This window comes from Muscardinus avellanarius (genome assembly GCF_963383645.1).
Source record: "Muscardinus avellanarius genome assembly, chromosome: 19".
Taxonomy (NCBI): Eukaryota; Metazoa; Chordata; class Mammalia; order Rodentia; family Gliridae; genus Muscardinus; species Muscardinus avellanarius.
In genome coordinates, this window is record NC_137805.1 from 24,208,847 (window position 1) to 24,278,077 (window position 69,231).

General features: G+C 52.6%; 5 protein-coding genes across 7 annotated transcripts; 3 read left to right on the forward strand and 2 right to left on the reverse strand.

Moving 5' to 3' along the window:
* Positions 1 to 10,508: 10,508 nt before the first annotated feature.
* On the forward strand, positions 10,509 to 19,843 carry PRELID3B (PRELI domain containing 3B; the record flags this gene model as incomplete). 2 transcript variants are annotated; one of them, XM_080716585.1, is made up of 6 exons in its annotated part: positions 10,509 to 10,540; positions 14,675 to 14,843; positions 16,409 to 16,498; positions 18,209 to 18,279; positions 18,397 to 18,499; positions 19,724 to 19,843. In XM_080716585.1, the coding sequence occupies 6 exons, from the start codon at positions 10,509 to 10,511 to the stop codon at positions 19,841 to 19,843; spliced, it is 585 nt and encodes a 194-aa protein (XP_080572711.1). The 2 variants fall into 2 exon arrangements, with proteins under 2 accessions (XP_080572711.1, XP_080572712.1); XM_080716586.1 differs by lacking the exon at positions 16,409 to 16,498.
* A 2,626-nt stretch (positions 19,844 to 22,469) lies between these two features.
* Positions 22,470 to 26,118, forward strand: ATP5F1E (ATP synthase F1 subunit epsilon). Its single transcript, XM_080716625.1, has 3 exons — positions 22,470 to 22,530; positions 24,563 to 24,686; positions 26,049 to 26,118. Exons 1-2 carry the CDS (start codon positions 22,499 to 22,501, stop codon positions 24,684 to 24,686), a joined length of 156 nt encoding a protein of 51 aa, XP_080572751.1. The 5' UTR covers positions 22,470 to 22,498; the 3' UTR covers positions 26,049 to 26,118.
* A 4,346-nt stretch (positions 26,119 to 30,464) lies between these two features.
* On the reverse strand, positions 30,465 to 39,417 carry TUBB1 (tubulin beta 1 class VI; the record flags this gene model as incomplete). The annotated part of the gene is made up of 4 exons (XM_080716478.1): positions 30,465 to 31,543; positions 32,872 to 32,982; positions 33,906 to 34,014; positions 39,361 to 39,417. The coding sequence occupies 4 exons, from the start codon at positions 39,415 to 39,417 to the stop codon at positions 30,465 to 30,467; spliced, it is 1,356 nt and encodes a 451-aa protein (XP_080572604.1).
* Positions 39,418 to 50,684: 11,267 nt separating this feature from the next.
* Positions 50,685 to 56,752, forward strand: CTSZ (cathepsin Z; the record flags this gene model as incomplete). Its single annotated transcript, XM_080716094.1, has 6 exons — positions 50,685 to 50,830; positions 51,220 to 51,383; positions 53,025 to 53,204; positions 54,720 to 54,870; positions 55,816 to 55,981; positions 56,642 to 56,752. 6 exons carry the CDS (start codon positions 50,685 to 50,687, stop codon positions 56,750 to 56,752), a joined length of 918 nt encoding a protein of 305 aa, XP_080572220.1.
* A 752-nt stretch (positions 56,753 to 57,504) lies between these two features.
* On the reverse strand, positions 57,505 to 68,803 carry NELFCD (negative elongation factor complex member C/D; the record flags this gene model as incomplete). Of its 2 annotated transcripts, none has more annotated exons than XM_080716297.1 (15): positions 57,505 to 57,539; positions 57,658 to 57,787; positions 58,018 to 58,158; positions 58,232 to 58,327; positions 58,597 to 58,711; positions 59,690 to 59,829; positions 60,194 to 60,328; positions 60,548 to 60,713; positions 61,583 to 61,713; positions 62,602 to 62,754; positions 63,362 to 63,469; positions 64,032 to 64,141; positions 64,849 to 64,958; positions 65,368 to 65,483; positions 68,717 to 68,803. In XM_080716297.1, the coding sequence occupies 15 exons, from the start codon at positions 68,801 to 68,803 to the stop codon at positions 57,505 to 57,507; spliced, it is 1,773 nt and encodes a 590-aa protein (XP_080572423.1). The 2 variants fall into 2 exon arrangements, with proteins under 2 accessions (XP_080572423.1, XP_080572422.1); XM_080716296.1 differs by having other exon boundaries at positions 65,368 to 65,486.
* Positions 68,804 to 69,231: the final 428 nt, after the last annotated feature.

Consider the following 69,231-nt stretch of genomic DNA (forward strand, 5'->3'; position numbering starts at 1 on the left):
CATCAACTCTCCTCTTTCACGCTGACTCCAGCGGGCAGGCCGTGCTACCGCAGGCCCAGGCTCAGCCTGCTCTCTATTGGTCCCTCAATTCACTCAGCAGCTGCTAACTGAACGGCGGCTGCGTGGCCGGCAGCACGCTGGGATACTGAGGATGTGTCTGTGAGGGGCCGCCCAGCGTCCTCAGACGACGGCCTGGCATTCTTTCCATACGCCGTCTCTCGCCGGCTGAAAAGATCCAAACCCTGGATTCTTCCGGGCCTCCGGATCCCTCCCGTCTAAAATTTGATCCATTCCATGGTCTTAAATGCTATCAGTTTATTTTACACTGCTTCCGGGTGGGGATGGGAGCTCTCTTGAGAAATTTCCAGCATCGTGTCGGTCGGAGAAGCTAAATGTGAAGAGGACTAGCCTAACAGTGAGCAGAGATGGGGCTACCTGCTGGCCCCCGGGCACTCGATCTCAAGTGCATGCCAAACCTCAGGGCCGGTCCTCTCAGGACCTTACTTAAGAACCTTCTAGAAGGGCAGGGCAGGTCGCACCCTGGCTCTCAACAGCCGTGCCTTGCTATTGCTGGCCTTTGCCCTCGATGTTCTGGACGCAGGTCACCTATGGTCAGGCTCCTCCCCAGTCCTTCTCCATCACTGAGGCCAGGAATCAGATGAAAAAGGCCAAGCATTCTTTCACCTAGCTTTCCAGCTACAAGACAGATATCATGGTCCCCAGTGCCTTTTTTTTTTCTTTTCTTTTCTTTTTTCTTTTTTTTTTTTTTTTAATACTGGGGATGTCTGGACCCAGAGACATTCTATCTCCAGATCTATTTTATTTTGTTTTATTTGTGTGTGTGTGATACTGGGGATGGAACCCAGGGCCATTCTACTTCTGAGCTATACCCCCAGCCCTATTTTTTATTCTTTATTTGGAAACAGGGTCTCAGTAAGTTGTGGAGGGCCTCATTAAGTAACAGGCTGGCCTCAAACCCATGATCCTCTTGTCTCGGCCTCCCAAGTACTGGGATTACAAGTGTACGCCAGCATGCCGGGCTTCTGGCCCTATTTTATTTTCATTTGAATCAGGGCCTCCCTAGCAGCAGAGGCTGACCTTGAACCCGTAATCCATCTGTCTCGGCTTCCCAAGAACTGGGTTTAACAAGCATGTGCCCCCATGCCTGGCTTCTACTCTTCCCTTCTTTACACTGGTAAACGAGAAAACAGATATGGCGAACTCTGAGCTGCTTTGGAGAAAGACAAGGTGTTTGTTAATTTCAGAATGCACGCACACACACACACACACACACGAACACACACACACACGAACACTCATTACCAAACGGGCTGGGCCCCAGGTTTTTGAAAGGGAAGACAGTTTGATCCTGTGACACGGCAGGCAGCCGGAACAGCTTCCAAGCAGCGGATTATGGCTGTAATTGTCCTCTCCTTCTGTGCTCTGTTGGCCACCGAAAGTTCAGCAAGATAAAGCTGAGCGAGAAAAGGTCGTACAAAAAGGAGCCGTCTGAACCCACCCCAGGCTGACACACAGCCACCTGTGTAGTTCTCTGTTCTCAAAGTCCCCACTGGTCAGGGATACTTGGAAGGGGAGCCTTTGACAAGACCTAAGGCTGTTTCTGGATTCTTCCATTCGCCTCCAGCGAAGATAGAGAACTCATCTGCCTCCAGCCAAACGTGTTCCCCACAGAGCCAGGTCCTCACAAGAGCCAGGCTCCGTCCTCTTTGTAGACCAAATTATGCTTCTTACAAAGAAGATGAGTCTTGGCCGCCCAGATTGTCACTCCCTCCCTCTGCTGACAGGAAAGACTTGCCGTGAGCCATGGCCACCGAACAGCAGGTCGCATCTGAGTGACTGCAAATAAGAATGTCCTTTGTAAGAGAAAGAGAAAAGAGAAAATGTGCGCCTCCTCTCCGTGCCCCTCCGAAGGCTGCTCCAGCCTTCTCCGTCTCCAGGTGCTTGGCAGTTGGCCGCGGACCTCCTCCTACCTCCCGATTTCCTCATGTTATAATAGAGACCAAACAATCTCAACTCAATAAATGCAAAACAAAGGATCGCAATAACTGTTCATTAAGAGCGCGCAGGCCGTGCTGACATTTTTATTATCCCGGTAAAGATTTCTGGCCACGTTTTATACCCTTGTGTGAGAGAGAGTCTTCGTGGTAAATGCTCCAAGCACAGAAACGCGGTAAAGCTCATCATGGTATAGACTCCCTGCTTGTGGTGGAAGACTGCTAATGAGACAAACTGATTTTGCTTTAAGAAATTCTCCTTAGCTTCTCAGGGGGAGCAGTATGGGAATGGCCAAGTCGCAGGCGGGAGGAGAGATTCGTCTTTTACGACAGGAATTTAGGGATACCTTGTTAGATATGTAGGTAAGTAGTAGGGAGCTCCTGATGGTTCCCGGAGCTCTCAGTCACTAATAGGGACTAAAGTGAAGTGGACTCCAGATTCTTGGCAAACTGGAAGTGACGTGGTTCCTGCGCTGGGGCTTTCCCCTTGCAGAAACACACGGCGGCCTCTACACGAGGCCAGAGCCTTCCGGGCCTCACAGCCTCCTGCTTCCTGGACTCTTCCTTGTGGCCAGTTGAACTCCCCAGGCGGGAAAGACCAGAGGACATCGTGGTCTCAGCCCAAGCTGTGCTGGTCATCGCTCCGGCTCATGCTTTGGCCGCAGGGACCTGGCTCCTGGCCACAGGAGGGCCACCTGGGTATCAAGGTGAGAGGGGAGAGTGTCCCAGGACTCTCCCAATGGCTGGAAATTCCCCTCCCTCCTGCCCCCGCCCTCATTTCTCACTCCAGGCGTTCACTGCTTCTCTCTCCTTACTGAGCTTCCCACATAGCCCCTGCTGTCGGAGTTTAAGAAAGCCCTCACTTTTAGGGTGAAACTGGCACCCAGAATCCCACCAAAAGGGAATCCACTTAGAACCTACACCAAAATCTCATCGCAAATAACGAAAACAAAATATGTTGCTGAGCCAGTAGCAGCCCACACTTGTAATCCCAGGACTCAAGAGGCTGAGACAGGAAGATCGCAGGTTTGACGCCAGCCTCAGCTACTTAGTGAGACCTTATTTCAAAATAAAGAATAAAATAGACCTGGGGGTGTAGCTCAGAGGTAGAATGCCCCTGGATTTCACCCCAGTACCACGAAACAAGAAAAATAAGTATAACTCAGACTTCATACTAAAGAATGATATAAAATCATGATAGAAAAGTGTATATACACACATATATGTGCATATATGTAGGGATATGTTATATAGTAATATATAACATATATTTTATAATTATATAGCACATATAATCATATAACTTGATTATATAACACATATAATTATATAACATAATTATATTATATATAGCATGTCCCTACATATTATATGTATTATTATATATAACATGTTTCTACATATATGTTATATATTATGCTAATGTATTATATATATAATAATATATTATATGTGTATATATAATATTCACACATGTATATGCTATATGTAGGACTATATAATATATATTATATATAATATATACTTCACATGTTGTGACAGATATATACACACAAAACTTAAATTAAGCCGAGCGTGGTGGTGCACACTTATAATCCCAGCATTTGAGAGGATGGCGGTTCACAGACAGCCTTAGCTACTTAGTGAGGCCCTTTGCATCTCAGTGAGACCCTGTTTCAAAATAAAGAATAAAAAATAGGGCTGGGGGGGTGTAGCTCGGAGGTCGAATGCCCCTGGCTTCCATCCCCAGTATCACACACAAAAAAAACTTAGATTAAAATTGTAGCTCTATGCAAATTCTTACCATACGAGATGCATCATGCGCTACCTTCCATCATTTCCCCACCAAACTGGAAAATAACCCTCCACAGTGCATGTGAGGATAACGGCCCAGTCGTGGCGATGAGACCGCGGCACAGCTCCTCAGGGACTGGCTGGATGTCCCAGGGTCTCTCCCAAAAGCTCCTGTCCAGGCTAAGCTCTTAGCCTATTGTTTGGGGATGGTCCCTGGTGGACATTCCTCCTTGAGTGGCAACCACGTTGGTCTTACACAAAGTCACCTTCGTGTAGGTGCCAGTTTGGGGCAGGATGGAGTTCTGGAACATTGAACTCTCAGAGAACTGACGAAAATCCACACCTTTCCCCAAATTCTTATTCCGCCAATGCCCTTTAGACTTGCACAATCAGTGAGAGATGCTAGCAAATGCTTAGGCTCATCAAATGAAGATAAACGCTCTTCCTGATAGATGCTCTTCCTTCCCTGCAGAGCCACAGGACCACCAGGACTCAAGGACTGCAGGGGGGTCCCCAGCGCCACAGTCCCCACACTGCACTCTAACCGAGCTGTGGACACACAGCTCTTGGGCCACCACGGGCCACACAACCGCCACCAGCCAAGGAGCAGGAGTAGGCTGTGCCGAGCTCTGGGCACGCACCTCCGTGAGCCTGCAGCGGGTGGAGTATTGCACAGGACCTCAAAATGTGAGTAAGCTTCTTCAGGGCAGATATGGAGAAAGCGCTTTCTGGGCGTGGAGAGCACTGTGTTCAAAGTTCCAGGGTGTGGGGGAGGCAGGAAAGAAAGCTGATGGATATAGCTGGAGGGCTCAGCGGGAGTTGTAAAGAGAAGGACCCAGCATAGAAACCAGGCAGGTAGATGGCGCCGAATTATAAGGGCCTGTTGGCCATGCGCTGGGCTTTCCACATTGGGACTCGACTGACTCCCTTCTTGGTGGGCGGGGGCTGTTGCTGACTGCCCTGTGCCTTAGTGGGGGCTGAGAGCCCTCCTGGCATCTGGCAAGCAGAGGCCAACAGCGGTACAACCAGCCAGGACTCCAGGTGTTGCCCAGCACCCCGGGGGAGCACAGCAGGTGCAGGGGAGGCTCTGCGCAGATAGAAACGGCCGACAGCAGGTCATCGGTCCCGATTTGGGCAACAAACTAATGAAGGCAGCAAAGACAGCAAGTTGGGAAGGAGAAAGGTCACAGTCTCTGAGTCAAGAAGAAGCACAGCCCTAGGAGAAGGAACACAAGCCATTTTACAGAGGAAAGAAGAGATGTCCCAGGGCTCCACCAGTAACTCAGAGATAAAGGTAACTTCTAAGAGGGTCATAGGAAACGGTGGTTTGGAGTTTGAGTGGAATGGATGAGAGTCCAAAGAGGCGCTGAGCCAGGAGGCTGAGCCAGGAGGATCGCGGGTTCAAGGCCAGCCTCAGCAACTTAGCGAAACCCTGAGCAACTCTGTTTCAAAAATAAAACACATTTAATAACAATAAAAATTTGTTTTTAAGCAAGAAAAAGATAAAGTAAAAAGGGCTGGAGGTATAGCTCAGAGGTAAAATGCCTCTGGGTTCAATCCTCAGTACCAATGAATGAATGAATGAATAAATAAGCAAGCAAGCCGGGTGTGGTGGCACACGCTTGTAACCCCAGCATTTGGGAGGCTGAGACCAGAGGATCGTGGTTCACCGACAGCCTCAGCTACTTAGTGAGGCCCTCCGCAACTTAGTGAGACCCTGTTTCCAAATAAAGTATAAAATAGGTCTGAAAGTATAGCCTGGAGGCAGAAAAAGCCCTGGGTTCCACCCCCAGTACCACAAAAAAAAAAAAAAAGAGTTATGTATTCAGCATGTGCCAGGTGGGGACACACCAGTTTTCTACTGAGAGTACACTAGTTCTATAAAGTTTCATTTAGAGCCTATTTGTAAAGAAGCTGAATCCAACAAAAGCCACACTTCCTCCAGTGACCCGCCCTCCTAGTACCGGATTGGGGGGGGGGGGGCTCCCTGTGCACCAGGCAATTGCCCAGCAGGTCCTCAGGGAGTTGGGGTGCCACCCTCTCGTCATGTGGCTGTGTTTTTCAACCCAAAACTCTATCAAGCCTCCTATTCAAGAATCTTTGTAGAGCTTATGTTCCAGGTCTACCCAACCTTTCTTGGAGGTCGGTGCATGGAGCTAAAAGTTCCAACCTAAGCAGGCGTGGTGGCGCACGCTTGTAATCCCAGCGCTTGGGAGGCTGAGGCAGGAGGATCGCACAGGTTCGAAGCCAGCCTCGGCTACTTAGTGAGGCTCTCAGCAACTCAGTGAGACCCTGTTTCCAAATAAAATTTTAAAAAATAGGACTGGGGGTGGAACCCGTGAGTAAAAGGCCCCTGGGTTCCATCCTTACTACCACAATAAATAAATAAATAAATAAATAAATAAATGTTCCAGCCTTCCAATCACTTGTTTTTCTCAGGTGTCTGCACCCGACTTGAAGCTAGCGAGGGCCCCACTTGAAATACCTCACTCATAAGCTCAGAAGTTATCTGAAGGAGTTCGTTATAACAAAACACATCCCTATCCCTCAGGAAGTCCCAGGGTTTGGGGACCTCTGAGACAGGGCCAGGGACGGAGACCAAAGCATCTTACTGGTCACCTCATCTTCTGGAGATGTTGCAACTCCCAATCAGCGCCCGAAGCCACAGAGAGTACCGAACCCTCAAAACAAGCACCGTGGTGCCTCAACATTGTGTATCTTATCTGAGAGCTGAGAAGGCTCCCAACAGGTGGACGACGGATCGACTGGTCTGGTCTGCCAACTGAGTAGGCTCCTGACTAACCTCGTGACTATACCAGCGAGGATGCTTCGTGTTCAAGGGCAGGACGGCACGAGGCTTCGTCACGCCACACAATTTTAATCTGATGAATTGTTTACCTCTGGAATTTTCCATTTACTATTTTCAGATCACAATTGGCCTCGGGAAACTAAAACTATGGAAAGAAAACCATGGCTGTGGAGGTGAGGGGATTGCTGTACACCACAGTGATGTAAGAAAAAAAACCCAAGCCAGCCCCGGTGGCGCACACTTGTAATCCCAGCATTCAGGAGGCGGAAATGGGAGTATTGCAGTTCGTGGAAGGCCTCAGCTACTTAGCGAGGCTCTTTGAAACTCAGTGAGACCCTGTTTCAAAAAATAGAAAAGACCAAAAAAAAAAAAAAAAAATAGGGCTGGAGGTGTAGCTCAGAGGTACAATGCCCCTGGGTTTCATCCCGAGTACTGCAGAAAAAAAAAAAAAATCCAGCAATAATAAAATAGGTGGTTTAACAAAAGTGTAAAAAAATGTGAAAATGGAGAGCAAGGGAGTGAAGTTTGAAATGAAAGGCTCTGTGGCCCCGCTGGAGTCAAGAGCCCTGACCGCGCCAGCTTCCCCTGCCAGGCTCATCTCTGGGACCTGCTGACATGGGACCCACTAACACTGGTGCATCCCTTACCAACCCTGATCCCAGCCCCTGACCGTTCTGAGGTCCAGAGATAATACACTCTACCCCGCTCTTCCATAAGGATGAGGCTGCACCACACAGCCCTCTATTTATTTATTTATTTATTTATTTATTTATTTATTTGTGGTACTGGGGATGAAACCCAGGGGCCTTCTATCTTGGGGCTACACTCCCAGACCTATTTTATACTTTATTGGAAACAGGGTCTCGCTAAGTTGCTGAGATCCTCACTAAGTAGCTGAGGCTGGCTTTGAACCTGCGCGATCCTCCTGTCTCAGCCTCCCAAGCGCGGGGATTACAAGCGTGTGCCGTCACGCCCGGCAGCCCTCTCTTTAAATAGCCTTCCTGACTTGTATTTTGCTCCCCAGCCAGTCGCAAAGATTCTTGCAGGCAAGAGTCATATGTACATTCTTTTTCCCAGCCACAGGGCTGGGCAGGATCCCAACCTGAAGGATGTGGAGCAGGTGTCATCTCTGGGCCAGAGCATAAGAGCTAGTTACCTCATTTTAAATCAGGGTAATGACCTGCTAATGACTTCTTTGTTTCCATAAGAGGCGCTGTCAGTAGTAGGGTATTTAGGGGCTTAAAAAACATTCATTTGAAGCCAGGCGTGGTGGCACACGCTTGTAATCCCTGCGCTTGGGAGGCTGAGACAGGAGGATCACGGTTAAGGGAACAGCCTCAGCTACTTAGTGAAGCTCTTTGCAACCCAGTGAGACCCTCTTTCAAAATAAAGAATGAAAGTCGGGCTGGGGGTGTAGCTCGGAGGAAGAACGACCCTGAGTTTCATCCCCAGTACTGAAAAAAAAATTTATTTGCTTCTTCTATACATGTCTTAGATGATGTACCAGAAGACACTACACAGAAAGCTGTTGCTCTCCACACCAAAAGAAGAGATGGCGCCATTCCCTTTGAATGAAAGGCTTTGAGGCCCCACTGGAGGAAGAAAAGAAAAGAAAAGAAGGGCCTCAGACCTCCAGACCTCCACCCTTCCATGCCTTGGTCCCCATCACAAAGTCAAGCAAAACCAAGAGACTGGTGGAGTGTGTTTATGGGAGGGATAGCATGGGTATCTCTAACTTGCATGTTTTTCAGAAGCAGAAATCTTGAACTAGGGGACAGAGTAATGTTCTCTAAAATAAATAGAATCAAAATGTTAGATAAATGGCCTTTCTGAGCTCCAGGAATAGCAGGGACAGGCTGTTCTGTGCTCCTGGCCCCTGCAGTAGTGTTTTTAACACCCAGTGATGTTAATTTCTAATCAAGACAGACCACTCTCAGCAGCCCCTAACACATTACCTCCCCAAGAAACCACTCTAAGTACAGTGGGTTTTGTTTTTTTTAAAGTCCCAGGTACCACAAATTGCACTTAGCAACTGCCCAACCATAGTATTTCCTTCCGGTCTAATGCGATTTTTGTGTATTTTCCTAAAAGGAACTTTGGCTATTTTTTATGGTACGGGGAATGGACTCCAGGGACACTTAATCTCCAAGCTATGCCCCCAGACTTATTTTATTCTTTTATTTGGAAACAAGGTCTCACTAAGTGGCAGATGACTTCACTAAATTGCTGCGGTTGGCGCTGAACTTGCGATTCTCCCATCCCATCCTCCCAAGTACTGAGATAACAAGCATACACCACCATGACCAGCTGGACTTTGGCTGTTTTTAAAAAAATGATCCGTCCTCCCCAGGTGTGGTGGCGCATGCTTGTAATCCCAGCATTTGGGAGGCTGAGACAGGAGAATCGCAGTTCAAGGCCAGCCTCAGCTACTACTTAGGCCTTTGCAACTGAGATCCTGTTTTGTAACAAAGAATAAAAAATAGGGCTGGGGTGTAGCTGGGAGGTAGAATGCCCCTGGGTTCCATCCCAGGTACTGAAGAAAAAAAAAGTATCCGCTCTCCCAAATTAACCTGGCATCTGTGTTTAACAAGCTAAGAACATGAACGTGGAGGTGCGTGTAGCTAGCTTTTAAGTAACCAGAGGTAAAGCTCTTCCTCCATAACCATCATTCCACGGGCCAAACTGTTCTGTTGGAAGGTATAAGTTCGTGGAGAGCGAGGCGCATAAGGGAGGGAACCCTTAACCTGAAAGGTGAGCCAGGCGGTTCATCCAGGGGACGGGACGCGGCTTGGAATGAAGCCACGCACCATCCTCTCCTGACCCCTCCCTTCTTAATCACTCATTTATGCAACAACAAGAAGAAAGTAGGCAGGTGGAGGGCTTCAATACACAGGCCTGGCCAAAATCTCGCCATCGAAGACTGGCAGTCTAGAGGAAGTGAAACATGCTAGATGGTCCCATCAATTCCAAAAAGTATACGCCATTTCGTCCTTCAAGCGGCACTCTGCCTTTGCTAAGTAGGGCACAGAGACCCATACTCCAGCAAGACAGGCAAGCCCCCTGCCTCTGATCAAGGGCTCGCCTCCAGTGGAAGTGAACAAATAAACTAGGCGATCCCAGAGTGGTGGGCGCTAAGAAAACTGCGACCGGATGTTGTGACGGCGGCGCGTGGGCGGGGCGTCTGGGAGGGCGGGCTGGCGAGGGGAAGGCGGGAGGACCCCCGGGCCCACCATCCCTGCCTCGCCAGGCGGCGATCGCACGGTCCCGCGGCCGCCGCTGTTCCCCACCGAGGCCCGCAGCCTCGTGGCTGGCATGTGGAATGGGCTCTAGCCGGTTGGTTCGTTTGCTGGCTTCGAGAACCGACCCGACTTAGCTGAAAAAGCCGCCGCGCCGCTTCGCGCCTGCGCAGCTCAGCGCCGCCGGGGCCGCGCAGACAGCTCTGCGCCGGCGCGCGAGGGGGCGGGGCCTGGCTTAGCGCGGGGGGCGGGGCCTGTCTTAGCGCACGGGGGCGGGGCCCGGCTTAGCGCACGGGGGCGGGGCCCGGCTTAGCGCGCGGGGGCGGGGCCCGGCTTAGCGCGCGGGGGCGGGGCCTGACTTAGCGCACGGGGGCGGGGCCCGGCTTAGCGCGCGGGGGCGGGGCCTGGCGCGCCGCGCCGGCTGGACCGCGGCCGGGGGCGGGGCTGGGTTTGCGTCGCGGGGCGGGGCTCGTTGCGCCGCGGCGCAGAGGCCGGGCCGGGCGGCGATAGGGCGCACGTCGGGACGTCCCCTCGCCGGCTCGACGGCGCCTGCGCGCTACGGGCCGCCGGGGTGCCGGGTGGGGCGGGGCCGGTGTCCCTGGGTGCCTCGTCGTCCCCCTACGCCGCTCGGACAGCGCGCAGGCCGCCGGCGCCATGAAGATCTGGACTTCGGAGCATGTCTTCGAGTGAGTGGAGGCGCGGGGCCCGAGGGCGGCGCGGCCGAGGCCCCAGGGGCCGGCGCCGGGCGGCCTGAGGTCACGACCCCGGCCCGATGGCGGCAGCCGGCCGTCCCCGCCGTCGGGCCCCGGGTCAGGGGCGCCTAGAGCGAGCACGAGGTCCTCACGGGCCTCGGCGGCCCGGCGAAGCCCCGACGACCCGGCCGGCGGGCCAGGGAACCCCCATGGCCGGCTGGCCCGGCGCCTCGGGGTGGAGTCCTCCCCCGAACGCGGGCTTCCGGGTGAGCTGGCCCCCGGGATGCCAGCCGTGGCCGCGGCTCCCGCCCCAAGGAGCCGGGCCTCGGGCCTGGGTCGAGGGCTCGCGCTTCGTGACCTTGGGGTCGCGTTTTGAGCTGCGGGTTGGCAAAGGACATAGGCCACGTGCAGGGAGGCGAAGGCGCTCCTGAGAACCACAGGCCCCCCAACCAGAGGGCCCGCCGGAGTTTGTAAACTATCTTCTGGGTTCACAGCCGCCCCCATCCCGCACACGAAAGAAGCGCGAGTGTGAGGAGCTGTGTTGCGTTTGTGTAAACAAATGGTTACTCTGTTATTCCAGGCCTCTGTCGACTGACCTGCCTTCCTCTGGAGGTTGTGGAATGCCACCCTGTCATAAACGGCGTTGTGACTCATATTTAAGTCTACTTCTAGGCGATCTGCTTTAAGCCACTCAGTCTCTGGCTGTTGCCACACTGTTTTAAATGACGTCTTTTTGTAGTATATTCTAGTTTGGACATTTGAGCTTTTAAAACTGTACCTGAGGGCAGTTTTAGAAGGTGATGTCAGGATGTTTGCAGAGTGGATCAGACCCGCTGAGGTCCTGCTGTATCCCCAAAAGAATAGAATACCAGCACTGGAAGGAAGCTTTGCACCCTGCCGTTTACATTCCTCCTCTGCGGAGGGGAGTGAGACTGAATCTCTTTGTTCTCTGATTTTTACCCAGTGACAGCCATTTTAGTTCATTTCTCCACCAGTGATGCTTACAACCTCTTCGAGGTTTGGATGCTTCCGAAGTTCTTGGCAGTGGGCCTCAGTTTTAGAACTCCCTGCTCCCTTGTCTTCCCTGACAGGCTGCTCTGTCTATTCTTCTGACCTTTTCTTCCATCCCCTCCTTTCCCCTGACGGTATAAACCACCCATGAGCTTTGTTCAGTGAGACTCCATTGTGGCATTTCATCAGCGATGTTAATGTTCTTTTACCCTTTCTGTCACAGACCTCTCTTGAGATTTGGTGAGAGCTCTGGGGCTCTCCTAGAAGACCGGCATCTAAATGCTGCCCACACCTGGGAGAAGGAGCAGCGCCCCGATCACTTGCACTTTCTCCAGATAGCCTGGGCTGCCCCCCCAACACAGACTAATGGCACCCAGATCTGTCCCTTGAACTCCAGTTCGTTATTCCCAGGTGCCTGCCAGACACCTGAAATCACTACCCACACATCTGTAGGCTCTTCAGAGGGATGAAGTCGTGTCTCCCCGCACACAGCCAGTTGTTTTCCTGTGGTTCTCATCTTGGGGGTGGCGTTCTCTACCACCATATCTAAGCCGTGGCCCCACTCTTACGCACCTGTGACTTTCCAGCACTACCTCTTGAGACCTGCACCAGAGCTGGTGTTCAGTCAGGACCATGTGTCAACTCCTTCAATGTGACAGAGCCAGAGCCTCCACTATATGCTGGGCACTGCTCTTTGGGCTGGTTACATTCTGGTGAAAAAAATCAAGGCAGCATTGCTGCCCTCCTGGAGTTAAAACAATGCCCTGCCCCGTTTCATAGGTGAAGAAATTGAACAAGTCTGTAAGACACAGCCAGGTTCTCCTGACTCTTGCTTGGCGCTGTCTTTTAGGTGTCTTCCAATGAACCTGGGAGCATTCTACCTCCAAGCTACACCCCCAGCCCTATTTTTTTTATTCTTTTTTGTTTGTTTGTTTTTTGTGGGTCTGGGGATGGAACCCAGGGGCATTCGACCTCCGAGCTACACCCCTTGCCCTATTTTTTTTCTTTATTTTGAAACCGGGTCTCACTGAGTTGCAGAGGGCCTCACTAAGTAGCTGAGGCTGTCCTTGAACCGCGATCCTCCAGGTCTCAGCCTCCCAAATGCTGGGATTACAAGCGTGCCCCACCATGCCCGGCTTTATTCTTTATTTCGAAACAGAAGGCCTCACTAAGTAATTGAGGCTGTCCACAAACCAAAATCCTCCTGTCTCAGCCTCCCAAATGTTGGGATTACAAGCGTGGCCACCACGCCTGGCTCACATCTTTTTCTTTTTCTTTTCTTTCTTTTTTTTTTTTTTTTTTTGTGGTATTGGGTGTGGTGTGTGGAGCCCAGGGGCCTTCTACCTCCGGGCTATACTCCCAGACCTATTTTACACTCTATTTGGAAACAGGGTCTCACTAAGTTGCTGAGAGCCTCACTAAATAGCTGAGGCTGGCTTCGAACCTATGCGATCCTCCTGTCTCAGCCTCCCAAGCGCTGGGATTACAAGCGTGCGCCACCATGCCCAGCTTCACTTAATTATTTTAATGCAGTCAGAATTAATCCTGGAAGACTGTCGATTGTAATATATATGAATATTACAATTAATTTATGTATATTATGTCTATATATTCTTTGCAGTGTTGGAGCTAGTTATGTTTTTAGTTCAAGCTAAGTCAACACCAGTGTGTTCAGGTTGGCCGAGAGCCCACAGATGACCAGATTACAAATAATACATAGCCCCCTGAAGCCATGCAGTTATTACTTTTTTAGAGAGGGTGGGGGGAGATAAGCACGGGCAGGCTGCTAGCCAGGGCATATGACCAGATGGACGGGAAGGGCTCGTCTAATCTTCATTTCAGATAGTTGCCTGGAAGTCATCGGAGTGCGTGGCCTGCATCACTTCTATCTGGGGCTGTTTAGATTTATGAAGCCTCTCCACTTGTGTACCTGCCTTGATTACTGAACAAGACGTGAGATTAAATCTAGAGTGAGCTTCATTACACAGTATTAGAGAGAAAATGAAAACATTAAGCACCATGTCACTGGTGGTCCCGGGTCCTGGGGTGTTAATGGAGTCGAGGTTCGCCTTCTGTTAACAAGATGTCGCAGAGCCCAGGGTCCTCTGAAGAGTTGAGGGAGATAGATGAAGGCCTACCTGTTTTACTCTCAGAATAATAAGTGATGCTGTGTGGTTTATATCAGTTGGTCTAGCTCGAAACGTCCTCTCCAGATGTTGGCTTTTCCCTTTCAAGAAGACAGAAGCTGAGGTAAATAGTGTAGACAGGATTGGAGTCCGACGGCAGGTGGACCAAGCCACTCTTAATACTGATGGTCGTCAATAGGCGCTTCTTTTGAAAAGGATGTCTTTTGTACCAGGATCCTATTCACAGCGGTTTATAAAGAGCAAATGTGCATCACATTTCGAATCACTCAAGCACATGTGCTTTTTCAAGGAAATAAAGATGCTGTGAGTTCTCAAATGATGTGGCATTGTCACCGCCTCAGTCCTGGGCGTTAAGCAAGTGCTTAGTGTATTAAGAGAGATTATTAGAAAATAACGCACTAGGAGTGTCTTAAGAACATTCCATTGCATTGAGTGACCTTTTATAACAAATCAGAATCATTTCTTTGAGGAAAATAACAGATATCGTCCACAGGGGCCACTGTTATTTATTAATATAGAGAAAGCTTCATAACTAAATCAGTGGTGCTTTGGATCTTTTTGTAATTCCTACAAGAACTTAGAGTGTCAGAAGTTATTTTGCTCCTTAGAGCTTCGTAGGATTGTGGTCAGACAAAAGTGTAAATGGTGTAATGACAGTTTTTGCTACTTGTGTCAATAGAACATAACTTTTCAATACATCTTGATGAACCAGTGGTTCTTCGTAGAAACAGTTTATGTGTGAAAGGAGATCGTGATAAGTAGAAACCACCGTGTAGGAAACTGCGAGTGCTCAGCAGGTAGTTCGATCCTTGTGGACATCAGTTGTGTTCTGGAAAAGTGGAAGACCGAACACATTAAAACACATATATCGAGCTCCCCAGATCATCACTCGGTCAGTGTTTCAGAAAGTAATTTTCGCTAGGTAAACTAATTACACTTCTAATGTTTGGGCTTCGGTTTGTGCTGGCAGCCACCCGTGGGAGACCGTTACAACAGCTGCCATGCAGAAGTACCCGAACCCGATGAACCCGAGTGTGGTTGGCGTTGACGTGCTGGCCAGACACGTGGACCCCTCTGGGAAGCTGCACAGCCACAGGCTCCTGAGCACGGAGTGGGGCCTGCCCTCCATCGTCAAGTCTGTAAGTGCGCCCCTGCCTGCAGGAGCCAGCTGCGGGGGGGGAAGGGGTTGCCACGGCAGATTACCATTTCAAATAGGTTGTGGGAGCCGATTCCGAATGTCATTTTTGCATCAGTTCAAATTGTATTATAATAAACTTGAATTACGAGTGTATAATGAATTGGAAATATTATTACAATCTTCACGAAGGCACCGATAAATCCTGTAGGGAGCCAGCTAATGCTCTAGAACCTAAAAGTGGTTCCATTCTGCGCTCCTGCTTTGCCAGCAATGTGGGTCCGCAGTAGGAAGGATGACCCGGCGAGTAAGGGCGCCCACCTGGCACACCCGTGCCACAGTCTGATGCTCCTTCCTGCACATTTAGATGCAGTTCCTTTCAGTCAAACAGGACACCTTTAGTGAACCAGCTTAACCAGCAAGCCTGGCGTCCCCATTCATCGTGGTAAACTTGGTTCAGCTCTGATGAACTGGCATCTTGCTGGTTCAGTTGCCGCGCTGGGCTTGGGTGCTGCTGTGCGGCCCTCCGCCATGAGGGGCCACTCGCCCTTGGGCTGCTCTGGACTCCCCCAGCTTCCTGGGTGCCCCATTTCCACACATCTTCTGAGGTTCTTAGTTCAGCGCAATGCTCCCTCGTTGGACCTGATGCCTGTCATGCTTGTACTGTGCGCATTCTCTGTGGGCTGGTTCCTAAGTGCTTCTGGGAAAGGTTTTGGGGTATGGTTGTCTTGTCTCACCCATGTATATGTTTCTGTTACTCCCAAGTAGGTCTTTTTTTTTTTTTTTTTTTTTCCGGGTCTGGGGGTGGAACCCAGGGGTATTCGACCTCCGAACTACACCTCCTGCCCTATTTTTTGTTCTTTATTTTGAAGTCGGGTCTCACTGAGTTGCAGAGGGCCTCACTAAGTAGCTGAGGCTGTCCACGAACCGTGATCCTTCGGTCTCAGCCTCCCGAATGCTGGGATTACAAGCATGCGCCACCACACCCGGCTCCAAGTAGAACTTCTTTCTGATCTGTCTCTTTTTTTCAAAATAGTTTTGGTTTAAGATATTATATTTATGCCTTCAAATAAAATATTAATACACTTGGGGCTGAGCATGGTAGCACACACCTGTAATCCTAGTACTCAGGAGGCTTAGACAGGATTCCATGTTTGAAGCCAGCCTCAGCAACTTAGTGAAACTCTCAGCAACCTAGAGAGACCCTGTTTCAAAGTAAAAAGTAGAACAGGGCTGGGTTCTAGCTTGGAAGTACAATGACCCTGGGTTCAATCCCCAGTACCACCAAAAAAATAAAACATTGCTGGCTGTGGTGACGCATGTTCGTAATCTCAGTACTTGGAAGGCTGAGACAAGAGGATCGCAGGTTCTCTGCCAACCTCAGCTACTTAGTGAGGACCTCTGCAACTTAGACCCTGTTTCAAAATAAAGAATAAAAAATAGGGCTGTGAGTGTAGCTTGGAGGTAGGATGCCCCTGGGTTCAGTCCCTAGTACCACAAAAAATAAACTGTTGATGTACTTGGTGAGGAATCCTTCTCCTCTGGTTACTAACTCAGTATTTTGTGTAGCTCATTGGTGCAGCGAGAACCAAAACATACGTACAAGAACATTCTGTTGTTGACCCCGTAGAGAAGACGATGGAGCTTAAGTCCACCAATGTAAGTCTGGTCGCTCATTTGGTTTTGAACTGCTGTTTTGTTTTGTTTTGTTTTGTTGGTGCATTGTAGTCGTTCATCTTAATGGAATACAAGATGGCAGGGGCAGACACGCACACATCACCCTGTTCACCCTTCCCCAGTTCCCGCCCCATTCCCTCCTCCGCCCTCCCCGTGCTTGGCTTAGTGATTGGCTTTGATATGTTTGTGAGTGTCCATCACGTGCGTTAGAGAACGTCCCTCCTCCCTTCTCCCACCACTCAGGTCTCTAGCATCTCCCTCTTAGTCTACAGTTCCTCTTGTGGCCCATTTTCTCCCCAGCTTCAGCATATGAAGGAGAACATCCGATTTCTTTTGACTGACTAATCTCAGGAGCGTAATGTCCTCCAGTCCCATCCATTTCCCTATAAATGACATTGTGCTTTTCTTTATGGCTGAGTAGAATCCCATACATACATACATATGGAATGTACACATCCCACAGTTTTGTAATCCATTCATCTGTTAATGGACATCTTAGCTGGTTCCGTAGTTTGGCAACAGTGAATTGTGCAGCTGTGAACATAGATACACGTGTTTGGTAGTTTGGTTTCATTCTTTTGGATACTCAGAAATGGTATTGCTGGGTCAAATGGTAAATTTGTTCCCATTCTTCTGAGAATCCTCCATACTGTTTTCCAAAGTGGTTGCACTAATTTGCAATCCCACCAACAATTTTTTATTAGAGTTCCCACTTCTCCACATCCTCACCAGCATTTGTTGTTGTGTTTTGAATGGTTGCCATTCTAGTTGGGGTAAGGTGAAATCTCAGGGTAGTTCTGATTTGCATCTCTCTGATTGCCAATGATATTGAGCATTTTTTCATGCATTTATTGGCCATTTGAATGTCTTCCTTCGTGAAGTGTCTATTTAGTTCACTTGCCCATTTTTTGATTGGCTTACTTGTTTTCTTAGGGCTGAGTTTCTTGAGTTCTCTGTATATTCTAGATACTAGTCCTCTGTCGGAGGAGTAGGTGGCAGAAGTCTTCTCCCATTCTGTCGGCTCTCAGTTAAGGTTCTGACAGTTTCCTTTGCTGAACAGAAGCTCTTCAGTTTCATGCAATCCCAGTATTGATTCGCCTTTTAGTTTCTTGTGCTTTTGGGGTCTTGTTGAGAAAGTTTTTTCCTGTGCCTATGTTTTGAACTGTTCTGCTTACTGCTTTGTCTGAGAGTTGGCAGCAGGTGGGCGTGTGCCCCTCAGGGCGATGTGGAAAGCCGTCCTTGGAGGCAGGAGCCTCTGCCTGCTCGGCTTCCTTAGCCCTGTCACCCTGATGTCTCAACTCGCTGTGAACTACTGTCAGTGAAGTGGATGTGGGGTCTTGTGCATGCTATCATTATTCTTTTCTTAGGTTAATTTATTTTTTAAATAAAAAGCAAGCCAGATGTAATGGTGCACACTTGTAATGCTAGTACTTGGGAGGCGGAGACAGGAGGATCGCGGTTCGCAGCCAGCCTCAATCCTTCAGCAACTTAGTGAGACCCTGTTTCAAAATAAAGAATAAAAAATAGGGCTAGAGGTATAGCTCAGAGATAGAATGCCCCTGGGTTCCATCTCCAGTACCACAAAAATAAGTAAATAACATAAAAAGCAGACTAGAAATAGTAAAATGTAAGCGACACTTTACACAGTGGCATCAGCGTGGCCTTATCTTTTGGTCTCCCCTCATTCTGTAGATTTCATTTACAAATATGGTTTCCGTGGATGAGAGACTTATATACAAACCACACCCTCAGGATCCAGAAAAGTGAGTACAGAGTGTTTTCAGAAATTGACTTTATAAGGTGTTATTTTAATTGTTTATAGTATTTTAAAAAAAAAAAAAGGCAGCATCCGCTGAAGCTGTGGCTGTGCTTTGCAGCAGAACCGTTCTGACTCAGGAAGCCATCATCACCGTGCGGGGCGTCAGCCTGAGCAGCTACCTCGAGGGCCTGATGGCCAACACCATGTCTTCCAATGCCAGTAAGGTGAGCAGCCGTGTCCCTGCCGGCGCGTGCCGAGTGCGTGCCCCAGGAAGCCGCTGTTAGCCTGCTGTGGGGAGGCCCCGAGAGCCAGAGCGGTCCCTCCAGGCACTGGGGTCCGGCGCTCCTGGGTTTCCTCGCAAGCCCCAGCTCTTAACCAGCTTTCACTGTGGGCTGTAAGATTCGCCTTTCTGTGCCTCGGTTCCCCGTCTGAAGTGAAGCTCGCCTACCTCTGGCGTTGGCGTGAAGTGAATGAGGCCGTACACGGGGTGTGTGTGTCCGAGGCTCGGCCTAGGAGGGCTCCGGGCTGCAGCCGGTGGTCAATAAAGAGTGAGATTTTTTTCCATCGTCCCCCAAAAAGCAGTGTGTGCACCATTGAGATCGGCCTCTTTGAGAATGCGTGATTACAGCAAGTTAGCATCGGGAGAACGCGGAGTGCGCATCCGTGGACACGGTCTGTGTGGCCACTCAGCGGCACGTCTGCAGGGGGCAGAGCAGGTCCTGCACAGTGGCCACCCCAGGACCCTAGTGCGCAGGAGGCTGAGACAGGAGGATCCCAGGTTCAGCCAGCCTCAGGAACATGGGCCCTCCACAGCTCCGTGAGCCCTTGTTTCAAAATAAAATAGGACTGGGGATATAGCTCAGAGGCAGAATGCCCCTGGGTGCAGTCCCCAGTACCACCAAGAAGAGAAAAAAGGAAGGCAGTGTTGCTCACAGCAGGGAAAGCAGGGGCAGGGCCGCATGTTGCTAGTTGGTGCGCCTCCCGCGGGGCATCGGGAGGAGGGCTGGCCCGGAAGGAGTCTCCATGGCAGAGCTGCATGTGCAGAGGCCTAGAGCCAGGAAGCATGACCCGGCCCGGAGTGCCCGGAGCCGCGGAGGGTCGGGGGCCAGGTTCTTCAGGGCCTCTGACACGATCTTGCTGTGAAATGTAGACATTAAAAATGTGGAACGTTGGGGTGGGGGTGACCGCACTGATCATGAAATGAATAAGACGTCCTGTCAGTTAAGTGTAGAGGCCTTTCAGAACATCTTTTGCATACAAAATAAAAATGCGTTTATGGATCAAGCCAGTTGCCCAAGGCATTTGCTATTTGGTAAATAATATTAGAAAAAGGGAAGCAAGGATAGCCTGACCTGTCCTGAGGCTTAGCTCCATCACTTCCTGGTGTGTCATCTGTTTGATGTATACCTTTGTTCTCAGCAAAAATAAATGGGCTTAATTCTTTTCAGGGCCGAGAAGCAATGGAATGGGTAATACATAAGTTAAATGCCGAGATCGAGGAGTTCGCGGCCTCCGCAAGAGGAGGCATGAGGACGCCCATGGCGGCGGCGGCTTTTGTGGAGAAATGACGGTGGAGGTGGTCTGCAGCATCAGTCCCCGGGGTCTCCAAGCTGACGGTGTATTTATTTGTTATTTAAAAATTACAGCTCTATTTTAGGCAGAATTTTTTAGATAAGCTGGAGTAAGGCCACGTGACTTCATTTGATCAAAACAAAGATCCAGGGCTTCTAAAATCAGAGGGATCATCTGAGGTTAGTGTGACTTGAACAATTGTGAGGGTCCCAGGATTTAATGTGGACATTTAACAGTTTTTTTTAAGTACTTGGAAGACATTAATATCGACATTGAGTGTCCTCAAGATAGAATTTAAAGCGTTCCAGACATGGGAACTCTTCCCCAGCTTTGGACCAACCCCAGAAGACGAGAGAAGCCCTCGCACACACCCCAGCTGCCTTGTGCTGTTGCCCAGAGCAGCGCACCTAGGGAACTCGCTCTAAAAGAAGAAATTGTATAGTTTGCAAAGGCATTAATTTGTATAAAATAACTTGCTCTGCTAAGATCTGCAGTGTTTTGATTTGGTACTTAATATTTTTGGAGTGAAGAGTATCACTAAAGTAATATATGACTCCAACAAAAATAATATTTTATTGTATTAAAGAGTACTGTATTGGTTTGCCAAAGTTTCTGTAACTTACTAAAGGTATTACCTTCCTTGGGCTTATACTTTATGGTTTAGCACGCTGTACTGTGAGCTGATGATGTTAACTAAAAAATAAAAGTCATTACCCGAGTTTTGCAGCACTCTTACACAGAACACTTAACACTTAAACAGAGGAGCAGCTCTTCACATCTTTTAGCGTTTCACATTTGCTTAACCTAAAAATTGCCATGTGTCAAAACCATGGTTTTGTAATTGCGAAGGCATGATATGTCAGGTTATTTGAATATAATTACTTTTTGAGGTAATTGTGACCACAAAACATCTTTTTTACCTGAAGAGCTGTACATCATTTGAAATTACTCAGATGATGTCTTGATGTGAAGCATAACATCCCGGTGCCTGATGTTTTTAATAATGTGGTGCTGCTGCGTGGGCACGGGGCTGTGGGGAAAAGAAAGAATAATAGGGGAGGAAACCGGCTCTAACTAACCACTGAGTGAACGGCACTGTGGGCTTTATTGGTGGGAAATCCTTATTTTGAGTGCCAGAGGGCAGCTGCAAAGTAAAAATACAGGAAATAATATTTTGTAGCAGATAGGTATCAACCACTGGATAATACCTTTGATACTTGAAGTTCTCGCATAGAGTATTTTTGTTAAAAGATGATGAGTTCTTGCCTTTATTTTACAGTTCTTAATGTGATCACCTAGATGGGTTTCTTATAAAAAGACCAGTTAACGTGTGTACATTAATCACAGAAATGGCATATGAGGATTTTCAAAGGACTGTTTTTCTACTTAGAATACTGCTTAAGAATTTAGAATATTTGTAAAAGCAAGTTTAATCCAATCAGGGTTCTGATTATTTTTTGTAACCGGAGATAGTTTTTACAACTGAAATAACACATTTCAGCCAAACAAAACATTGCTAAATATTAATATTTGACAAAAAGTGACTGTAATTTCTGTAAATTATACTTGTTCTGAAAAAAGGGTGTGATGCCCTAGGGTAAATTATTTCTAAACAAATATTTATCTTAACTCTTCGCTTGATTTTTTTTTATTCTAATCTAATCATAAAATTCTATAATTTTTTTCCAGTGCACTTAGTTCCTTTTTTGTAGCACTGGGGGTTGAGCCCAGGGGCATTCCACCTTCCGAGCTGGTACACCCCGGCCTTCTTGTTTTGTTTGGTTTGGTTTTTAACACAGGATCTCACTAGGTTGCTTGGTAGTCTCGCTACACTGCTAAGACTGTCCTTCAAGAACTGTGATCCTCCAGTCTCAGCCTCTCCAATACTGAGGTCACAGGCGCTTGCCACCATGCCTCGCTAATTCTGTCTTTAATTCATTGCTTTTATTTGTTAAAATATAAATAAATACACAGCCAGCAAACTCATTGAAGAGGACTAAAACTGGAATAAAGTGTTGGTGAATGCAACCCTTGAACCATTGAGATTCTCATCCTATTTAATATTAAAGTGGACTTATGCAAATTAATAAAAAAAACTTCCTTTTAACCATGCTGTTTTTCTTGATGATTATTTCCTTTTCGTAAGTAAAAGGGGAGAGCAAATACTTTGAGAGAAAAGCTGGCCCTTTCCTGCCTGGTTCTTGAGGCCCGAGCCGCCCAGCCAGGCCTCCCCTGGCTTTGCACGTTTTGCCCTTGACATAGGCGGGGTTGGAAGCGGCGCCGGCGCTCCTTGGCGACCGGGGCCGGCCTCGCGCCTCCGGGTGGCACCGGGCGCGGCCAGGCGCCCGCCACCACGGGATCCTTCGGGGGGTCGGGGCTCCCGCCAGGGCCGCGCACAGCCAATGGGCAGCGGCGGCCGGCCGGCCCGCCCAGGGATTGGGCTCCGCGGCCGGGCCGCACGCGCCCATTGGCTGCCGGCGGCGGGGGCTTCCGGGCCAGGACGGCGGGGGCGGGGCCTCGGCGTGACGGGCAGGTCCGCGCGCCCCGCCTCTTCCGCTTGTCAGGCCTGACCTTCCTGCTGCGGGGCCGCGGGCAGAGCCGATATTGCCGCATCCTAGCGAATCGGCCCGACGCGCCCATCTCGTGGCATCATGGTGGCGTACTGGCGACAGGCTGGACTCAGGTAGGCCCGGGCCTCCGGCGGGCAGCGCGCCGGGCCGGGGTCAGGAGGCGCGCCGGGCGGGGGCGGCCCGGGCCGCCGCCAAGATGGCGTCGCCGTGGACAAGGCGCCGGCGGGGCGCGGGCCTGGCGCGGCCGGCCCGAGGACGTGCGCTCCTCGAAGCTGTGCTCGGCTCGCGGTGTCACAGCGACTCAGTACACACGGCGGGCCCCGCGCCCACCCCGGGCCTCCCTGGAGGCAGGGAGCCCGCACAGCCCCTGCACTTTGACCCCGTGACCCGCGTGGAGCCCACCGAGCAGGGCCGGCCCCAGGGCAGCCCGCCCTGGCAGGACACCTGACCTCTCACCTTGGCCCCCCCAGGGCCCCTGTGCTGACCCCCAAGCCCCTGAGCAGCCCGGGCCCACTTGCTGAGGTCGGGCAAGTTGTGTGATGATAGCCCCAGGAAAGGGGCCGTTCAGGGAGCCCCCTGCTGTGGGCCCCGTGATTCTCACACTTTTCCTGCTCCCAAACCCTTTGGGGAAGGTGTTTGGATTCTTATTGTTACTTTAGAGGTGAGTAAACAAGCTGAAAAGGCTGAACCACCTGAAGGGCACCCAGTTAGTGCAAGCGGACCTTGGAACTTGGAGCGCCAGAGTCCCAGAAACAAACTCTAAAACTTGAGAAACAGACACACATACACTCTACCTACACTCTACCTGGTAATTCCCAAAAGTGAAAAGCAGTCTGACCACTTTTTTTTTTTTTTTTTTTGTAGTACTGGGGATGGAAACCAGGGGCATTATGAGCTAACCCCCAGCCCTATTTTATTCTTTTATTTTGAAACAAGATCTCACTAAGTTGCAGAGGGCCTCACTAAGTTGCTGAGGCTGGCTGTGCACCTGCGATCCACCTGTCTCAGCCTCCCAAGTACTGGGAGATCAAGCGTGAGCCACCATGCTAGCTGGTCTGAGCACTCTAAGAAGCTAAGATGGTAGGCTTGGTGTGGTGCTGCACACCTGTAGTCCCAATACTTGGGAGGCAGAGACGGGAGGATTGCAATTTCAAGGACAGCCTCAGCAAATAGTGAGACTCTCTTTAACCTAGTGAGTCCCTGTTTCAAAATAAAAACAAAATAGGGCTGGGGGTGTAGCTCACAAGTAGAATGCCCCTGGTTCAATCTCCCCCCCAAAAAAAATAAAGTGTTTGCTACCAAACAAGAAACGGCCTTTTAGGTACTTTGCTAGAATTAATGATATTCTCTGAGGACCTTTCCATTTAATTTAGAAACTTTGACTAGGAGGTATTTTCGGTGGCAGACTCATGATAGACAATCTTATTTTCAGGAAAGCCTTTAAGTGATTTATTAAAGAAAGTACTGTTTTGGTTCAAAATAGTTTTTTCTTTCTTAATTATATATACTGTACCTTGTAAGAATAATTAAAAACTTTTCAGTAGAAAGTCGGGACAGTCATTCATGCTGTGCCTGCATTAACATTTGGTCTTTTTGTGCTCTGGGATTTTATTTATTTATTTATTTATTTATTTATTTATTTATTTATTTATTTGGTGGTACTAGGGGTGGAACCCAAGGGCTTCTCCACCTCTGGGCTACACTCCCAGACCTATTTTATACTTTATTTGGAAACAGGGTCTCATAAGTTGCTGAGAGCCTCACTAAGTAGCTGAGGCTGGCTTAGAACCTGTGTGATCCTCCTGTCTCCCAAGCGCTGAGATTACAAGCGTGCGCCACCACGCCCGGCATGCTCTGGGATTTTAAAAGAATACTAATGCCTCCATTACTTTCAGTTAATACATGCTAAGGAATTAAAGCATAGTATCAAGAAAATCATGATCACCTGTCCAAACCCCCGTGATACTTTGGCACATTTCTTTCTAATGTTCCTTTGTATAGACTTTTTGGGAATTAACCACTCTGGAACTCAATTCTGCAATAAGGCCCAACCAAATGAAAATTACAATCACAGAAAGGAAGGCCAAACCTGGCGTCTGTAGGGTTCTTGATAATTAACACGTATCTTATCTGGTTTTCTCCCAGCTACATCCGATTCTCCCAGATCTGTGCCAAAGCGGTGCGGGATGCACTGAAGGCAGAGCTCAAAGCAAATGCCGAGAAGACCTCTGGCAGCAGCATAAAAATTGTGAAAGTCAAGAAAGAATGAGTAAGTTGCTGCCTGGCTCACAGGAAGAGCGCATGGCGGAGTTGTAGAGCACGGCACAGAGCCAGCGAGCTCTAGCTTGGGTCCTGTCCATCTTCTAGTCAGTACGGTTCAGAGTTAGTTATTGAGAGTCATAACTTACAGCATCCAGGTAATATGAGGCCTGTGGCACGGTAAAAGAATGTCCTTTTGGGCCTTGACAAGCACAAGTAATTGGCACATTGATTTTCAGTTCATTTCCAAAGCTTAGGTAGAGAGCCATCTTGTTTTCATTAAACCTGTTTCATTTGTCTGCACAAAATCAAATAATTTGGAGGATAAACTCTTCACTTTGGTAATTGCTCTTGAAGTTACATAACAGTTCGGGAGCATGAAAACCCACAGCTCTCTGAGTGTTTATTTCCCCCAAGTCTGCTGATGTCCCCACAGTCACTGCTTCCTGAACATAAGGGCTTCACGTACAGGCGAGGGTCCTGCTATGTCACCGAGCAGTAAAACCTGCAGGACCCTGCAGTGTATACTGTTTTGCTAAATTTATGATGCTTTCCGAGCGTTTGGCTCATTTGGGTTCCGCAAAGATGTTGGAGACGTGAAATTATGTAGTTGGGCAGCAAAAGGCAGTGAGCTGTGTGTGGTTGGTGAGCTCCGACATGGCGCTCTGCACTGCGAAAGTGATTTGATCTCTCAGGCACTATCTTGATGTTGTTATTTAAAAGATAAGGCAAATTATCAGGGTAGTGTTCTTCAGGTTTAATTTTCTTGTTTTGCTTTTCAAAAGCTGCAGACCCACGGCATAGAAACGTGATAAATATTCATCCTTTGGCAGCTTATGGTTAGAGCAATTTTACTTATTGGAACCGTCTCCCCTTAAGCACTTTTCATTTTCATTTTGAATTAGTAAATATTTTATTACAAGTCTGGAGGTGGGGTGTTTTGAATTTTCCCCATTCTAGGGGCTCGCTGTCTAATCTCGTCAGTGAGTAATGAGACCCGGCTTTCTGTCGGGTCACCTGCTTCAGCAGCGAGTTAACTGAAGCACTGCGTCCGACTCGGTGACCTTGCCGGCCTTGGGGTCCGGGAGTCGTGTCCACTCCTGCAGACAGGACAGGCTCATTCTGGTGTCCTCTGGCAGCGAGGACCACCCTCTTAGCACACCAGACCCCCGTCTCTCTCTCAGGCAGAGGGTCTTCTGGCTGGGAAGCATGTGTCCCCTCTGGGGAGGAGGCTGCTCAGCCAAGCTGAGCTCTCGGCCGGCCGGAGCGCGCCTTCAGTGAAGTCCAGCCATTAGAGCTCGTCCTGTTCCTGACGGAGGCTTGAGAAAACAGAACTAGCCAGCCACCTTGGTATTTTCTTTTTTCCTCCTAGACACTGGCCGTGAAATGCTACATCTTCAAGGTGAAGGTGACGTGTGAGCCCGCCGCATGCTGAAACTGACCTCACTTCATGAAAACAATCCTTGTCATTCATAAATTAATGACCAATAAATTGACGTGTGGTTCACTCCTCACTGCTGGCTTGTGGTTTCTGTTGGACTTTTCCTTTATAGGACAAACTATCTGCACAGTGTCTGGCTGTGACTTTGTGCACCGGGCTCTGCAAGGGTGTTGAGCAGATGTGATGGTTGGTGACCAAAGAGATACAAAGTGCTTTAAAGGCCTCAAAATAGGAAGCTCCCTTTTTTGTGACATTAATGGGTGATCAAAATCCAGACGTCGGGCATTATGGACGCGTCGGGCATTATGGACGCGTCCTCCCCAGCCTTGAATTACAGTCGCATCAGAGCGGGGCTGGCTGGCTCGTACTTGTTAAGGGACATTGTTTTTGTGTCTAGACAGCAGTAACTAAGTAGTGCTGTTTAGCCAATAATCTAAGTGAAAATGACTACTAAAAGCGTACAGGAGAAGAACAGATACTGCATTGTGGCAGCGCTGTCCATTCATTGCGCACTTAAACTATAGCAGTTAGGATTTAGGCAGGAAGGGCTTCTCGCATCATTTATAAGTGAATCTGTACGTTCTGGTAATAATTTCTCACAGGAAATGAAGCAAAGCTGCTCAGTACCTCGCGTATCGAGTTGATGGCCAAGCTAAAATTAAAATCTGAGAGTCCTAATTGCTGGTCTGGGGCGCAGTGACTCCAGCAGTTTGGTGATTCAGCCATTAAATATTTAGAGACAAAGAACTGTTGCAGGTGGGTTTTTTGTTTTTGTTTTTAATCTTTCTCTGAAGCTGGGAGGCACTTGAGCCTGAGTTTGCACCATTAAAAAGTTAACTACACATTTTAGCTTTTTGAAGAAGGGAGAAATAAATTGCAGCAGGGACTTTTGGGAGGACTGTAGCACCAGTTCTCACTGCTGTATTAGGCCTGTGATCACTTATCAGGGCCAGAGAGCTGAAGAAGTCTTTGTTCTCGGCTTCTGAGGAGGACTTCCCCGCCCCAGCTCTGTGTGGGGGAGGGGTGTCGGGTGGAACAGGACGGAGCTACAACCCCAGCCCTGCTATATTTTTTCATTTTGAAACATAGTCTCACTAAATCCAGGGCCTAGCTAAGTGGCTGAGGCTGTCCTCAAACTTGTGACCCTCCTGTCTCCATTTCCAACTCCATACCTGTACGTTGTATCGAGTTTTGAGCACAGCTCTCCAGGAGGACAGACATTGAGTGGGAAGGCCAGGCCAGCCCTGGTGTCAGCTTGGGGCTGTCCTGCTGCTGGGCGGTCCGCAGTTCAGCGCCACAGTCCCCAAGATGAAGGTCTTACAAATCATGTTGTTATAGAGAATGGGCATAAATCAGACGATAGGGCCTTTTAAGTACCAAACGGATAAAGTAACTAGCAGACCAAGGGCTAAATTATTTCAAGCCAAGTAGAGATGAGTCATTTACGACGGAGGCAAAGGGGACAGTTAGCGGTGAGACTGAGGAAGGGGCTCGAGATACGAAGGGTTCAAAGTAGCTGAATAAGAAGTTACCATCCAGCAAAGGTATGTTGAGGCTCTTTCCCTAGAGTGAAGGAAAATCTGGAACACATACTGTGATAAGTAACCTTCCCCAGCCCAACACCAAGGTCACAGCAGGACAGATGTACCCACTGGCCCCAGTGACTGCGGGTACATTAGCTGTATGATGTCTGAAGGAGTCAGTTAATAATGCCTGTGTAGAGCGGCCTTGTGTGCAGACTGAAGGAACCGGACGAGCTCTCAAATTCTGCACTTCCACCGTCTCCATCTCTGAGAGACCAGTGTCACCGTAGCAACCTCACCTTTAAAGGCACGAGTGAGCTGCAAAATCAGAGGGGACCCGTCTCTCTGGGTCTCTAGCTTGGAGTTGCTTTCATCTGTTTGTACCGCATAAACAGTAGGATGATGAGATGCATTTTGAAATAATTTTTAACTGCTCAAATTAATCAGTCTGGGCAGTTAGGCTCCAAGAAAAGGAATTTATTTAGTCTGAAATAAAGCAATTCAGCCATTTAAAATTGAATTTCTTTGTACTTTGATGATTTCTATTGAGCAAACAAAAAGTTTTTACAGTAATATAAATCAGAAGTTTTTTTTTAAGATCTAAGTCTATACCTTTCCTTGCATCTACTTAATTGCCTTTGTAGATTTTGAAGGAAGCCACCAGCGGCAGTGTGTGTACACGTTCTTATATAACCACAAGCTGTAAGTCTTAGCATCCAGGGAACTTACTAACTTCAAGCTAAGAGTGTAGAGATGCCAGCTCTCACTGAACTGAGTGCTTCTCGAGCCACTCACAAGTAGGAAGTGTTTAAAATGTGTGTTTTGTAGATGTGTACATGGAATCCTGGCCTGGTGGCACACACCTGTAATCCCAATACTTGGGAGGCCGAGACAGGAGGATCGCAGGTTCAAGAACAGCCTCAGCAAGTAGTGAGACTCTCATCAACCTAGGGAGATCCTGTTTGCAAATAAAAATAAAACGGCTGGGAGCTAGCTCAGAGGTAGAATGCGGGGGGGGGGGGGTGTCCAATCCCCAGTACCATAAAAGAAAACTAAAAAATAAGTCAATAGAACCTCCGAGTGGCTCCAAAAGCAGTGTATAGTTACATATACTCTCATGTGTTACAGTTGCTTCCTCAACGGCAGGTGCAGAGTGGTAGAGGCTCCTGCACCTGCCCCTCTATCTCTGCCAGTCACAAAAACAAATCGGGAGATAAGAGCCCAGGTACCTGCCAGATGACGTTCCCTACGGTGAGGTCGGAGCGTTTTCCCATTACCGGTTATCCACAGATCAAACAGTATAGCTCACTGGTAATTCTAGAAGGCCATTAAGACCCTTCTGGTCCTGGAAGGGCTGGCAGCACCGCGTGTCAGGAATAGGTAAACTAATTAAGAAGTTATGGGCGATTTGATTATGCGCTTTGGTCTAGCTGTAATATGAGCAGATTAAAATCATGTAATGGATAAAGCTGTGTCATCATGCAAGCATTTATGGCAACTTCTGCAAATTAATTTGAACTGTAAAAGTTCCCTAATGAGCCGATGTCCTCAGTCACCGAGAAGGGCACTGCGGCCATTTCTGCGTAGAGCCTACCTTTGAATGGGCGCCATGCGTGCAAGGGAGCATGTGCAGGGCCTGGGGGAAGGTGACTGCCGGGGGGAGTGAAAAGAGCACTTTCCAGGCGCCTGGAGAAAGCCAGGGATGGTACTGATGAGCTCCTGGGATCTGATGCTAATAAGTGTAGATAATCTAATACTAATTTAAAAAAAAAACACAGATACACAGAGATATATGTTGACACATAGAAATAAAGATCAGAGGATTGGAGCTCTTTAGTTTTGCTTGTTTTTTGGTTGTTTTTCTGGTTGCTTTTTACAGCGAAGGCTTTTCTTTCCTGCCTTTTTCTTTATGTGTCCAGGTGCACCCAAGGTCTACACAGTTTTACACAGTTTAATAGCAGATGTTGACCCTGTAGCTCCCCTGAGCCATGCAGTCACCTGGCTTTTTTTAGAGTCCAGCGGGAATTACAGAGAGACTTTTAAAAAGAGGCTTTCTGAATTCAGAAGAGGCTAACGTGAGGGGCCCTGGCTGCCCCAGGACGCCGGGTACCTGTTGAAGAGTGAACAGCAGCTGGCGACCTGTAATCCCAGCACTTGGGAGGCTGAGACATAGGATCACAGGTTTAAGGCCCATCTCAGCAACTTAGCAAGGCTCTCGGCAATTTAGTGAGACCCTGTTTTTTTTATTTTTTATTTTTTGGTTTTTTTGTTTGTTTGTTTGTTTTGGTGGTACTGGGGGTGGATCCCAGAGGCTTTCTCCCTCTGGGCTATACTCCCAGACCTTTTTTTATATTTTATTTGGAAACAGGGTCTCACTAAGTAGCTGAGGCTGGCTTCAAACCCGTGCGATCCTCCCGTCTCAGCCTCCCAAGCGCGGGGGATTACAAGCGGGCGCCACCACGCCCGGCTCAAGTGAGACCCTGTTTAAAGGAAAAACTAAAATCGGGCTGAGGGTGCAGCTCAGAGGTACAGTGCTCCTCGGTTCAGTCCCCAGCATCACACACACAGCAGTGAGAACAGGGGCTCCTGCAAACCCACAGAGCGGCCTGGAAGGCTTAGCCATGCAGTCAATACATGATTTCAACACCGGGAACAAAGGTGGCACTTTGCGGTGAATTCACTCCGCTATTAAAACATGAAAGTCAGCGCAGTGAGCTTCGGGCATCGACCTCCCTGTTGGCGGCCAGGGCGCTGGTTGCTGGGAAGGACGCGGGTGCCCCGGGCTCGTCCTGTCCAGCCCCAGCTCCTGGGCAGCCTCTCCCTTTCACTGCGCCTGACCTTCGGCCTCCATTTCTGCTGCCTCGGAGGCCTCGTCGCTCCCCTCCACGGCAGCTCCGGCGTCCTGATACTGCTGGTACTCGGACACCAGGTCGAGGACGTCGCGCTCGGCCTCCTCAAACTCGCTGATGTCCATCCCTTCGGCCGTGTACCAGTGCACGAAAGCTCTCCTCTTGAACATGGCTGAGAACTGCTCGCACACCCTGCTAAAGAGCTCCTGGATGGCCGTGCTGTTGCCGATGAAGGTGGCCGCCATGTCCAGCCCCCGGGGGGGGATGTCACAGACGGCCACCTTGACGTTGCTGGGGATCCACTCCACGAAGCAGTGGCTGTGCCTGGTCTGCACGGACAGCAGCTGCTGGTCCACCTCCTTGGTGGACATCTTGCCCCGAAAGATGCAGGCCACGGTCAGGTAGCGGCCGCGGCGCGGGTCGCAGGCCACCATGGCGTTGCGGGGGTCGAACATCTGCTGGGTGAGCTCGGCCACGGTCAGGGCGCGGTACTGCAGGCTGCCCGGGGCGGCCAGGGGCGCGAAGCCGGGCATGAAGAAGTGCAGGCGCGGGAAGGGCACCATGTTGACGGCCAGCTTGCGCAGGTCGGCGTTGAGCTGGCCCGGGAAGCGCAGGGACGTGGTGAGCCCGCTCATGGTCAGCGACACCAGGTGGTTGAGGTCGCCCAGCGCGGGCGCCGCCAGCCGCAGGGCGCGCACGCACAGCCCGTGCAGCGCCTCGTTGTCCAGGCAGAAGCAGGCGTCGGCCGTGTGCAGCAGCTGCTGCGCCGCCAGCACGGCGTTGTAGGGCTCCACCACGGCGTCCGACACGCGCGGCGACGGCAGCACGCTGAAGGCGTTCAGCACGCGGTCCGGGAACTCGTCGCGCACCCGGCCGAGCAGCAGCATGCCCAGCCCCGAGCCCGTGCCGCCGCCCAGCGAGTGCACCAGCTGGAAGCCCTGCAGGCAGTCGCAGCGCTCGGCCTCCCTGCGCACGGCGTCCAGCACGGGCTCCAGCAGCTCCGCGCCCTCGGTGTAGTGGCCCTTGGCCCAGTTGTTGCCGGCCCCCGAGCTCCCTGCGGCCGGGGCAAGAAGGGGAGACGGGCCCCAGGTTACCTGCGGCCAGGAGGGCCGAGGGCTCTCAGAGAGGGAGAGGGCGCCCCCAGATCACATCCCCAGGGTACCTGAGAGCACTCAGAGACAGAGAGGGCGCCCCCAGGTCACATCTCTAGGGTACCTGCGGCCAGGAGGGCCGAGGGCTCTCAGAGAGGGAGAGGGCGCACCCAGGTCACATCTCTAGGGTACCTGCAGCCCTGGCCGAGGGCACTCAGAGAGGGAGAGAAAGTGGTGGTTCACACGTGTAATTCCAGCATGCAGGAGGCTGAGACAGGAGGATCTCGGTTCATGAACAGCCTCAGCTACTTAGTGAGGCCCCTTACAACTCTGTGAGACACTGTTTCAAAATAAAGAATAAAAATAGGGCGGGGGTGGGGGGCGCATGCTTGTAATCCCAGCATTTGGGAGGCTGAGACAGGAGGATCTCGGTTCGTGGACAGCCTCAGCTATTATTTAGTAAGACCCCTTGCAACTCAATGAGTCCCTATTTCAAAACACGGAATAAAAAATAGGGCTGGGAAGCCAGGCGTGGTGGTCCACGCTTGTAATCCCAGCGTTGGGGAGGCTGAGACAGGAGGACCACGGTTCACCGACAGCCTCAGCTACTTAGTAAGGCCCCTTTACAACTCAGTGAGACTCTGTTTCAAAATAAAGAATAAAAATAGGGCTGGGGGTGTAACTTGGAGGTAGAATGCCCCTAGGTTCAATCCCCAGTACCGAATAAATGGGGGCAGAGGTTTTCCCCAGGGTTACCTGCAGCCAGGAGGGGCAGGAGTGGGGGAAAGATGAGGTGAACCTGGGTGTGCTGGCCCAGGCTGTAATCTTACTACATAGGAGGATGAGACAGGAGGATCACAGTTATGGGGTCAGCCTCAGCAAGGTAGCAAGACTCTTAACAACCTAGCAGACCTTGTCTCAAAAAATAAAAAGGTGGCGCACCCTTGTAATCCCAGCACTTGGGAGGCTGAGACAGGAGGCTCACACAGGTTCGAAGCCAGCCTCAGCTACTTAGTGAGGCTCTCAGCGACTTAGTGAGACCCTGTTTCCAGATAAAGTATAAATATAGGTCTGGGAGTGTAGCCCAGAGGTAGAAGGCCCCTGGATTCCACCCCCCAGTACCACCAAAATACAATAAAATAAAATAAAGTAAAAAGGGATAAGGGTATATCTTGGAGGTAGAACGTCTCTGGACTCATTTCAAAAGGAAGGAAAGAAAAGAGGGAGGGAGGAAAGAGGGAGAAGGGGGCATCCTCTTCTCTTCCTGGTGGACCCTTCTAGAAAAACCTACCATAGACAAAGTTGTCAGGTTGGAAGAGGGCTCCTAACTTGCTGGACCGGATGCTATCCATTGTCCCGGGTTCCAGGTCCACCAGGATAGCTCGGGGCACGTACTTCTTACCTGTGAGGGGGAAAAGGAAGAAGTCAGCACATCTCATTTCTCCTAAAATGTAACGTTTCATCAAATTGGAGCCTTGTTCCAAAACACGTGGGTATTGAAGAACGGGGCTCTGGTAGGTCAAGATCTGAACATCTCTCATCCTCTATCCCAGCAGCAATCCCGTGAACCTACGAAACATCTTAGCCAGATGTGGTGGCCCACACTTGTAACCCAGTACTTGGGAGGCTGAGACCGGAGGGTCACAAGTTCGAGGACAGTATACTAAGACTCTCATCAACCTGGGGAGCCCTTGTTTCAAAATAAAAATAAGACCAGGCACAGTGACGCACGCTGGTAATCTCAGCATCTGGGGGGCTGAGACAGGAGGAACGCAGGTTCGAGGACAGCTTCAGATACTACTTAGGCCATTTGCAGTGAGAACATGTTTCAAAATAAAGAATAAAAAACAGCTACAAGCTCAGAGACAGAATGCCCCTGGGTTCAATCCCCAGTTCTGCAAAAAATAAGTAAGTAAATAAATAAATAAATATAAAAAATAGGATTGGAAGTGTAGTTGGGAGGTAGAATGCCCTTGGGCTCAATCCCCACTACTAAAAAAATAAAACAAAATGCCTGGGGTAGGGGGCCAGGCTTGTCTGCTTTGCGTGTGGTCCAGCCAATGCCAAATCTCCTGCCCCTTCCTCTTGGAAGGATTCTGGCCACCATTTACAGATCCACAGGGAAGGCAGGTGCTCATACTGTGTGTGGCTGGGTAACTCCCCCAGCTCTGCCTCTTGGCGGAGCAGGGATCCCACTCTGGAGAATCTACCACCCTGCCCATCCACTGCCCAGTGTGTTGCCTGGGTCACACACGCCTCTGCGCCTCTGCTGGGTCTCAGTTGGGCCCACCAGCCCCAGCCCCAGCCCCGGCGGCCATAACCTACCATAGGCCTCGTTGTAGTACACGCTGATTCTCTCGAGCTGCAGGGCAGAGGCTCCCAGGTCACTCCCGGTACAGCTGATTCCGTGTTCCTCGCCAATCACCTCCCAGAACTGAAAGAGAGGCACAGTGTGGAGAGAGGGCAGGCTCTCGGGCCCTCTGCCTCCCCAAGACGGTCTTCTTCCTGTTCATAAATGACCAAGACAAGCCGGGCGTGGTGGCACACACTTGTAATCTCAGCATTCAGGAGGCTGAGATGGGAGGGTTGTGGTTTGAGGACAGCCTTAGCTACTTAGTGAGGCGCTCTGCAACTCATTGAGACCCTGTTTCAAAATACAGAATAAAAATTAGGATCCTGACATGGTGGCACACACTTGTAATCCCAGCATTCAGGAGGCTGAGACAGGAGGATTGTGGTTCGTGGGCAGCCTCAGCTACTTAGTGAGGCCCTCTGCAACTTAGTGAGACCCTGTTTCAAAAATACAGAATAAAAAAAAAAAGGGGTGTAGGTCAGAGGTCAAATTCCCCTGGGTTCCATTCCCAGACCCGCAAAAAAAAAAAAAAAAAAAAAAAAATTAGGTCTGGGGGTATCACCCATGGCTTCCATCCCCAGTATCACACACACACCAAAAAAAAAAAAAAAAAAAGACCAGAACATATTTCCTTTTTGCCTCTACAAAGTGTGAATAATAAAAAGAAAGACTACTGTATACCCACCTGATCTCCTGAAATGAAATATCAAATACATAAAATATGAAATTGGATTTCGCCTCGATTCAATTCAGGCCGTTGTACCCCTTAGAGCTGCCGTTTTAAGAATCAGACAACGTATCTCTAATTTCACCTTCTCGTGCTCTGAGCTAGGGAAGTGTGGATCCCATTACATGAAAATAAACTGAATTCTTATCAGATTTCACGATGATATCTCATTCCACTTGGGGGCTTTCTTTTCATTAAGTTTTCCAAAAGAGTCCGTAACCTGGACCTGTACGCATGCGCTTTAAGTACTGTGCGCTTTGGGCGCTCAGAGATGCGCAATGAACGCACTGCACTTCCAGTCACACGGACACTGTCTACTAATAGAGCCACGTGCCCATCGCCGACTACAGAAGCAGTTACGGGAGGCACCTTTTGATCACCCTGGAAAGGCAAGTATTAAAGTGCAATGAAAATATATTTGTTTATGTCAAAATCTCCAAGAATGTTTTCCCCACTCTCTCTTGTAAGTGAAGCCTCTACTCCCACCCTGGTCTTAAAAACAGGCTCTATTTTATTATTTTTATGGGGGGGGGTACGGGGATGGAACCCAGGGGCATTCTACCTATGAGACATACCCCCAGCCCTATTTTTTATTCTTTATTTGGAAACAGGGCCTCACTGAGTTGCAGAGGGCCTCACTAAGCTGAGGTTTGTCTGCGAATGGCGATCCTCCGGTCTCAGCCTCCCGAATGCTGGGATTACAAGCGTGCGCCACCACGCCCGGCAGGCTCTATTTTATAGTAAGCTACGAGCATTGTTCAGGGAGTTGAAGAGTGAATAAGTTGACGTTGGAAGACACCACAAATTAGGCGTGTCTTGAAATTCTCATGGCTGGGACTCTGGCCATTAGACAGCACAATCCTGGACCGAGAGCTGAGGCCCTATCTCCACCAGACACTTCCCGTCCAGGGTCTCTCTCTCCTCTATTATCTTCCAAGGTCCGCACGGCACATGTCATCCCCCAGCACAGCGGCAGGAGGACTGAAACTACTTTTCCAAGCAGTAACTGTTCCTTGTCCCAGGTTTGAAAGACCTACATGTAGCCTTAAGGTTTCTTTTGTTTTGTTTTGTTTGCAATACTGGGGATGGAACCCAGAGGCATTTTACCTCTGAGTTACACCTGCAGCCCTATTTTTTCTTCTTTATTTTGAAACAAGGTCTCACTAAGTTGCAGAAGACCTCACTAAGTAGCTGAGGCTGTCTGCTAACCTCCATCCTTCTGTTTTAGCCTCCCAAATGTTGAGATCACAAGCGTGCGCCACCGCGCCTGGCTTAACCTTAAGTTTTCAGAGCAGCATTTCTTGAAGTAGCCAGGAGGTAACCCCGGCATGGTGGTGCTTGACTGATCTGTCATCCCAGTACTTGGGAGGCTGCAACGGCAGCACCACAGGTTTGAGACCAGCGCTGACTTAGTGCGGCCCTCTGCAACTTAGCGAGACCATGCTTCAGGCTAAAAAATAAAACGGAGCCGGGCGTGGTGGCACACACTTATAATCCCAATATTTGGGAGGCTGAGACGGAGGATCAGGGTTTGTGGACAGCCTCAGCTACTTAGTGGGGCCCTCCACAATTTAGGGAGGTCCTCTGCAACTTAGACCCTCTGCAATTTGGACCCTGTTTCTAAATAAAGAATAAAAAATAGGGCTGGGGGCATAGCTTGGAGATAGAATGCCCCTGGTTTCCATCCCCAGTACCACAAGAAAATAAAATAAATTTAAATTTAATTTTTTTTGTGTGTGTGGTACTGGGGTTCCTGGAAGCCCTTCTACCTCCAGGCTACACTCCCAGACCTATTTTTACATTTTATATTTGTTAACAGGGTCTCCTAAGCCAGCGCACGTGGCTGGCTTCGAACCTGCGCGATCCTCCTGTCTCTGCCTCCCAAGCGCGGGGATTAAAAGCGTGCGCCACCACGCCCGGCTAAATTTAAATTTAAAACAGGGCTGAGAGTGTAGCTTGGAGGTAGAATGCTCCTAAATTCAATCCACAGTACCAGAAAATAATATATATGTGTATATATATATATGTATATATATATACATATATATGTATGTATATATATATATATATACATACTTTTTTTATACACACACACACACACACAGAGTAGTGAGATTCACAAAGTAAAATGGCAGTTCCCAGGAGCTGGAGGGACCAAGGGATGAAGAGGTAGAATTGGATGGGGGACAGTTTCAAGTATTTTTGTTTATTTGCTTGTTTGTTTTGTAACAGGGATTGAACGCCAGGAAACAGGAGCTCGCTAAATTGCTAGAGCTGGCCTCCAACCTGCGGTCCTCCTGTCTTGGGCTCCCAAGTTTACAGATTACAGATGTGTGCCACCATGCCCAGCTGAGTTTCAGTTTTATAAGATAAAAAAATCATTCGGGAGATTAGATATACAACCGTGTGAACCAGCTTAACACAACTGTACTATCCACAAAAATTGATAAGAAGGTAAATTTTATGCAAAGTAAATTTTACTGCACCCAAAAAGTTTTTTTTTTTAACCCTCTCGTTCTTTTACTGCTATGTATATTTCACAGTATGGCTAGAACACACTTTGTTTATACAGACACCCATCAATGGACACTTGGGCTGTTCCATTTGGGGGCTATTGAGAGGAATGCTGTGCCAGGCGTGGTGGCGCACACTTGTAATCCCCGCGCTTGGGAGACTGACACAGGAGGATCGCACAGGTTCAAAGCCAGCCTCAGCTACTTAGTGAGGCTCTCAGCTACTTAGTGAGACTCTATTTCCAAATAAAATACAAAATAGGTCTGGGAGGATAGCCCTGAGATAGAAAGCCCCTGGGTTCCACCCCCTGTACCACCAAAAATAAAGAGGAATGCTCTTACAGAAAAACTAAAAAAACTAAGGTCTTTCAGTGTAGGTGTTGTAAAACCTTCCTTTTAAGGGCTGGAGATTCAGCACAGTAGTAGAATGCTTTAGCCTCTCTAGCATGGATAAGTGCCCTGGTTTGATCAACGCCAAAAAAAAAAAAAAAAAACCTGCAAAACTTTTAATGCAGTGTGTCCTTTTAGTAAAAGCCTTTTTTTGTTTGTTTTGTGTTGTTTTTCTAAGGATTGAACACAGGGCCCTGCACATCCAGGCAAGCACGCTACCCCCAAGCAGTCGTCAGCCCTTTTTTATCTTATTTTGAGACAGAGTCTTGCTTAGTTGTCAGTGCTGGCCTCGAACTTTGAATCCTGCCTTAGCCTCCCAAGTTGGTGGGAATACAGGCCTGTGCCACCGAGCCCCACAAAGGCAATTTCAATATAACAAACAGAATAAATTAGATAGGTTTATACATTCCAACTGTTCCTCTTAAATAGGATTGGAGATCTTGGGCTCCAGTGCCTGTCTGCTTGGTTTTAGCCAATTGAATCAGATACTTTGTAAAATTTAGGCAGAGCAGGCAGAGAAAAGAAAAATTCATCTCAAAGGTTGTCATTTAATTATGCACAAAGCTTCATTTTGGGTATAACTCTTTAATTTTCTATTGCAGACTAAATTAAATTTTTTTCTTTATAACCTATGAGGGGAGAGGGGAAAAAACACTATATCAACAAGGTATAAAAAATTTCTCAACAAACTTCAAAAACCTCTTCTGAGATAAATGACTGTTTAGGTATATGAGAAGTTCATTGCTCAGATGCCCCAAGAAAAATAGTTGATACATATTATCTGCAGGGCACTGCGGACAAAAGTAACATAAATTAAACTAACCCTCTAAGTATTAAGCCGCTTGCCGTTCCTAGATCTCTGCAGCTAAAGACCTTGTGTTTTGTTTTGTGTGGTACTGAGGATTGAACCCAGGGACATTCCACCTTCAAGTTACAGCTACTCTCCCAGCCCTTTTTATTTTTTATTTATTTATTATTATTTTTCCGTGGGTCTGGGGATGGAACCCAGGGGCATTAGACCTCCAAGCTATACCCCTTGCCCTATTTTTTACTCTTTATTTTGAAACAAGGTCTCACTGAGCTGCAGAGGGCCTCACTAAGTAGCTGAGGCTCCGCGAATTGCGATCCTCTGGTCTCAGCCTCCCAAATGCTGGGATTACAAGCTTGCGCCACCACGCCCGGGATTATTTATTTATTTTTATTTTATTTTATTTTTTGCAGTACTGAGGATGGACCCAGGGGCACTCTACCTCTGAATGCCTGTCTTAGCCTCCCAAGTACTGGCATTACAAGCAGGGTCCACCATACCAGGCTTTATCTTTTTTCTTGTTTTTTATTTTGAAAGAAGGTCTTGCAAGTTTGCTGGGAGTCTTGCTAAATTCCCGAGGCTGGTCTTAAACTCCTTCCACGTCCTGAGATTAAAGGTGTGTACCACCATGCCTGTCAAGATCTTCTTTAATAAACCAAATATTAGCCAGGCGTGATGGCGCATTTGCAGTCCCAGTACTTGGGAGGCTGAGACAGGAGGATCTCAGGTTCCTGGCCAGCCTCAGCTACTTAGGCCCTCTGCAACTTATCAAGACTCTGTTTCAAAATAAAGAATAAATAATAGGACTGGGGATATAGCTCGGAGGTAGAATGCCCCTGGGCTCCATCCCCAGTATTGCAAATAAAATTTTATTTTTGGCAAGTGCTTGCAAAATGCATAGCCCTTCGTTTCCCCAGACCAGCTGGGCTATTTCTTGACTGGCTGCGTCCGTGGACTGTGGCTCGCAGGCATGGTCGGCCTCCACCTACCTTGGTTCCAATCTGGTTACCACATTGGCCGATCTGAATGTGCACAATTTCCCGCATCCTTGCTTGGAGCCCGAGGGCAGGTCGTCTCGGGGTGCTTTGACTCCGACGTTCACTGGCTGAGTCCAGTACCACTCTGGTCATCCCTGTGGTGAATAACCAAGATACCCGCCCAGAGGGCCAAGGGTGTGGCCAGCCGGGAGCCCAGCCTCTCTCCCGTCTGCTCTCATCTTTCTGGAAGGGGGTATGTTTCCTCTCCCAACAGAATATCGCCAGTCATTTCCTAGCAAGGGGGTACAGGGCCAGAGGCCATTTCTGCACCATGCCTGGAGCCGGCTCTGCTCACAGGCCTTGCCACGGTCTCTGGGCTCTGGCACTGGCTTGGATGGCCTGCGTGCCCACCGGGCACTGAGGTGACGAGGACCACCTGCAGAGCGCTTTCCCCTGAGCCATTCGGTCTAAACCCATCTTTGGCCCCGTTTCCTAAGGAGTGACTTGAAAACCACTGGTGGCCACAAGGTGACGTTGGGAGGGGACCCCAGGGGCAGTTTTTGGTTGTAAACCTTAATGTGTGTAGAAAAAAAATTACTAGTGCTTATAATACAGGCAGTCATGCCAGAAGGGCCCCTTTTGAACTTGACCAAAGTTGTAGAGGTGACGTCCACTGCTCTGGGCCCTGCGCACTCCTTGGAGGAAGAAGGTCTCTGAGTTCAATTCCCAGGACCAAGATGATAATAACAACAAGTAAAATATGACCGGGGGTGTCACTTGGAGGCAGAATGCCCTTGGATTCAGTCCCCAGTAACACACACACACACCACACACACACTCACACACGCAAAGATAGACTCAGAGAAACCACTCAGCTGGAGCGGGGCGTGGTGGGCACGCTTGTCATCCCAGCATCTGGGAGGCTGAGACAGGAGGAGCTGGGCTCTCAGTGAGACCTTCTGCAACTTAGTGAGGCCGTTTCAAAATAAAGAATTAAAAAATAGGGCTGGGGATGTAGCTCGGAGGTAGAATGCCCCTGGGTTCCATCCCCAGTACGCAAAAAAAAAAAAAAAGAAGAAGAACAAAGAAAGAAAAAAGAAAAATAAAGGAAAAAAAAGAACCCACTCAGCTCCTGCGGAGCTGGCCCATCCTTCTACTCCAGGCCTAATCTCCCTCTTTCCTCACGGCAGCCCCTGCCTGCCAGACACACATCCCCCCCAAGCCGGAAAACAGCTCCGCCATCACCCCAGGCTGCTCCTCTCCAGAGTCCCCTCCAGGTGCGCAGGACCAGGGCACTTAAATCTGCAGTGGCCGCAGGCTGTCCTGTCTGCTAATTGCATAGACCACAGGCCTTATCTCCCTGACCCTGGCCCCTAAGTGTCCCAGAAGTGCCTGACACACAACAGCCCCTCAGTCAATGTTTGTTGAGTGTGGGCCAGCTGGGCACGTTTGGTCAGGGATGCTCAGAAAGGCAGTTTTCTTTCAAGCCAGTAATGTATTTATTCAAGAGGACTGGCGCCTAATGGCGGGGTGGGGACTCGGTGCCCAGGGCCGTTTTCCTCAGGCTGAAAGTATAAACTGATCCAAGAATAAACTGATCCAAGAAACCTGGCCATCAGGAGCGGATGGAGGGGGAAGAGAGGAGCTGTTACGGGAAGGCCTGGCCTCTGTAGCCCTGACCTGCTGTGGCCTTGACCTTCGAGGCAGAGCCTCGGAAAGGGGCTGGTGTGTGCTGCGGGCCGGCCCGGGTGTGTTTGGTCTGATCCCGCGCTGCTTCTTTGCTGTATGATCGAGCGGGACCCACTGTGCGCCCCCCCTTCCTGGAGCACATTTTTCTTGGTCATCTCAGTTTGCTTAGGGAGGGAAGAGCCAGGTTCCCAGATGAGAGCTCAAAAAAGACCTTTCTGTTAATGGGGCAGTTGGCAAAAGGGGAAGGAGAGGAGCCTATTTGCTTTCCTTCCCAGATTGCAAGCTGTGTTTTTTCAGTCTCGCAGGGTGCTGAGCTTTGGACACCCGGCTGCGGAGAGGCCGGGGCAGGAGCGGGGCAGATGCAGGGTGGGGCGCGGGCAGGACCCAGGGGAGCCCAGTTGTACCGTGGAAGGGGCCCCGCTCCTGATTTTGCTTTTGTTGTTGTTGTTATTTTTTTTCAATCTGTATAACTGGATAAAGATACCAAGTCTGCGAGGGTACAGGGCACCCCGGCCTGGCAGGTGCAAGCCTGCCAGGCCGGGGAAAGATGATGTGACTCTCTGTGTAGACGGCCCATCCACTCCAACCAAACCCCAGGACGGGGTGCTCTGGGTCAGGATCCACATATATTCCTTGAAGTGGAGAGCCAGAATGAATGAGTAAGTCACTGTCTGTCCCCAGAGAAGGGCTACAGAGAAGCCAGTTAGCAGTGCCCGTGCTCACGGAAGGGCTTCACCCGGCGAGGACAGAGGGCAGGAGCCCCATCCCCTCCTGCTCAGCACTGCCGAGGCCCAGTGCCTTTGTCTGCAACACCTCCTCCAGCCGACTGTCACAGGTCGCCGCCCGCAAGAAGACCCGGTGGTAGCAGGGCTTTCCACCGATGACACTTGGGTCTATTATGGGAACAGAACTAAGAAGATAAGGGGGGAAAAAAAAGTCAAGTGTCACCCAGAAACCCGCAATCGTCCACTAGCAGACTTCCCGGGACGCCGTCCCCAGGGGTCTGATGGTGCCCAGGCCCCTCCACTTGGCAAGTAAAATGTAATTAGGAGAAAAGCAGAGTACTCAGAGAATCCACTGATTCCGTCCGCCCCTCAGCTTCCACGTCTGAGTGCCGAAGTTCCCCAAAAAACTCAGAGAAGATTGTTGAATTATAGTGTTTGCTTGTGATTCAGAAGCAGAATTTTTTTTTCCTCTTCCAAATGTCTTAACAAGAAAATGACAACTGAGGGGCCATTACGAGTGACTCAGCGGGTGTGGGCAGCCCCTCGGAAGAGTTTGAGCGCTACTTTGCTTGAACTTTGCTTCCAAGTGTGTTCTCCTGCTGGGAAAGAAAGTTCTAGGGGAGTGAATAAATTAACCTCAAGGGGAGAGGGGCCAGCCGGTGGCGCACGTTTGTAATCCCAGGACGCAAGGATCGTGGTTCGCAGCCAGCCTCAGCTCCTTAGTGAGGCCCTCTGCAATTTAATGAGACCCTTTTTAAAATAAAGATTGAAAAATAGGGCTGGGGGTGTAGCTTGGAGGTAAAGTGCCCCTGGGTTCCATCCCCAGTACCACAAAAAAAAAAAAAAAAAAAAAAAAAAAAGAGGAGAGGGGCTGAGCCTGCGCACGTCCAGGGCACCTGGACAGCCAGCCCTCCGAGCGGACTTTCCGAGGTAGTGCACCCCTCACAGCTCAGGGTACCTGAGTGTGTGTTCTGGGGGCGCTGGGCCTTCAGCCCTCTCAATGGTCTCTGCCCCCTCCCAAGGTGTGCAGCCACTGATAAGCCATGCTCTGTGGTGTGAACAGAGATAAGAGCACAGCAGTTGGCGCCTGGAGCTGAAATCAAACACAAATAGAGGCTTCTTCAGGCCCGTGTTTGTCCAAGAAATCTGCCCTCCGAGTCTCAGAAATGCGTTTGTCCAGCAAATATTAGCTGAGTGCTGTTTCGGGGGCCGAGGGGGACCTTGGAAAAGTAAAAAGTGTGGGTGGGCCCTCCTCTCCCGAAACTGGCAGCATGGCAGGGGCCCAGCTTTCCCGTCTGCAGCCGCCACCTGCTCCTCAGCCACTGACTTGTAAGCTGTTATCTTTGGGCCACACAGCACCATTACCTCTGAGACGGCGAGGGGCTCGTCATCTTTGTGTGTGTGTGTGTGTGTGTGTGTGTGTGTGTGTGTGTGTGGTACTATGGATGAAACCCAGAGGCTTTCTACTTCCAGGCTACACTCCCAGATTTATTTTATATTTTATCTGGAAACAGGGTCTCGCTAAGTTGCTGAGAGCCTCACTAGGTAGCTGAGGTTGGCTTCGAACCTGTGCGATCTTCCTGTCTCAGCCTCCCAAAAGTGGGGATTACAAGCGTGCGCCACGATGCCTGGCTAGTGAGCTACCTTCTTCCATGACACCAGGAAGACCCTGCAAACAGAAGCCAGGTCTCATCTGCCACTCTGCCACCCTCCTATATCTTAACACTCCAACCTCTATTTTTTTTATTATTTATTTATTTTTGCGGTACTAGAGATGGAACCCAGGGGCATTCTACCTCCAAGGTACACCCCCAGTTCTATTTGTTATTCTTTATTTTGAAACAGGGTCTAGTTGAGTTGCAAAGGGTCTCACTAAGTAACTAAGTAGCTGAGGCTGTCTGCGATCCTCCGGCCTCAGCCTCCTGAATGCTGAAAGCAGAAGTCTGTCCTCTTAGGCTGGACAGCAAATACTGGCCGACTTCAGTGCAACAAGCCTTTCGGAGAATGTCAGAGTCCTTTGAGAGAGGGTGCAGGCGAGCTCGCACGCAGGCCGTATTCTTTTCGTGCCTGTGTGTGGGCAGCATGTTCCCGAGGTAACAGTGACGAGGCCGGCCTTGGGAATGGGACCCCAGGGAGGTACTCTCAACTCCAGGCACGCGTGTGTAGCAGCCCACCGTGCAGGCAAGCCAGAACGCCACCACGACGGGCTCGGGGACCGTGGCAGGGTCACCCCACGCAAAGGCCTTCACTGCCTAGATGATGGGGAGCTGGCAGGAGCTCTTGGCCATAAGCCAGGGGTGAGGAGTCCTGCTGCTGGCGAGGAAGCCACCGTGCCCAGCACCGTCAGCAGCCACCAAAACAAATGCATCTCCAGGATGCGGCTCCACTCAGAAATGTGGAATAATAGGAAATGGCTGCAGCCTGCCAGGGTGGGAGCCAGATGCGAAGGAAGAGGAGAGGAAAGGTGTTGAGGTTACTCCACAGTAAACTAAAACACACGTACACCCTTCTCCCCAGGCTGGAAGGTGGGCTGGCCTCGGCTGGCCGGAGTCTAAAATACGTGCGTGCGTTGTTCTTTATAAGATCGAGGGGGGGGGAAATCAACCTTATTTTTAGAAATGAATAGGCTTTTGTGTCCGTGGCCTTGGACCATGTGCTCGCCAGACACTTAAAAAAGGACTAGATTCAAACGTGCACCCAGGAGCCTCGCGCTAAGTATAGGTCTCTTAGCATCCCGGGAGGCTCGGTCCTCCCATCTGTAAAATGGGCAATGGCTTCTACCACTGCCCCACGCATGCATGCTTGCATGCACGGCGTCTGGCCAGGATCAGAGGGGTGCTGCAGAGTCAGCCCTGGGGCTCAGCTCTCCGTGCCGCAGACCCTGTGGGAACAGAAATGACTGTTGTCTCTACAAGGGAAAGCCCAGGGCAGCTGGCCGGCTTCGCAGGCAGGAAACTTCACAGGGCGTTCTGGGGAGGTGTCTGGCTCCCAGGTACCTGGGCCATTCTGCCCAAGCTGGTTGGCAAATAGGGCTTAGGAGGGAGGGCGTGTCGGGCCCTGCCCTAAGCCGCCTCCTTCCATGCCTGGAGGAGAACATGAGTCACTGCCCACCAGTGACCTCGCTGGCACCAGAGGGAACGAACACGCATTTGGGATTTTCAGGTGTCCCCAGGCTTCGAGGCAGATGAGCTGGCTCCCAATTTCCTCAGAGATAGCTCTGAGGATAAACTTGACTTCCAGCAAAGGGCGTGGGTCAGGTCAGCAGGTTCTGTAAAGCCGCCCCGCCTCACCTCGGTCCCAGTGACCTTCCGAGCTCTCCGCATGCGCCACAGAGAGTTCCTAGGGGCCAAAGATCGTTTGCTAAGAGCAGCACGGGAATTGGAGTTTGGCAGGTGGGTAGCTGCCCCCTGCGACAGAATGGGCTTACAAACACCTGCTAGCAGGGTCCCTCCTGCAACATCTTAGCAACCCCCAAAGTGACATGGGGGGCCTGGCTCCTGGGGAGGAGCCCTGGATGCACTAGGCTTCCTGTGTCTCACTGAGAACTTGGGAGCCAGTGAGTGACAAGTCCTCCTCCTCCTCCTCCTCCTCCTCCTCCTCCTCCTCCTCCTCCTCCTTCTTTTTCTTCTCTTTTTCAGTACTGGGGATGGAATCCGTGGCATCTACCTTCAAGCCATACCCTTGGCCCTATTTTTTATTCTTTATTTTTGAAACAGGGTCTTACTGAGTTCCAAAGGGCCTAAGTAGCTGAGGCTGTCTGAGAACCCCGATCCTCCTGTCTCAGCCTCCCAAGTACTGGGATCACAGGCGTGTGCCACCACACTGGCTGCTGAAGTCTTTCTTCTTGCTGGTTTGAAAATCACAACCTCTGGCCGGGCGTGGTGGCGCATGCTTGTAATCCCCGTGCTTGGGAGGCAGAGACAGGAGGATCACACAGGTTCTAAGCCAGCCTCGTGCGCTGGCTTAGGAGACCCTGTTTCCAAATAAAAAAATATAAAAATAGGTCTGGGAGTGTAGCCCGGAGGTAGAAGGGCTTCCAGGAACCCCAGTACCACCAAAAAAAAAAAAAAAAAGAAAAGAAAAAAAAAAGAAAGAAAGAAAGAAAAGAAAGAAAAGAAAAGAAAATCACAACCTCAACCCCAGACCCCTCCCCTCTGTTAAGTTGGGTCCTGCACTCATGTGACTTTGTGTCACATGACCTCTGCAGGGCAAGGGAGGGGCTGAAACCCCCGCGAGAATTGGGCGTTCCCGCGAGTAAACCCTCATCTCGCGAGATGCATGCCTTTAAAAGGAGAGCCCGCGTCCTCAAGCTTCGGACAGGCGCGGGCCCCACGGTGCCTTGCCCTGATCCCCGGGAGAGCCGTGCCATTAAAACTTTACATGCCATGTGTACCGGACCTCTCTCGTGTTTTTCACACTCCGTCGTATGCACATTATTTTTATTTTACTCGCATTTAATTTTTTATTTTACTTATCATTTGGTGCCGAAACCCGGGAGAACTCTTGGGTTCCTCCCCATTTTTTCTTTTTTTTTCGTTTTTTCTCTTTTTCTTTTTACTCTCTTTTTGAGCCCCGGACTCTCCGACCCGCCAGCAGCTCGACTGTGAGGTCCCACACCAGCGCTCCATCTTTCTGATCCCGCGCTCTGCTGAGAGCTCGCGGCCATCTTTTCGGCCCCGCGCTCTGCTGAGAGCCGGTAGCCATCTTTCTGGCCCCAAGCTCTGCTGAGAGCCGGTGGCCATCTTTTCCCGCCCATGTGCTCTCTTCCGGAGCGCCGGCGGCCATCTTCCGCGGCCACCACCGCCGGGGCGTGCAGGCTCCACTGGCCGCCAGGCTGCTAGTTCCACCCGCCCGGAGCCAGGCTCCTTGGGTGATGCTGGCACCTGTTCTACTTGCTGACCTCCTGCACGGGCCAGGACCTCTGCCTGCTGCTTGGACCTCCTAAAACCACCGTTCCCGCCTGCCCACGCCGCCCGCCGCTGGAATGGGACTGCGCCGCCCGCGGACTGCGCCACGCCGTGCGCCTATGTCTTCTCCGCGCCTGGCATTGCTTAGACCCGCCTGCCGGGGCCGCCTGCCTCCTCCATCTAGGTGGCCGCCACTCTGCTAAACAGCCCCCAGCCCGCGCTCCAGCTGGTTCCTCCACTCGGACTCGCGCCCTGGCGCCCTTCACCCTGTGCCTGCCCACCCCTGCTGCCTGGGCCTGGCCATTCCGGTAAGCAGCCACATGGAATTACTGTGGGGGGGGGTCGCCAGCTTTGGCCCGCCATCTTGGACACGTGGAATCACTGGGGGGCCGCCATCTTGGCCCCACCATCTTTAACCCCTCCCACCTCATGGCCTCATTGGAGGCCTCGCCATCTTTAACCCCTCCCACCTCATGGCCTCACTGGAGGCCTCACCATCCTTAACCCCTCCCACCTCATGGCCTCACTGGAGGCCTCGCCATCCTTAACCCCTCCCACCTCATGGCCTCACTGGAGGCCTCGCCATCCTTAACCCCTCCCACCTCATGGCCTCACTGGAGGCCTCGCCATCCTTAACCCCTCCCACCTCATGGCCTCACTGGAGGCCTCACCATCCTTAACCCCTCCCACCTCATGGCCTCACTGGAGGCCTCGCCATCCTTAACCCCTCCCACCTCATGGCCTCACTGGAGGCCTCGCCATCCTTAACCCCTCCCACCTCATGGCCTCACTGGAGGCCTCGCCATCCTTAACCCCTCCCACCTCATGGCCTCACTGGAGGCCTCGCCATCCTTAACCCCTCCCACCTCATGGCCTCACTGGAGGCCTCGCCATCCTTAACCCCTCCCACCTCATGGCCTCACTGGAGGCCTCGCCATCCTTAACCCCTCCCACCTCATGGCCTCACTGGAGGCCTCGCCATCCTTAACCCCTCCCACCTCATGGCCTCACTGGAGGCCTCGCCATCCTTAACCCCTCCCACCTCATGGCCTCACTGGAGGCCTCGCCATCTTTAACCCCTCCCACCTCATGGCCTCACTGGAGGCCTCACAATCTTTAATCCCTCCCACTTTCCACTCCTAACCAATCCTAGGAGTCGGCGGCCATCTTTCCGGCCCGAGCCAGGCAGCTTGGCACTTGCTCTGCCTGCCAACCACCTGCGCGGGCCAGGACCTCTGCCTGCCGCTTGGACCTCCTAAAGCACCGTTCCAGCTTGGTTCTCCGGTCACTGCCGGGACCTCTGGCCGGTTTGCCCCACCCGCCCCGAGCCAGGCTCACTGGCGGTGCTCCTCGGGGCCCATCCTCAGCGTCTGGCGCGTGCCTGGAAACCATTTTGTCTCCACGCCGCGGGCCCGGCAAGCCACGCCGCCTGCGCGCCCCCACTGATCCCGCCAGCCGCCAGTGCCGTCCACACCAGCCACCGGCATCCGCGCGCCCTGGCTCCACCACGCCCCCAGCAGCTTCTCAGCGCTTCTGTCGCAGCCAGCGCTGGCTGGCAACACTTCACTCCGCCCTTGCCTGTTCAAGCCTCCTCAAGCGCACATCACTAAGCTGTCCAGGGTAACCTCCAATTCGCACTGCAGCTATGCACCCACCTGCACCCCCTTCTGGGGGACTGAACTCCCGACTCCTCCCGGCCTGGGGCCCCTGACGACGCCCCTTGACAGCAGGAAGAAGCTAGAGGGTCCAACGTCATCCATTATCCCTACCATCAAAAGGCTGGAATGTTAAGTTGGGTCCTGCACTCATGTGACTTTGTGTCACATGACCTCTGCAGGGCAAGGGAGGGGCTGAAACCCCCGCGAGAATTGGGCGTTCCCGCGAGTAAACCCTCATCTCGCGAGATGCATGCCTTTAAAAGGAGAGCCCGCGTCCTCAAGCTTCGGACAGGCGCGGGCCCCACGGTGCCTTGCCCTGATCCCCGGGAGAGCCGTGCCATTAAAACTTTACATGCCATGTGTACCGGACCTCTCTCGTGTTTTTCACACTCCGTCGTATGCACATTATTTTTATTTTACTCGCATTTAATTTTTTATTTTACTTATCACCCTCCTCTCCCAGCCTGCCTCCCCAGCACCATCCCGACTCCACAGCTTGTCAACTTTGAAAGCCCTGTTCTTACAGACCTGGAAAAATCCCTCCCTTTAATCTGCATTCAGTGAGATTCCTCAGATCAATTATGCCTTGTGACTTAGCCTTATGAAACAAGACATCTATGACCCTTTCCCTAGTCCCCGGAGCAGGCAGGTAAAGCTGCTGTCTCCTGGCCCCGAGTAAGGGCAGGCCTGGGGCAAAGTGAACCTGTTTAGCACTACATTACACCTGGCGTGGGGCTCTTTGAACTTGGAGCCTTGCGTGGCTGCTGGGGCTAGGTGTCCACGCTGTAGAACCGGACTGTCGTGATATCACCACCAACGGAGGACCTGCTAGGAGCTTCACGAGTCCCCCAGCTTCTCAAGGATGTTAAATCTCATAACAAGCCAGACAGCACAGTCCAGGTGTTCAAGGCTAATCCAGGGAGAGTCCTTTCCTCAAGAACCTGTCTGTCTTGTGTTGCAGAATGTGTGGGCTTGAGGTCCTTCAGCTTCTGACAGTGCGTGGATACTTGACGGGGGGTCCCCACAGCCTGTTACCCCACAGATAATAAGATTTGAGCACTTCTTTCCTTCCTTCCTTCCTTCTCCATCTTTAAACTAAAAGCCCCTCCTGCAGTAGACCCCCCTGGAGGACACCCCAGAGACAGCTTTCTTCCTCCAGGAATGACCAGGCTGCTTTCGTCCCCGGGGTGAGAGAGCGGTATTGGGAGCTAGTGAGGCCTGAGGGTTTTCAGCTCAGCACAGGGACTGGCTAGGAGGCTGGTGGCCACCACACCCTACAGCTCAGACTAGAGTGTTTCTCCCGGGAACCCGCTGACTGGGGACCGGCTCAGATCGGGCATCGCCAGGAGGGACTTCCCAAAGGAAAAAAAAAAAGACGGTGACAACAGACCCATGTCTATGCTTTGTCCTTGTGGCTGCTTTTGGGGGCTAGGATGGAAACCTGTGGGCGGGCTGGCCCTGGCCCCTGAGGCTGGCTCTTCCAGGAGGTAGCCAGCAGGGTTCCCAGTCCCACTGGGATGTCCAGGGCTGGCTGGGGATGTAGCTGGGGCATCCATAGCGTTCTTGACGCCCTGAGGCTGAGGAAGGGCCCTGGAGCTGCAAAAGGTGCGGCAGGCCCCAGGGGGAAGCAGGTAAGTTGCCTGGGGAGCCTATTCCAAGCTATCCCAGGCCTGCAGAGACCCTGGAACAAAATACCCAGTCCTTTTCTTTCGGGGTGGCGGAAACCATTTTGTTCACGCGCAACGGGAGGGCAGGGGAAACTCCTCCATTGTGAAACCGAGAAGACCCAGGGGCCCACTTCTCCTTCTGGGCCCTCACATGACTGCCGGCTTGCTTAGCAGGAAACCCTTTCAAGCATCCCTGGAAGTGGGATACAGAACTCGTGATTTCTGGGCCAAGTGAAATGTTTCTTTGGGGTGTTTTCTGGAAAGTTTTCTGCCTTTCTTTCCTGCAAGAGATAATCGCCTCTCCAGAAGGGTTCAGAAAGCCAGGGAGGGACATAACTGTGTGTCCGGAGCAGGGGACCCCAAGAATCCTGAGCTGGGGAGGATGCCAATGCCCGGGTCCCCAAGAAAGTGAGTGGGGTTGACACTCGCCCCTGGTGCTGCGGGCCGGGGCGGGGCAGGCCTGGGCTCTGGCCGGGGACCGGGCCGGAGGGGAAGCTGAGTCCCCGGCCGCTGCGCCGCGGTCACGGGGCGGGGCGGGGCGGCGGCGGGACGGCCCCGCCCTGGGGGAGTGTCCGGGCCGCGCCACCCTAAGGGCCGGGCGGGGCCGGCGGGCGGGTGTTGGCCTGGGTGGGCCTGGGTCGAGGTCGAGGGTGAGGGTCAGGGCCGGAGAGGTGCGGACAGAGCGGGAGCATGGCGTCGTGGGCCCCGGGGCGGCCGCTGCTGCCGCTGCTGCTGGTGCTGCTGGCGCTGCGGGCCGGCGCCGGCCTCTACTTCCGCCCTGGCCAGACCTGCTACCGGCCCCTGCGGGGGGACCAGCTGGCGCTGCTGGGGCGCAGGTAGGCGAGGCAGGGCTTGGGGGAGGGAAGGCCCGTGCCTGGGTGCTTTTGGGGAACGAGGCGCCCTGCCATCCTAGAGCTTGGAAGCTCAGATCTGGCCTGTGAGTTTGGGGGCCACTCTCGTTCCATCCCCAAAGGGAGCCCTGGTATTGGCCAACTTGGGCCTACCTGAGAGCCCCCGAGAGCCACGTGGGCCCGGCGCTGTCGCCATTTGAGAGTGCTGGGGGTCTTGTGGCTGAGAGGGGACCTGCTGGTGATGGAGGCGGGCCTTCCCTGCGACTGGCTGGAGCTCCCACACTTCGAGAGAGAAGGGGCCCCCCGGAGGCCCTTGTCAGTGTCGGGGCCCCAGCGCCCCAGTGATTATATGGCTGGTGTTGGTCTCTTACCAGGACATACGCCCTACCGCATGAGTACCTGTCCCTGTCGGATATCCCCAAGAGCTGGGATTGGCGCAACGTGAATGGTGTTAACTATGCCAGCGTCACCAGGAACCAGCACATCCCACAGTACTGCGGCTCCTGCTGGGCCCAGGGCGCCACCAGCGCCATGGCAGGTAGGCAGACCGGGTCCTGGTCCCACAGCAGTGAAACCGCTGTGTGACAGCCGCCAACATCGGGGGCCAGTATTGTCCAGGACTCGAGATCCTGAACGGGGATTGCCGGCCAGAGCCCCTGCCAGAGCTCCTTCCAGCCCATCCAGTGTTTTCATCCGGACCTTGGCCTTCTGGCCACCGTGGGGGCAGGGCTCGGAGGGAATCCGAGGCCCACACCATCTCAAGGTCAAAAGCAGAGACCTCCAGGCCGCCAGAGTCCCCCGAATTCCTCAGAGGAGATGCACCCTGGTTGGGAGCGGGACCCTGGAGGGCTGGAGGCCAGGCTCCTTCTGGCTTGGTCTCTCTGGCCCCCTCTTGAAGGTGCTGCTAGGACTGAAAAGGAAGGGCCAGGGTGTGGCTGGCGCCTGCCTGCCCTCAGGGACTGGCTCTGGAGCGGGGGTGGCCCTTTACTGAGGCTTCCAGGCTGCCTTTCCATTTGTGGACAGGGAAACTGAGGCTCTTCGGAGGAGATCAAAGATGGCCATGGCGTGAGTGGAAGAGGCTCCTCTTTGGGTGTGGTCAGCTCTGCGCCCAGAGCTGGCCAGCTTTACCTAGTGCCCGGCCCTGTCTCTAGGGGCTAGAACCTACTTCTTCTTTTTTATTTTTTATTTTTTTGTGGTACTGGGGATGGAACCCAGGGTCCCCAGGGGCATCTTACCTCCAAGCTACTCCCCCAGCCCTATTTTTTATTCTTTTATTTTTGAAACAGGGTCTCACTGAGTTGCAAAGGGCCTCACTAAGTAGCTGAGGCTGTCCGCGAACCCTGATCCTCCTGTCTCAGCCTCCTGAATGCTGGGATTACAAGGTGCACTACCACGTCCAGCTTGGAAAACTACTTCTGACCTTTCATGAAGGATGGGGAAAGAGCGGGTGGGCTGAGGCCCCTCTGGCTTGATCTGTAGGCACAGAAAGATCTGGAAGACTTGGGCTAAGCAGGCCGGTTGTGCAGTTCCAACAGCACAGGATCAGGCGGAGTCCAGGAGTCGGCCCTGGAGTGGTGGCCAGTGCCCAGGAGGGGTGGGCTGGCATGGGGGAAGCGAAGGGGCTCCTCCACAGAGAACACGCCAGGTCAGGGGGAGGGGGAGAACTGGGAAGGGTCACCAGCCGGAGGTGGAGCCACATAACAGGATGCGCTCTGGAGGGGACTGCAGGGCAAGGAGGCCATTTGGGCCTCGTCCCCCTCGATGGGTGCCCTGGCTGAGACGCCAGCCTACAGATGTAGACCAATGGAGCGGAATCCCTCTGTCCAGTCAGAGGGCCGCCAAGTTCTCCTTACACCTCTCATGTCCTCTCCAGAACAGCCGCCATGGCCTGGCTTCTTTTTTCACTGAGATGATAGAAGCTGCCGCAGGGGACTTCCACCGAGGCGTGGCCATCTTCCAGCCAGTGGACACAGTTGTCCTCTTCCCCTTACTGAGCCACCCCTCTCTGTCCTGAGAGGCCGCCTTCACCCCCTGGAGCCGCTGTCCAGAGAAAGCCTTGGGCAGTCAGCGCCCTGGGCGTGGTCAGAGCCCTGCGGCCTGCCGGGGGCATCCAGGACCCTCCGGGGAAGCGGGCGCAGGGTGCTGACTAGGGTGGGCGCTGACCGGCTGACTGTTGCAGATCGCATTAACATCAAGAGGAAGGGTGCGTGGCCCTCCACCTTGCTGTCGGTGCAGAACGTCATCGACTGCGGCCAGGCTGGTTCCTGCGAGGGGGGCAACGACCTGCTGGTGTGGGAGTACGCCCATCGGCACGGCATCCCGGACGAGACCTGCAACAACTACCAAGCCAAGGACCAAGGTGGGCTGCGCGGCCGCCAGGGTGAGGCCGGAGCCTGTGGTCTTTGCTGGGGCCCAGAGGGCTCGGCATGGGGCAGGCCAGGAGAGCACCGGCACTGCACCTGGCTGAGGTGTGTGGCTTCCGCCACTTGGCACCTTGGTGGTTCTAGGGGCCTGTGAAGGGAGAGGAGCAGGTGGGCCTCCTGGGGACTGGGTCCGAGTTCTGGGAGCTGGATGCAGAGCAGGGGGGCTGCCGCCCCAGCCGGGAGCCCCGGGCCCCGCCCACTCAGCGAGCTGATGGACCGGGAGCCCCGGGCTGGCTCATTGCTTTCAGAGGGCTCCCTGTGGGAACCAAAGGAAAGAAGTCCAGACCCAGAGCCACCAGTGGCGGCCTTAGCTGGTGACCCTTAGATCTCCTTGGCAGACCTCTGGGGGCCTTGAGACAGGAGCAGGAGGAAGGAGTGGGGGGAGCCATGTCCCTCCCCAGCCTGTGAAGTTGGCGCTCTGGGTACCATCTGAAAGGATGAGGTCCTCAGCACCACCCATGTCAGCGGGTTCCCTGGCCTGGCCTCCTGGGCCCTCCTGCCCAGCCAGAAGTTGCCCTCTGGAGTGGTGGGACGAGTCCTTTGTCCTGAGAAAACCCCCAAGGTCAGAGACCCTCCCAGTCGCTAACACCCGGGGACTGGTGTTATCTAGCCGAGGCCGGGCCCCTCCAATCCCAGCTCGTGTGACAGGTGGACCCAGCTCATCAGACCTGTCTGTTTGCAGTAAATAGTCTTGTCTTTGTGTTAGCAAAAGTGGCCTCAGATCCACCATTTTCCGGTTGGGCACTGGGCCTTTGGTGTTGCACAAATTAAACCAGCAACTTAATCCTCAAGAAGTTTATTGTCCTGGGGGAAGAGCTGGACCCGTGTGTAACTTCAACAGAAGTAGGTAGATAATCAGAGTGGCTAGAGCAGGCCAGCCGGCCGGATGGAAGGCGGCCGGAAAGCTGGGCCCAGGACGCCATTGTGGGACGCCGGCAGGGCCCGGGCTGCGCTCCCTTCTTTGTCTTTCTTTCTTTCTTCTTCTTTTTTTTTTTTTTAACCTAATTTTGATGCTTCTCAGACCAAGGTAACTAGAAAACGCTTTTTAAAATTTCTCTATTTCACCAGATGTACTGGTCTCCTTATTTACTGGCCAACATTAGAATGGTTTTATTGCGGCTTAATAACTTAATTACATGCAGTTTTCATCTGGGAAGGATTGTGAAAAGGTCCATCTCCCAGCCTTTAATGGAAAAGAAAAGGCGCTAGCCTGAGAGTGCCTACTGTGCGCTAATTAGTGCCTGTTTCCTTTCCGCCCGGCCTGGGGAGGCTGTCACAGCGCCTTTGCAGCTCAAAGAGGAACGCAATTAAGCAGCACCTGATAGCAAGATGGTTTCAGCTATTAGCTAATGAATGGCAGGCTAAATTAGAAAAGTGGAAAGGCTCGGGCGGGCGCGCTCCGCTCGGGTTCAGGAGCTAGGCGTTCGTTCACCACGACACCTCTCCCCCAGAGTGTGACAAGTTCAACCAGTGCGGGACGTGCACGGAGTTCAAAGAGTGCCACACCATCCAGAACTACACCCTGTGGCGGGTGGGCGACTACGGCACCCTGTCGGGGCGGGAGAAGATGATGGCCGAGATCTACGCCCACGGCCCCATCAGGTGAGCTTGCCAGGGGCATCCCCTTTCCCTGGGGCCGCTTTTACTCCCCAGCCTGCGCTGTGGCTGCCGCAGTTATTATATATATATATATTTTTTGGTGGTACTGGGGATGAAACCCAGGGGCATTCTACTTCTGAGCTATACCCCCCAGACCTATTTTATTCTTTTTTTTTTTTTTTTTTTTGCGGGTCTGGGGATGGAACCCAGGTGCTTTCAACCTCCGAGCTACACCTCCTGCCCTATTTTTTATTCTTTATTTTGAAACTGGGTCTCACTGAGTTGCAAAGGGCCTCACTAAGTAGCTGAGGCTGTCCGTGAACCGCGTGATCCTCCAGTCTCAGCCTCCCGAATGCTGGGATTACAAGCGTGCGCCACCACGCCCGGCTTATTTTATTTTCTATTTTGGAAACAGGGTCTCACTAAGTAGCTGAGTCTGGCCGCGAACCTACAATCCTCCTGTCTCAGCCTCCCAAGTACTGGGATCACAAGCGTGCGCCATCACACCTGCCCAGCTGGCTGCCACACTTTCACCCTGAAGAACTTCTGTTTTTCTCAGCCAGCTGTGGTGGCACACGCCTGTAATTACAGTATGTGGGAATCGGAGACTGCAGGATCACAGGTTCGAGACCAGCCTCAGCAACCTAGTGAGACCATTTCAAAATAAAAACAGCCCCGAGGTAGAATTGCCTCTGTGTTTAATCCCACACACAAAAAAACAAAAAAAGAAAAAAAAAAACCAGACCAAATATCTTCAGTTTTCTTGTAAGTGAACCTGAGCCAGTAGGTGGCCTGTCCCTCCTAGGACCACGTGACTTGGGTAAGAAGCTCGAGCCACGGCGAGTCCCCCCAAAACCCCAGACGCGCTGGGTGACTGGCGTAGGCAGCGCAGGGCTAGGCTGCAACTCTGCCTTTCAGAGTGGAGCGTAACTAACCGCTCTTTCTCAGCTGTGGCATAATGGCGACAGAAAAGATGGCTAACTACACCGGGGGCATCTATGCCGAGTACAACGACCAGGCCTCCATCAACCATATCATTTCTGTGGCCGGGTGGGGTGTGAGCAGCGACGGGACCGAGTACTGGATCGTCCGGAACTCCTGGGGTGAACCGTGGGTAAGGCGTTTCCCCTTTCTCAAGGTCATACCTAGAGAAGGGAGCTGGAGCCGGAGCCTGTGGCGGTTGAGGCCATGGAGGTCTTGGTGCTCCGGCCAGCTCTTCAGCAAGAGTGACGTCTGGGGCCAGATCCTCCTGCTGTGGGGCTGTTGCTGCCCTTTGGAGGCTCCCTGGCCCCAGCCCACTAGAGGCCAGCGCTGCCCCGCAGCCCTTCCCAGGCCCCTAGCCAGGCGACCCAGCTAGGATGGGCTTAAGAATACACCCTTCTCTCTCCGGGAGCCTCACTCCCCCAAGGAACACTAGTCTTTCAAGGCCCAGAAATCCAGGGTAGGTGAGGGCCAAAGCTTTGATCTTTAAAACTAGCATTAAGCCATGAATAGCCTAAGACATGGAAACTCCCCTTATTGCCAGGAGAGTGGTGAATGTGGGCATGATGAGACGGGAGTCATTTTTAAACAAGCCCCACGGGGGCTCGGTGGGCAGGCAGTCAGCGGATCCTGGCAGCAGGTCTGGCTGTGGAGGCTCTTAGCGCAGAGGGCCTTTGTGCCGCTACGCGTGAACCAAGTGAAATCTCACACAAGGCACTTTTGGCCACTTGGGTTGTGGGCGAGTGGCAGCGGGTGACGGTCCCAGCCCGGCTGACAGACTCTGCCCTCACAGGGGGAGAGAGGCTGGATGCGCATCGTGACCAGCGCCTACAAGGGCTGGGAGGGCTCCAGCTACAACCTGGCCATCGAGGAGTCCTGCACCTTCGGGGACCCCATCGTCTAGGCGCGCCTCCGGGCGAGCAGCGTGGGACACCCGAACCACGAGCACGTGCGCCAGGCTGGGTGGCTGCGTAGGGGACGCTGGCCACGGCCCGGGACACCTAGAGGGGGCCTGTGTCCGTTAGGACTGTGGCTGGGAGCATCCGGGGAGAGCTGACCACAGGCGACCTGCCAGCTGCGGGTCGGAGGACCCTACTGGGAGCACGGCCCTTGGCTTCCTCAGCAGAGGGCTTGGTGTTTTGTGTTTAGCAGCTGTGGTCAGTGGGACCTGAAGGAACAGGTGAAATGGTTCAGAGTCACCACGGGTTCTGTGGCCTTGTAATCAGTGGGGAGGGAGGGAGCTATTTCAGCTTGCCCAAGGGATGAATAAAGTATCTGGCTTCACCCAAGGACTGAGCCCAAGTGTGCTTATTACACAAGAACAGCAGGACCTGTACCTGACACCCAACACAAAGGCTTTTTACAAATTTCTTTATTAAGTCTTAGCAAATTTAAACAATTACAGTAAAATGTCAGCTGAGTTCTTGGGAAAAAAACTAAAGTCAACCCTGAAGGTGGCCCACTGAATTCCCATCACCCCTGGGAGCGACAGCGGACGCATCCCGAGGGCATGGACTGCGCTGCCCTGTGCTGAGGGAACGGCACTGTGCACCGGCCCTGGGCAGTACTGGCTGGCCAAGGCGGCGCGGCTCACACGGGATGCGAGCAGACCCCGTCCGAGATGCTGAGCGCCTTGGTCCTCCGCAGCAGGTGGGCTCAGTTCACCATGATGAAGTTGGACTTGCAGTGGGCTGTCACAGGAGGAGGCAAAGGCGGCAGGGTTAGAACTGGGCGAAGCCGGGTTAGAACTGGGCGAAGCCGGCCGCGCCCGCGGAGGGAGAGGGCGAGGGGGAGGGCGGCGGGCCTCACCGATGAACTCCGTCACGGGGTCGTGCTCGCCTTCTGTCTTGATGGTCCCCGCGATGCTGCCGTTCTCCAGGATGGGCAGGAAGAGCTGCACAAAGTCGGAGGTGTATGGGGGGGCGATGACGTCCAGCACCTGCGGGACACGGCTGCTCTGGCTGCTGGCGGGACGGGCAAGGCGGCAGGCGCCTGCGATGTCCCGCCCTGGCAACAGGGTGAGAACACCAAGAAAGCTCGCACCAGGCGCTCGGGAGACCCGGCTGACCAGGAAGCACAGGCTCAGCACAAAGGGAACAACGCTAGGCCAAAAGGTGCTGCCGAGGGAAAGAGCAGGAGACGCGAGGCCAGCGGCGGGCGCGCTCTGACCTCCGTGACGAAGTAGCGGATGAGCGAGATGTCGGTGTCCAGCTTCTCCAGGCACTTGCGGATGTAGCCAACGACGGGCAGCACGCAGCCGCGGCTCAGCAGGTGGACCATCCGGTCCAGCAGCGTCTTCTTCAGCTCGAGCTGTGGGGCAGGGTCGTCAGGGGGCAGGGTCGGCAGAGGGCGGTGGGCCCCGGGCCCCAGGGTGCCGGCTCACCTGTTCCATCACGTCCAGCTGGGAGTGCTCAGTCTCAAAGAGCTTCACCAGCAGCTGCAGGACCTGGGGGTGCAGGAGCTGGTGGCAGGTGCTGATCTGCAAGGGGCCAAAGGGAGCCTGGCTGAGCCACGGCCGCCACCACCATCACCACTGTGGGGGAGCTTATCTCTGATGGCGATGGCCCCTGGGCTGGCCAGTGGATTCCGGCCACTCCTCATCCCTCCCACTACACTGGTAAAACTGAGACGTCTGCACAGGCAAAGGAACTAAACTAAAAGGATTTGGGACAGAAATAACTCATTTTGAAGGTATGACCTGAACTCGCCACATGCAGGCAACTGTGCCACGAGCGGCCCTGGGCGTACCTCGTCCAGCAAGGCCAGGTGCACCGGCGTGTGGTCAGTCTGGAGCTGGAAGTACCTTGGTTCTGACACGGTCCAGTCCACCCATTTCAGCACACCCATGGCCACCACTGGGAACCTACGGCAGGCAAGACGGATGCTTGTGACCAAGGCTGGGAACCACTACAATATGCTGGAAAACAGATGACAGACAGACAAACAGACGGCCCCATCACGGCCTCTGGGTGTGCACTGCCAGGAGCCACCGAGGGTACAATCTGCTGAGATTGCAGCCTCTCGAAGGCGCAGAGCCCACTCACCTACGCCACTTCTAATTGCAAACAGAGGACTGCTAATGCTCAGGCCTCTGCAGCAAATAGGCACAAGTTTACCTTTACTTAGCAAACCCCTTTTTTGGTTTCCATGAGGATAAATGGGGAAGATTCACGCATGACTTCCAGGGCTCGTCTGTTTACGTACTTGCACAGTCATGAGCCGTTTCTCTGGGTAACACTTTGCTGGCTTGACCTTTGCTATAAATAGACCCTTTCCCCCTTTTTTCTGGTGGTGCTGAGGATGGGATTGGGGGCTCTGCCACTGAACTACATCCTCAGCCTTTTTTTCCTTTTTTTTTTTTTCCAGAACTAGGGATTGAACTCAGGGGCATTCTACCTCTGAGCTACACCCCCAGCCCTAGTTTTTATTCTTTATTTTGAAACAGGGTCTCATTAAGTTGCAGAAGGCCTTAAAAGTTGCTGAGGCTGGCTGTGAACTTGGAATCCTCCTATCTCGGCCTCCCAAGTACTGGGATTATAAGCGTGAGCCACAGGGCCTGGCTGAAATTTTGAGACAGAGACCACTAAGTTGTCCAGGCCTCCCTTGCAATCCTCCTGTATCAGGGTTACAGGCGTGCACCACTGCACCCAGAAAAACACTCTTAAACCCATTTTCAGAATTCTAGATGGCCCTCCTTTTCCTGAGCCTGAACAGATTCCTGCCAGTAAACATCTGACAAAGTACTCCTGCCACTAAAACTGTCTTAAGTCCTCTACACTGCTTAAAAAGAAAACACTACTCAAGCCTGCTCCGGCGTGTGCAGAGCGCAGCGGCCGCTCACCGGATGCACTGGTAGAGCGTGCTCAGCTCGGCCACCAGCTCCGACGCCCCCTTGTTCTCGTCGCAGCACAGACTGTGCACGGTCTCCACCGCCTTCGCCGTCGACTTCAGCTCGTCCTTGCTGATGCTCACACGCTTGTTCTGGAAGCGCGCGCACACACACACACACACACTCTGAGTACGCGCGCGCGCTCCCTCCCTCTCTCTCTCTCTCCTGAGGCCCCCGGCCACGAAGCACACACACACACACTCCTGAGTCCACACACACACACACACACACACACACACACACACTCCTGAGTCCCGGCGCCACTCCCCGGCCTGGCCACGGGCGTCCTGGCAACTCTGGCCACACTTCACGCTAGTTTGCAAGAGAAGCGGGGCCCGCGTTCTTGAGAGGTTTAGCACTTTCACCACTTGCTGCGTAGAAGGTACTGCCCAAATAACAGCATAGCAGAGGAAGGCCCGGCTCCGAAAGCCGAGGCCTCAGAGCTGCCGCCCGCACCTTCTTCCACGTCTCCACCACGCTCGCCGCGTAGGCCAGGATGTGGATGTACTTGTGCTTGTGGTCCTGATTGATTCTGGCCCCTGGCTTAAAGAGCGACTGCATGAAGAGGTCCAGGAAGGCCGGCACCCGGATCTGAGGGGAGACACAGAGCGCGCTGGCGGGCGTGCGCTCACCCGCATCCATTCTGGGGAGTGAAGGCTGCGTTGTGCTGGGAAAGGCAGCCATGACAGAAACACTCCCAAGAGGCTCTGCACTCTCTGCCTTAGAGAATGAGGGAAACTCGGGAGAATTCCCACAGCAAGCCGCCAGCCGCCAGCGGGGCCCATCTTAGTAAAGCGAGAGGCCACTCACGAGTTCCACAGGAGGGGGGTCCATGCTCGTGAACATCTTGAAGAGGACGGTGATGTCTGCGGGGTTCAGGGCTCCTTTGGACAGCATGGCCCCAAGGGCCTGGCAGGCGCGGGGGTAGGAGGCGGCCGTGCCCAAAGCCAGCGTGATCTGGCTGGCGTCGTGGCCTCTTAACAGAGAACAAGGCCGTCAGAGCAGGTCTCTGTTTCCCTTCTCACACCTGTGCTTTCTCACCCACGGGCTTAGTAACTGAGCCACGGAAACAATATTCACAGCAGCTTGGAGGTCGATAAAGGAGCCGTCCTCCCTTTTTCTTTTTTTGGCACTGGGGATGGAATCCACGGGCCTTCTACCTCTGAGCTACACTCCCAGATCTATTTTTATATTTTTGTTTGGAAACAGAGCCTCACTAAGTTGCTGAGAATACTAAGTAGCTGAGGCTGGCTTTGAACCTGCACGATCCTCCTGTCTCAGCCTCCCAAGTACTGGGATTACAAGTGTGCGCCACCACACCCGGCTTCTTCTTCTTCTTTTTTAAATAGAGATTGAACCCAGGGCAATCTACCTCTGAGCTACACCCCAACATTTTTTATTTTGAGATGGGTCTCGATGACCTCAAACCTACAATCCTCTTGCCACAGCCTCCCAAGTACTGGGGTTACGGGCATGTGCCTCTGTGCCTACTAGAAATCACGCTTTTCAAATACCTTCATAAGGCTCCATTAGTAGAGGAAAATGGAGCTAATAAGAGATAACCGTAAGGTGCAGACTGCAACTAACACTCAGATCACGGAGTCTACTTAGGACTCGTGTCATCTGCTGTCGGTGAACCCAGCGTGTGAAAGCACAGAGCTGTACATCCGTGGACCGCAAGAATAGCCAAGCCCTGCAAAAGCAGGCAACGCAGCAGCACCTGGAGGCTCCTCCTGGGTCAAAGGCCGCCCCGGCTGTCTAGGCTGGCTCACTGCGGCCAGGGCGGGGCCAGAGCCCAGAGCTCATGGGGCAGCGGGGAGGGCAGGACAAGAGGCAGGGCCTCACTTCTCCTGGGCGAAGCGCTGCACCTCCTGCGCGACCCGGCGCACCGCGGAGCCGCCCTGCTCCTCCTGGGCCAGCACGGACATCATGGCCTGTGCAAACAGGTATGTGTGCTCGCCGTGGCACACCATCTTCTGAAAGAACACAGGGAGAGAGGGTGTGGGGCTCAGACTACAGTGTGCACAGGTGTACACTAGGAACACAGGGAGACAGGGTGTGGGGCTCAGACTACAGTGTGGACAGGTGTAGACTAGGAACACAGGGAGACAGGGTGTGGGGCTCAGACTACAGTGTGCACAGGTGTACACTAGGAACACAGGGAGACAGGGTGTGGGGCTCAGACTACAGTGTGCACAGGTGTACACTAGGAACACAGGGAGACAGGGTGTGGGGCTCAGACTACAGTGTGCACAGGTGTACATTAGGAACACAGGGAGACAGGGTGTGGGGCTCAGACTACAGTGTGCACAGGTGTACACTAGGAACACAGGGAGACAGGGTGTGGGGCTCAGACTACAGTGTGCACAGGTGTACACTAGGAACACAGGGAGACAGGGTGTGGGGCTCAGACTACAGTGTGCACAGGTGTACACTAGGAACACAGGGAGACAGGGTGTGGGGCTCAGACTACAGTGTGCACAGGTGTACATTAGGAACACAGGGAGACAGGGTGTGGGGCTCAGACTACAGTGTGCACCGGTGTACACTAGGAACACAGGGAGACAGGGTGTGGGGCTCAGACTACAGTGTGCACCGGTGTACACTAGGAACACAGGGAGACAGGGTGTGGGGCTCAGACTACAGTGTGCACAGGTGTACACTAGGAACACAGGGAGACAGGATGTGGGGCTCAAACTACAGTGTGGACAGGTGTAGACCAGGAACTGAAGCAAGGGGTTTACTCTCCCAGCAGAGGCCTCCTGACCCGGAGATTCTCCACAGGAAAGGGGGTCACCATGCTCAGAAACCAAGACCCCAGGCCACCTCCTCCTCATCCAAGAGGCGCAAGGTAAAGAACTTACAGCAAACTCGGGCAGGTTTTTTTCAAGGTTTTCCTCTCCTCCATCCAAGATCGTGGCCAGGGAAGTGCGGAGAACCCTCGAAAACACCTCCAGCTGCTGGCAGGCAGTGGACACGCTGGTGATCTCCCCCTGGTATCCTGCGTCGGAAATCAGCTGCACACAAGCAAAAGACTTGGGTCAGCACCGAGACCCACCTTCCAGGCAGGGCGGGTGCAGGCGGGGCAATGAGGAAGCTCGGCTTGGCTCCCCGGCCCCACCTTGACTCTGCTTGCATTTTTCCACTGTCTAGGCCTGGCCGGGCCGGCTCACCACCTCCTATGCCTTCATGTGCAGAAGGCGTGGTAGGCTTCCCAGAAGACACCCACATGGTAAAAACTGACCCTAGTGGGAGGGCTGGGGCACTCCTGTAATCCTAGTACTTGGGGCTGAGACAGGAGGATCATAGGTTTGAGGCCAAGCTCAACAACTCAGCAACACTGTTTCAAAACAAAAAATAAAAAGAGCTGGGGGTATATAGCTCCAAGGTGAACGCCCCTGGGTTCAATTCCCAGTACTATATAAAAAAAAAAAAAAAACCAATTCCCACTAAGTCCTGAACCAGTCAATGTTGATCTAAAAACACAGACCCAAGCCTGTGCTTCCCTTCCAGTGTAAGGCTTCCCGGAGTTAAATGACGCAGAGCCTCACCAACGAGCAGGGCCACCGGGCAGCCGGACGCGCTGCTCACACACCGCGCACTCTCCGGCTCAGCTCATCCTACCTTGACGGTGAAGTTGAGCATCAAGCAGTCGGGGTGGGCCTCGGCCAGCTTGTAGAACAGGTCCCTCCACGTGGTGTGTGCGATCATCTGCTCAAGCCACGCCGGGGTCTGCCAACGCACAGTGGAAAGCAAGTAAGAAGCCTGGCTCCTCCCTGGCGAGGACTGCGTCGCAATCACAGGACATCCCGGCTGGAAGAGGCCCCGGGTGTCCAGGGCTGGCCACGGTCACGCAGCAGCCCACGAAGGGTGCAGGGCCTCCTGGGAGGCACGGGGCAGCGCCACCGAACCCTGTGGGATCTGCATCCACACACAGTTAGCTCCTGCTCAGCCAGTGCTGTGCCCTGGTGGGAGCTTTGCTCATCCTCAGGTCCAGTGCCATAAAAGCGCTCTCGGCTCTCCCACTGTGTGGCTGAGCCCGTCCTGATGTCCCAAGGCCACCTCCTGGGGCTACTCCCAGCCACTGCAGCCCGGCTCCCACACCAGGTGGCTGTGGCTTGGGAGGTGGGAGCCAGCCGCACCTCCTCGAGGCCTCAGCGCTGAGCCTCCTGCACCAAGCGCCTCGCGGAGCTGAGCTCCGGGAGAGCAGTCGGACCTCAGCGGCCATCTAACATCCCAGGCACCTCGCCACTGTGCACACAGCTCGCAGAAGGCGGAGAACTGTGTTCCTCACCTCTCCTTCCTCAGTGAAGATAGAGTCTGCTTTGCGGGGGTCAAAATGTTTGATCAATAAACTCTTCAGGTGATTCTCCACCGTTTCCTGAACCTGTACCGGCTCCACCCCTGCACGAGAACAGAAGTATGTAGCCGCCACCAGCAGAAACCGCCGCCAGCCCGGTTCTCCGCCCCGCAAGGAGTGCAGGTGGCTTCTGCCCCTCCAGGAGTGATGAAGATGGCAGACCCTTACAGCTCCTAATTCTACTCAAGCTGAGACCAGGGAGCGCAGGGCAGGCCACAGGCCGAGGTGGTCCACTCTGCCCACGTGGGAACAACAGTAACAGCGCCAGGAGCTCGCTAAGGACAAGGCAAGGGGTCAAGCAGGTGGAAGGAGGCAAACGGCCCTGCCCCACGAAACAAGCAGGGGCACACTGGGAGCCGGTTACCACGGCAGCGCCACATCCACGCAGTGACGTCACCTCACCCAGGTCAGGGACTTCCGGTAAAGCTAAAAGCCGGAGCCACAGCCAAGTCCTGAACCACCTGTCACTTACTGCTTGCTCTAACAGGCCTCCTAAACTGTGCACAGCACGTACGCCGTGTGGCCGCGTAAGTCCAGGACGTGGCAGGGAAGGTGGCTCGAGGGAAGCCCTCGCAGGCTGCCTGGGAACCTCAACTACTGAACCAGAGAAGACTCAGCAGGCAGGAATGGGGAAGAAGTTCAGCTCATACTTAAGCAAGTCTTAGGTACCAGTCTTTGTACCAGGAGTACAAAACTGGCACTGATTCCCCAGCACCGCTACAAGCCGAAGGTCTACTGGCAGGGACAGTACCTGTCTGGATAAGCCACTCGGCCAGGAGGTTCACGGTCTGGGCCACAGCAGTGTAGTTCTCGGATAAGAGCTGGATAACATTCTCCGGAGACCCTCCTGCCTGAAAATACCTGGGAAAAGCAAAAGAGCAATGACCCCTGGCACAGACACAGGCTAACAGGGGTGGCAGGGAGGCACGGGGCGAGGCGATGAGGTCTAAGATCTTTTGCAGGGGAGGAGTGCTGAGGCTGAACCCAAAGGCACTCTACCTCTGAGCTTAGTCCTAGCCCTTCTTATTTTTATGTCTGAAACAGGGTCTCTGCACGTTGCTAAAGCTGGCTTCGAACCTGCAAGCCTCCTGCCTCAGCACTCCAAGTCCTGGGACTCTAAGCATGCACCACTGCACCTGGCTTTTAAGGATTGTCTTCCAGGGCGAGGGGACCCCAGAAGCCTCTGTCCCAGGGTCACATTCCTCCTACTTTCCATGTCATCATTGCGATCTTAGGAAACACCTCCAGCACAAGCACCGTGCGCACATACCTCTTCAGCGTGTTGAAGATGGAGGGCTCCATGATGTAGTCCCGCGTGGAAAACTTGTGCAGGCATTCCTGCTGCACCTCTGCGTCGTCCTCCCCTTCTCCTGAGTCGTCCTCCTGCTGCTGACAAAGGTCAAGGGCCACAGGTGCTTAATTAACATAGACAGCCCGGCGCTCACCTTGACTCCCAAAACGCCGACCCCCCGGAAGCATCCCCCCCACACCACCTCATCTGACTCCCGCCAGTCTCATGACAGGAGCTGGAAAAGCAGGGTGTGTGAAATCGGACGCGTGGCACCACGCCCTGGCAAGCTGTGCCACACGCATGTTGCCCAGCCTCGCGGTGGCCACGCCCCTAGGCAGAAGCTAGTGATGCCCACGCCCAGTTGCTGCTGGAGGATGCCACGAGCTGATGTTTGGAAGGGCCAACTTAAACATCTAACGGTAAAAGTTCAACGCACACAGCTATTATTATTGTTTTCACTATTACAACTTCATCCACGCCATTTAATCGTTTCTAACAGAAGGCATGAGCCATCAACTTCTGCTTAGAAAATAAAGATCACGACCTCGCCTCCAGCCAGCAGGCCTGGCACGGGATTCTGGCTCCACTTCTGGGTGGAAGGACCCTCCGGCAGGTCTCTGAACCGAAGAGCACCTGATGCAGGGCGCTCAACCACCTGTCTGTCCAGCTTGATACTGCCATCCTAAAAGGCGGGACTTTCTGAACACTCTGTGCTGAAAATGTGCTTGTCACAGAATGAACCTAAGAAAACTTAAGACGATGTGGCTTTTTCCATGGAAGGATGTCACAAACTAGAAGAAGAGACCACCCTAAGGGGCAAGAGCTGGGCCAGCAAACTACAGCCAAATCCAGTCCGGTTCATGTTTTTATAAGTAAAGTTTTATTGAAACACATCAAACTACAGCCAAATCCAGCTGCTTCCTGTTTTTATAAATAAAGTTTTATTGAAACATTCACATTGATTCTGTCACACAATACTTATGATTGCTTCTCCTAAAATCAGAGTTAAGTAGTAGTGACAGAGCCTGGCACAGCCTAAGGTACTTTTTTATTACCAGGTCCTTGAGAGAAGTCTGCCCACCACTGGCCTGAACTAACAGGCTGAGAGCAGGGTGACCCCACCGTGAAGGCTCACTGGAGTGTTCTCAGACGTCAGTGAGGGCACCGTGGAGGAAGGCTGACCTTTACCCTGAAACTCATCGCATGGACATGTGCTCTTGTCTTTTGGTCAAGTGACACTTTAATAAGCTAGCGTCCTCAGATATATCAAGAGCCAGGGATGTGCCTTCTGGAGCTCCGACCAGGCCTTTCCTCTCCTGCTACGTCTTCTCTTGAATGGTACCACCCGCCCACTCAAATATCCCGGTGGCCTGGCTTCCTTCCTGGGCGCCAGGCTCGGTATACAGCAGCCTGTTCTCTAGTCCAAGGCCCTCTAGTACTCCAACTCCTGCGGTCCCAAAGCGACCCTGCCAGTCCCCAAACAGACCTTCCCACCACCCAGGTTTCCAGAGGACCTCTCCCACCAGCCACCTGTTACCCAGAAGCCTTCAATCCCTCCTCCCTCACGGCCCTTGTCCTGCCACCAAGACCCAGCAACTCCACCTTCTTCCCTTCCTCTTCCTTATTTTGTAGATGCCCGCAGCAGCGAAGCTCCCCGCCTTGGCTTCCACCCTTCCCTGCACTCGCCCTTCACACTGACCACAGTGACCTTCCTAAGCCACAAGTCAGAGGCTCTCTGCTACTTAGTTTCCTAGCTCCCTCAGAGGGAAGGAAAAAAAAAAAAAATCCAAGCTCTAGCATGACCTCGCCTACCTGTCTACCTGCCGGCTCCTCTACCACCCCAGAATAACCTCTGGTATATCAGTAGCTCTTAGCTTCTGTCATCTGGACCTAACAACACACCAGCCCCCTTACACATCTTCCTGCCTCTCCGAGTCAGGTAAGATGGCATCAGGTAAACAGAATTTGGGTCTCCAGCTATCCTTCCAAATCAGGCTCATGCCATCCAGCCCTCACCTCTCCCAATTCCCAGTCCTCTGAGCCCTACAACAGTTGGGAATGCACATTTGGCCCACCCCTCTCAACAAGACCCTGCTATGGCCAATGACCAAATTAGGATCATAATTAAAGTTCTCCAAACAGAGACCCCACCCCAACCTCCCAAAGGTGGGTTTATGCTTGGTTCAACCACTCCTTAAGTGCATAAGCCAGGGAAGTAATTCACAGGCTTTCTACAAACGATGGCACAGGGCTGACCGGCTCTGAGGTATGCCCCAGCTCTAACATGTTTTGACTTAAACACCCAATGTGACTGAGATGTGCCAAACACCAACCCACCACGAGCTAATTCAGACCTCACATTCCTTCCTCCCCTCTGGACCTCCCCTGCAGTCAGCACTGGGATGAAGCTGGTGTGACCCACCTGCCAGTCTCCGTCACCCTGCCCAGAGCCGGACTCCGAGGCCCATCGGGATCTGCTCCAAGGGACGAATGACCACAAAAGACTTTCTTGGGTTCCAGAAACACACCAGCTCCCTGCACTCTCAGGGTCCTCTGGGCCACAGTCCTAGTTCCACCAAGTAAACCCTACTTCATCTTTTATTCCTTCAAAACTAATCTTGATTCCTCTCGGAAAGGCAGTTATGGGTTGCCCTGCACACTGTCCAGAGGACAGTCTTTGGTGAACAGCCTGGGAGGCTGTATCCCGACCATCTGCCTCGGGTGGATCTAACTTCCAACAGTCTGCAGGGGGCACGGGATGCTGATGGCCCTGGGCTTACACCCCAACCTGGACGGCCAAGGCCGACATCCCTTCGGTCATCTGGTCCAGCATCAAGGAAATCAGCGTAAGGCGCTGCAGAGTGGTTTCCCCAACAGCGGAGCGCTGGGAAGAAAGCACTAAGTTCTACTTCCCGCCCAGGAGGCTGGTTTGAAGTTTGACTTTTGTTTACGAGTGTGTGCTTCTACTCTTTCACCTTGGACTTTGAGTCCCACCCGCCTCGGGGCAGAAGGACCCGCGCCTCGCTCGCGCCCGGCCCGCGTGCTCAGCAGGGGCGACCCTGGGGGCTGAGAGCGTGGGGAAACTGAGGCTCGGGGGCGGGGCGGCGGCAGCACGGGCGGGCGCCGGGTGGGCCGGCCTCGGGCCACGCTGCAGGGCCTCGCACGTGGCGCGGGGCAGGCCGGAGCAGGCGGGACGCCGGCGGCGGCGGGCCGGGGGTCACGCCCTCCGCAGCCGGCCTGGCCAGCGCGGGATCGGCGGGGCTGGAGTCGCAGCCGGACCGCTGGCGGCGACCGAGCCTGGTCGCGGGGGCCTGGCGCCCCGCCTCACCTGGCCACCGTCCGCCTCCTCGCCCCACTCGGCCGCGTTTCCGAAGTACTCGTCCGCCATGATGGCGCCCGGCGCGGACCCCGTCATACTCCCCGCCAGCTGGCACTGCGCATGCGCGCGATGGGGCCCGGGCGGGAGTGCGCACGCGCAACCCTGTGGCCCCGCCCCCGCACGCCTCTATCCACGCGGGAGGCGGGGCAGGGGCGTGGCCAGCGCCGGGACTGACAGGCGGGCTGAGCAAGCAGGAGCGCTGCCTGGTTAGGTCCCGGGTCAGTTACCCTTAGGTGTGTGTTTGTCCCTACTCTCTGCGTCCTTCGGTCCTCAACACCAGTTTCTCCATCAGGCTACTGGACACAAATGCATCAGGCATGGTTGCTAGAGCTGTGGGAGTGTTTTTCTTTTATTATTGACAAAAAATTCTAAAGGCGGGGTAAAAAAGAATTTTTAAAATTAATTAACTAATTTATTTATTTGTGGTACTGGGGGTGGAGCCCTGGGGCTTTACTACCTTTAGG

Excerpts from the sequence above, each read along its gene's own strand:
- ATP5F1E (XM_080716625.1), top strand. The coding sequence starts at position 22,499 with ATGGTGGCGTACTGGCGACAGGCTGGACTCAG. Across the intron at positions 22,531-24,562 it reads TGGCGACAGGCTGGACTCAG|CTACATCCGATTCTCCCAGA; the intron begins GTAGGCCCGGGC and ends GTTTTCTCCCAG.